The 72089-nt window shown below is 48.3% G+C and overlaps 1 protein-coding gene across 2 annotated transcripts; it reads left to right on the top strand.

The window, feature by feature from the left end:
- Positions 1 to 24387: 24387 nt before the first annotated feature.
- LOC100277826 (Tubulin binding cofactor C domain-containing protein) lies at positions 24388 to 42219 on the top strand. 2 transcript variants are annotated; one of them, XM_008645168.3, is made up of 9 exons: positions 24388 to 25008; positions 26605 to 26745; positions 28379 to 28765; positions 32281 to 32385; positions 33906 to 34001; positions 34325 to 34528; positions 35078 to 35170; positions 41263 to 41374; positions 41797 to 42190. In XM_008645168.3, exons 1-9 carry the CDS (start codon positions 24490 to 24492, stop codon positions 41838 to 41840), a joined length of 1701 nt encoding a protein of 566 aa, XP_008643390.1. In that variant the 5' UTR covers positions 24388 to 24489; the 3' UTR covers positions 41841 to 42190. The 2 variants fall into 2 exon arrangements, with proteins under 2 accessions (XP_008643390.1, NP_001399094.1); NM_001412165.1 differs by having other exon boundaries at positions 24415 to 25008; positions 33906 to 34046; positions 41797 to 42219.
- The last annotated feature ends 29870 nt before the right edge of the window (positions 42220 to 72089 follow it).

Genomic DNA, 72089 nt, shown 5'->3' on the forward strand with positions numbered 1-72089 from the left:
AATCGATATTTACCATGCGGAAATCAAAACGATCACGAGGAACGGATACATACCGGCAATCGAGACACCGACGACGCTGGCCACGCAACGATGCGGTTCCGCGGCTGCGCCCGCGCTCCGGCGAGAAATCAACCTCGCCCTGCTGCCGGATTCGCCTCACCAAGTGCACGAACAGCTTCACCACGCCCCTGGGAGGTTCCACAACCCGGCAACGCGACCAGGTCGGCTAGGGGGAAAGCTTTCCCCGATCCGCGGGACGCGATCCTCACGGCTCTCACGGCAAAGGTGGATATCGCTTTGGTTAGAGCTGCCTACACGCCGATGAAGAAAAGAGGAGGATGAGGATCGGGTTCCGGTCTTCATATGGCCGTCCAAGGTCCGCCTGCGCCCACACAACGGATCCCGCAATCTGCGCCATGACCGAGTCCGAGCACGCCCGGGTCGCGCGGCGAAGAAAGGGTACGGTTCTGGCAGAGCGGGCCCGCACGGCAGTGAAAGGGAGGGAGGAGCGAGCGCGGTAGTTCACTATGGCCGGGAGCGCGCGAGTTCACCGGCGGAATCAACGGAGTCCACGCCCAGCGGCGAAATCACCGCGAGGTGGGTGACGAGCCTGACCGAGGGGTCCCACGCGGCAGTGGCCGGTAAGCGAAGAGTCGGACGTGTGTATGACCGAGCGGTCCCACCCGTCGGCGCGCGTAGGCTGGGGAAGTGGGCTGCACGAGGGTAATGGCAGGTGGGCCGAAATGGAGCGCCAGGGCCCAGTTAGCTTCTTTTCTTTTTTTTCTTTTTATTTTCTGTTTCATTTCTTTTTCAAATTCAAACTTCAATCCAAATTCAAACTTTGTGGCACTTTATATATTGGCTAATTGTTTATTTTGATCATATCAACTGTGATGAAGTAATTTTAATGATAATTTTATTTGTATTGAATAATATTCCTTTCTCTTCTCTATTCTCAAGAATTTCTTTTAGGTTTTAAATTCCCTTTTTGGTCTTTAATATTTTTCTTGTCACAAAATGCATACAAAAATAAAATATCCAGCATGATGCAACAATTTGGTAGCATATCTTTTTATTAATTGTTCTTGGACATGGTGTTCTCATATGATGATGCATAAAGATCGAACTCACATATAGAGAAATTGTTTCTCTACTGGTACTATTTCTAGCAATTACAAAGTGGGTGTTACAAATCCTACCCCCCTTAAAAATAATCTCGTCCTCGAGATTTAGGAAGAACGAGGGAAAAGATGAGGAAAATCTATGCGAAGCTCTTCTTCTCTTTCCCAAGTTGCTTCATCTTCACCGTGGTGACTCCATTGGACTTTGCACATCTTTATCACCTTATTTCTTGTAACTCGAGTCAATGTATCCAAAATCTTGATAGGGTACTCCGTGTAAGTCAAATCACCTTGAACACTGAGCTCTTCCATGGGTAACTGTTCCTCAGGCACACGGAGACATTTCTTAAGTTGGGACACGTGGAACACATTATGCACATCTGATAGACTAGCAGGTAACTCGAGTTGGTATGCCATCTCCCCAACTCTTCTAAAGATCAAGAATGGTCCAATGTAGCGAGGGGACAATTTGCCCTTAACTTTAAATCTCCTCATTCCACGCAGTGGTGACACCTTGAGGTACACATAATCTCCTTCTTCGAATTCCAGTGGCCTTCTTCTATTATCAGCATAGCTCTTTTGCCTGGTTTGAGCCACCCTCAAATTCTCCCGAATTATACGAACTTGTTCTTCTGCTTCTTGAATCAGTTCAGGCCCAAAGAACTGTCTCTCACCAGTCTGATCCCAATACAAAGGAGTCCTGCACTTTCTCCCATATAAAGCTTCAAAAGGTGACATCTTCAGACTGGCCTGGTAACTATTATTATACGAGAACTCAGCATAAGGTAGACTCTTATCCCAACTTCCTCCATGCTGAAGGGCACAAGCTCTCAGCATATCCTCCAAGACTTGATTTGTCCTTTCAGTCTGTCCATCAGTCTGAGGGTGATAAGCTGTACTGAAATTCAACTTCGTACTCATGTTCTCATGAAAACTTCTCCAAAATCTTGAGGTAAACTGTGAACCTCGATCAGACACGATCTTCTTTGGTACTCCATGCAAACACACAATTCGAGCCATATATAACTCTGCTAGCTGAGAACCTTTATAAGTAGTCTTCACAGGAATAAAGTGAGCCACTTTAGTCAATCTATCCACAATCACCCATATTGCATCATATCCTTTCTGGGTGCGAGGCAATCCAGTAATGAAATCCATACCAATCTCTTCCCATTTCCACTCGGGTATCTTCAGTGGATGCAGTAGTCCAGCTGGCCTCTGGTGTTCAGCCTTAACTCTTTGACATACATCGCACATAGCCACATATGCAGCCACATCTCTCTTCAATCCATACCACCAATACTTTCGCTTCAAATCCTGGTACATCTTGGTACTACCAGGATGAATAGAGTAATCTGAATCATGGGCCTCTTTCAATATAGTCTCTCGAAGGCTTTTAATATTCGGAACACACATTCTGTCCTTGAACCATACAGTGCCTTGCTCATCTTCTGTGAACTCCGGAACTCGACCTTCAGTAATCAGATCCTTAATCTCTTTTATTTTAGCATCACCAATTTGTCCTTTGCGGATCTCCTGCTCCAAAGTAGGTTCCACATCAATAGTAACTCCTTCAGTATGAGTAACTATCCCCAGGTTAAGTCTCCTGAAATCCTCAACAATCTCATCGGGTAGCTGGGCAACAATAGTTGGATGAACATGCTCCTTGCGACTCAAGGCATCTGCAACCAAATTAGCCTTGACCGGGTGATAGTGAATCTCCAAATCATAATCCTTTATAAGCTCCAACCAACGACGTTGCCTAAGGTTGAGATCCTTCTGAGTGAATATGTACTTCAAACTCTTATGATCCGTGTATACTTGGCACTTAGTTCCCATAATATAGTGTCTCCAAATCTTAAGTGCATGCACAACTGCAGCCAATTCCAAGTCATGAGTGGGGTAGTTCAATTCATGCTTCCGCAACTGACGAGATGCATAGGCAATCACATGACCATCTTGCATAAGCACACATCCAAGTCCTTGGCCACATGCATCACAGTAAATGTCAAATCCCTTCTGCAGATCTGGCATAATCAATACTGGAGGTGACATCAATCTCTCCTTCAATTGATCAAAACTCTCTTGGCATTTTTCATCCCATTTGAATTCTCTTCCTTTCTCCAAAAGCGATGTCATGGGCTTAGCAATCTTAGAAAATCCTTCAATAAATCTCCGATAATATCCTGCGAGTCCCAAGAAACTCCGAATCTCCGTAACTGTATTGGGCACTCTCCACTCCATTATCTCCTTAACCTTAGCAGGATCCACTGATATTCCTCCATTAGAATTGATATGTCCAAGGAATGACATCTCGTCAATCCAAAACTCGCATTTGCTGTACTTGGCATAGAGTTGATTATCTTGTAACTTCTGTAGCTCCAATCTCAGATGTTCCTCATGATCGCTTCACTCTTAGAATAGATAAGAATATCGTCGATGAATACCACGACGAATCTGTCCAAATACTCCATAAACACCTTATTCATCAAATTCACGAAATAAGCCGGTGCATTGGTTAATCCAAATGACATAACAGTAAACTCATATAATCCATATCGGGTCGAGAAATCCGTCTTGAGAATATCCGATGGCCAAATCTTCATTTGATGGTAACCCGATCGGAGATCAGTCTTCGAGAATACCCTTGCACCTCTCATCTGATTAAATCTTCAATACGGGGCAACAGATACTTGTTCTTCACCGTAACATCATTAAGAGATCTATAATCCACACACATCCGCTGCGATCCATCCTTCTTCTGTACAAACAGAACCGGTGCTCCCCAAGGTGAGGAACTCGGACGAATGTACCTAGCCTCTTGTAACTCAGTTAACTGCTTCTTAAGTTCCTTGAGCACTTCTACGAACATCATGTATGGCCGTTTAGAAATAGGAGCAGTCCTAGATAATTCTTCTGGGAAGACATCCGGAAAATCTCTAACCACACGGATGTTGTCACCAACAAACTTCCCATCTACTAAGAATATCGCTAGTCTAGTAGCGGTAGTTACTGCAATTCCAACTTCAAATCTTTCTCCTTTGGAACTGGTGAGTTCTATGGTTCCTTTAGCACAGTGTATAAACTGCCTTTGCCTTTCTTAACCATGACATACCAAGTATCACGTCTATAGTGTTCTCTTCTAACACTATAGGGGTAGTCCATCTCGGTTAGAAATACAGGGTAAGAAAGGAAGAATTGTAGACAAGGCGAGTAATTACGAATCATGTTATTTTTGGGGGATTTATTAGCTAAGCAGATTAATGTTTTACCTATCATAGCTAATTCTTTACTTTATAGTGGTACATACTAAGATGTCCAAATATAATATTTCAAACATTCAAAGAAGCAAATCAGACATTTATCATCAGAACAATCAAACAACGTTTTTAATAGAGAAAATAATTTTATTTTTTTGTCTTAGGTCTCCTATCTCTTAAAAAGGTCATAAAGGTAGGATTCCAAAGTGTGAAATCCATCTTGTCTCAGAGTAGAAAAGGTAAGAATCATCAGAGTAGAACAGTAGAAGGTGAGACAGGATCAAGATAAGTGTAGAAAGAATCAGAGTAAGGTGAGTATAGAATGAATCAGAATGAGATAAGTAGGTAAGGGTTTTGTCCATTTCTATCTAGGTTTCGTCCTACAGTCAACATTTCCTCTGATACCACTTCTGTAACACCCGGCTTTAAGGAACAAAGCCAGGTGCATCTCATACATGCGCCAAGAAGACAACATATATAATAACAGAGTGTATAGAGATAAATGTCATAAATCATCAGAGTATTTATTACATAGCGGAAGACTTATTACAAAGTAAAAGATAAATATAAAACGAACTAAGGATCGTCGGCGCCAATGTCGACTAAGAAACGCCACCTAGATCAGATCGAACTCCTCAGTGTTAGGCGGCTCCTCTTCGACCACCTGCTCTTCTCCTGTGGGGGGGTGTGAGACAGCAAGAGTGAGCTCACATACGTTCATAGCTCAACAAGTCGTGGGGAATAATGTGGCATGAACTCACCAAAGGTGGGAGTTCATGAAGTGTAAGGTTGATCAATGAAATAAAGGCTGAGGCTAAGCATTGCTTTTATAAGTTGGTCAAAATTTTATTAGCAATTACTAAGTGTAAGTAAATACCAAACCTTATAATAATAAAGAACAGTAATAGTAAAATAATCCCAAATGCGATGCAAATGTCAAATTGAATTTAAGTTCCATAATTAACCATGTGAGGGTCCGAGCCGCTCATGACCGTGAGCACGGCTAGTATACTAGTTTTACACTCTGCAGAGGTTGCGCATCTTTACCCACAAGCCGTGTTACCCATCTGCCAAGGGGTCATGAATTCCATACACCTCTACCAAGGAAGCGAGGCAGGGTAACACTACGAGGCCTTTACAAAGTTCCACTAGCTTCAGACTACCCGCTACAGTTTATAGGAAGTTCCAATGCAGGGTTCCTGGCTGACCGCCATCGCAGCAAAATCAACCAGGGACCTCCCTACACTGACCACTCCCCTACTGCCCTTGCCCCTTTCGGGTAAGGCAGCCCTCCACTAGCTTTCCTAGTTAATCAGCCAAGGGCGTCCCATTAAACCCTTGTGGTAGCACTGTTTTCCCGGGTGGTCGCTCCATGTTCCCATTAATTTAATGATCTTAACATGAACAGTAATAATAACAAGATAATAACAGAATAATCATGAATAGTGTATCTCCATACCCAATCCACATAAAGCAATAGCAAGTACTACCCAAAAATATTTCAGGGGTGAACAAGGTATAGAGGTAATCAAAACTGGGGTAACATAAAGGCTCCCATCAAAATTAACCTATGCAGATCATTAAAATTAATAAGAACATGGCTGGGAAAAGTAAGTGATCAAGGGCACAACTTGCCTTCAATGAGCTCCTGCTCAGCTACTTCAACCTGCTGCTCACCAGGATCCTCAGCAACGGGCTCTTCTACTCGCCACAATACAAACAAGCACAGTGTATATAGAGAAATTAACATTACACCAAACATATAAATAAAATGCACAGTAATAATCTACATATTAAAATAGAACCCTAGGAACAGGAATCAAAATTTTCTGAGTTATAGATTTTAAGTTATGCCTTTTTTAAAGGTTTTATGTGCTTTAAATAGGATTAAATGTGAAATAAATTTCTTACTGTTTTCATGACATAACAGAGGCCCTAGGTGCTAAAGAATAAAATTACAAAATTTTAGTAACTGGAATGAAGTGATTTGGAGTTAGTATGAATTTTCTATGAATTTATTAAGTTCTAGTAATTATTTTCATATTAAAAATTCATTTTCTATTTACTTTCTCTGGTTTTCGTGTTGACTGGACTGGGCCTCAAAATCTGAGAACAGCAGGGGGCTCTGGGTAAAATCCTCTAAGACTCAGATCACCCGCACAGTGGACCGCGGGTTATTTATCTAAAACCCGAGGGACTCTTTTAGAAAACGGCTTCGACGAAGAGGTATGAGGACACTACGGCCATCCGATTAGAGCCCGACGGCGTGGATTAGATAGGCCCAAGGCCCAAACCGGTCACACGCGACTGCCGTCCGATTGTATACCAGCGCCCCAGATTCAAAGTAGCCTTGATCCCCCCCGACCGCACGATTCCAAATCAACGGCTCCTACCTAAAGTGGCGAACGGGTACGCGCAGATCTAATCGCAGCCGTTCACGCGATGATCAACGGGCGCGAATCTCTCTTCTCCCCCCGACCTACCAAGACGGCGGCGCCGCCGCGATTCCCACCCGGTTGAACTCCGGTGAGGTGGAATCGGTGTTCCCCAAGTGCTAAGCCTCAAATTGAATCGATATTTACCATGCGGAAATCAAAACGATCACGAGGAACGGATACATACCGGCAATCGAGACACCGACGACGCTGGCCACGCAACGATGCGGTTCCGCGGCTGCGCCCGCGCTCCGGCGAGAAATCAACCTCGCCCTGCTGCCGGATTCGCCTCACCAAGTGCACGAACAGCTTCACCACGCCCCTGGGAGGTTCCACAACCCGGCAACGCGACCAGGTCGGCTAGGGGGAAAGCTTTCCCCGATCCGCGGGACGCGATCCTCACGGCTCTCACGGCAAAGGTGGATATCGCTTTGGTTAGAGCTGCCTACACGCCGATGAAGAAAAGAGGAGGATGAGGATCGGGTTCCGGTCTTCATATGGCCGTCCAAGGTCCGCCTGCGCCCACACAACGGATCCCGCAATCTGCGCCATGACCGAGTCCGAGCACGCCCGGGTCGCGCGGCGAAGAAAGGGTACGGTTCTGGCAGAGCGGGCCCGCACGGCAGTGAAAGGGAGGGAGGAGCGAGCGCGGTAGTTCGCTATGGCCGGGAGCGCGCGAGTTCACCGGCGGAATCAACGGAGTCCACGCCCAGCGGCGAAATCACCGCGAGGTGGGTGACGAGCCTGACCGAGGGGTCCCACGCGGCAGTGGCCGGTAAGCGAAGAGTCGGACGTGTGTATGACCGAGCGGTCCCACCCGTCGGCGCGCGTAGGCTGGGGAAGTGGGCTGCACGAGGGTAACGGCAGGTGGGCCGAAATGGAGCGCCAGGGCCCAGTTAGCTTCTTTTCTTTTTTTTTCTTTTTATTTTCTGTTTCATTTCTTTTTCAAATTCAAACTTCAATCCAAATTCAAACTTTGTGGCACTTTATATATTGGCTAATTGTTTATTTTGATCATATCAACTGTGATGAAGTAATTTTAATGATAATTTTATTTGTATTGAATAATATTCCTTTCTCTTCTCTATTCTCAAGAATTTCTTTTAGGTTTTAAATTCCCTTTTTGGTCTTTAATATTTTTCTTGTCACAAAATGCATACAAAAATAAAATATCCAGCATGATGCAACAATTTGGTAGCATATCTTTTTATTAATTGTTCTTGGACATGGTGTTCTCATATGATGATGCATAAAGATCGAACTCACATATAGAGAAATTGTTTCTCTACTGGTACTATTTCTAGCAATTACAAAGTGGGTGTTACAACTTATAATTAGCAAATTAGGTGTTGTTAATAAAATATTGACCTACTAAAATGCTTACCGCACAACCATAGCCTATCTTGTTAACCTTGCATAGTTTCTTCCATTTGCTGAGCCCCCACCGTAAGTAAGTTCACCCCTTGCTAAATTTTTTATATGAGGTGGTGAGGAAGACTTTGACGAAGATCTTGATGAGTACCGAGTCTAGCGGCGTTGTGGTCATCTTCCTGTGGGAGATCAGCCATGTTATTTCTACTGTACTTTGATTATGATACTGTTTAAGACACTTAAGTCTGGATGATGTAATAAAGTTATTATACTCTCTTTTACGCCTTTATTGCATTGTCTTTTGATATATTACACTTGTGACGTCAACATATGTGTGGAAAAAGGATCCTAGCACACATATGCTATGCATTCGGTTTGGCCCCTAAAACCGGGTGTGACAAACACCTAGGGGTGGGCACTTTTTAACCGTAAACCGAAAACCTAACCGTACCAAAATTTTGGTAGCTCAGTTTTGGTTTTTGTATCCAAGAAGTTCTGTGTTCGTTATCATAATAAGTTTTCATGGTATGCCAAACCGAAATACCAAAAAAACCGAATACCAAACTTTATCAGTTCTAAAATTTGACTATTTGATTATGTGAACTAAACGTGTGATGCAATTAAATTGATATTCACTTATTTGCATGTGATATATGATCATCTCTAAATATGTGTACCTATATAATTTTTACTTTTTAAAATTATGTGTAATCTAACATGTAAACTTGTTGTATGTGTTGTAATGAGTATAAGTTTGGTGTTTGGTTTTTACCGAAAAACTGAAGTAAAAAACCAAAACTGACTTCTCAGTTTTTCATTTTCTAGAAAATCAATAGTATTCTAATGCGTGGAAAACGAAGTTTTTTTAACCGAAAAGGCAAACTGAAGTTTAAAAAAACTCGAATGCCCATCCCTACAACACCGAAGTTGTTCTACAACCTCTCTATCCCTATTGCCTATGTCTGATAGTAAAGCTCGTGAACTCAACAAAAACATTCAGCATTAGGCTCAACACTCTGGCTCTAAATAGACCATAAAACACTCCGAGACTCGTTATTGCATTAGAGCCAGCTGATGAAGATAAAATTCAAATTTATCTAGCACTTCAGCAACCATCTTATGGAGTGGGAAACGAAGACTGACTTTGAAGAAGCTCTTAAAAACCACAACTTCGTTGTCCCATGGTTTCAGAACTGTATCCTCCCCCACAAGTCTGGTAATATTTGGATTTGGAAAATACATAAGATCCTGCATCATGGCTAAATCTTCTTCCATTATAATAGATCGCCCAAAGTCTACATGGCTCGACTTTGTTGTACGAGCATCTCTATTGTCATCTTCATTCCCAAAATCGTCCTAGCCTTTGTCATCCAATTCTTCTTCATCAACACCGGGCAATATATCTTCAACTTTCTCCTATTCATAACCCAAAATGGATTTGTCTGACAAGGTAGACACCATCAGCCATCTGGCAGTAACGCAACCTTTGAACTCAAGGAGCAATACGACATAAGTCGATAGAGGTAGTAAATATGATGCAGATAGGAAGTGGTCATTACCTTATATAACGACTGCAACACTAAAATCAAGGATCGAGGAGCCTTCAGTTTGCTGAATTGTGGACCACATAAAACATTTAGGCACCTGTTCGAGCGAAGGTCGTCCCCCCTCGTTCAGTCTTCTTTAATATAAATTGAAGAGGTTCCATTATAGACATAGGAGGCGAAGGGTACTTCAACCCATACCGAAGGCAAGGCCTCGATCGGAGAACTGATGAAGGCTTGGAGGCGAAGGGACATATCACTTAAAGCAGGCTCCTCAAGACTTCGCTCGCCATAATCACCCGCTTTGGCGGCTATGAGTACAAGTCTTGGCAAGGTTCGAAGACCCAGCGCCCCAAAGTGAAGAGTGTTGCGTCCCAGGAAAGATCGCGTGGTCTGTGGGATGGGCCCATGCGGTGCCTCGCTGGCCACTCGGGCCCATTTGTAAGCCCCATCCCGGGGTAGGTTTTGTGGTATATTTAATCAGGCTGTACTTAACCTCGTTGTAATGACCTGTAATGACCCCCAAGGGGGAATATTTCGAGGCGAAAGCAGGTAACCGGGGGACATAATCGTACATAGAAGGGCATGCCCACCCACCTGGTTACCTATAAATACCCCCACACTGTACATTGATGGGACACGCTTAACAAGACATTGTCGCTCCCTACCCATTGTTTTGTTGAGCACCTAAACATTCCCACTTTCCGTTGTCTAGGCCTACATGACCATGTGTCAGCCAGTTCCAACATTTGGCGCCCACCATTCGTGCTTCAACAACCCAATCCCGTGATGGCTCCCAAGATAGCGACTTCGAAGGTCACCACCTCCTTGGACGACATGGCGAAGGCAGCCCTCACCGAAAAGAAAAGCAAAGACAGCCCTTGTTGGTGAGATCCCCCAAGAGGCAGTCGAAGTGGAGCGATCAACAGCAAGCGACCTCGCACAGAAAACCCACCCACCCCCAAAGGCACCGTTCGCACGTGCAGCTCTGAAGGCTTCCCCCAAAACCCTCCACCAGGCTTTACCCCCCCCCCCAGGAGGCTAACAATATCATCGAGGATGGCAAAGTACAAGGCATTTCAGCGCGCGCTCCGCATAAAAACAATCACCTGCAAAAACAAAAGGAAATGCTCGTAGCCAAGCGACATCGCATCAACATGCAAGCCAAGGTCAGATAGATGATCTTAGATGAGGAGCAAAAAGCCAGACAGCAGGAATAGCAGATCACAGAAATGCAGGGTGAGGACCCCCTTCACCAATCGTAGGACCCTACGCGTCACCCCCACATGCTAGTCCATGCAGTAGCTGCCTTCCAAGGGTTAAATTACCTTGATGAACGAAGCCCTCTTGCACCACAGCTCCAGGCCTCCCCCTGACCCCAAAACTTCAGAGCAGGCACCTACCCAATGTGCAATGGCAGAGCAAACCCAACTCAGTACATCATGAGCTATCAAGTTGCAATCGCATCATCTGGGGGTACGACGCCACCATGGCCAAGTCATTCATCATAGCCCTCGTAGGCCTAGCTCTCACATGGTACTCAAGACTGCCACCATTGTCAATTGACTCATGGAAGATGCTTCGCGACAAATTCTTGCTGAATTCTCAAGGGTAGAAACCCGAGATAGACGTTGTTAGTCACTTGTTTTTGTTTGCTTTGAACTAAGAATAAGGCAACACAGCTGTAAAACGTGAGGACCTTCATCCTTCGAAGCATTATCTCCTTTCGGGTATAATGAGCCTCGGACGACGGTCTTGAACAACATGTCTTCATCATTCACAAATATAAAAGCATTGTTACATATGTAATAATAAGTTATTTACTCATTTCCCATCACATATAGAACAATATTACAATCCATCTCATATATTAACAAAGTGATACAAAATTTACATTACATTTGTACCTTCGTCTTGCTCGAAGGTAGAAGCGTGAATGCAATTCCAATCCAGCCTGAATAGTATGGGGATATTGTTCATCTATTTATAAGCAGCAGTATAGCTTCGTACGATATTACATTCATGTCCTCATAGATTACACATAAAGTTTACAAATATCATAGGGATAATATTATCATTTGCTCTTAGCAGCTTGGATAACACCTTCTCCTTGTGTCGCCTTCCTGCGTCCTCGTGACGAAGCTTACTTCGTTGCACTTCTATTGTTCTGCGCCGAAGCTTTTCTGGTAACGAAGCTCCTGTAACACTTAGTAACATGCTGATAACAAATGGTTAGCTATGTTTTTTAGGACCTTCGAAAGATGAAGGCCCCCAATAGACGCTCTGGTAGAACTCTCGCTCTGTAGGCAACAAGAGAAAGAAACTCTTCGAGAATACAACAAAAAGTTTCTATTACTGAAATCACAGCTGCCTTCGGTTGATGACCATATAGCCATCCACTATGCAATCAACGGTCTTCGGGTAGGCCTTCTATATAGCCATTGCATAAGGGATCCACCAAAAAACCTGCAGGAGTTATATCAGCTCTTTGAAAAGTACGCCCGATCAGAAAAGCCCCACTAGAGGAAAACCGAGTCTCAGCGGAAACCCAAGGAGACTCCACAATCTAGCAGAACATGGATTAGGCCTTCGCAACCAGACTCAACTCAGCAAGATCGCGCCCAGTCACAAGTCCACAATATCACAAATCAGCAACAAACATGAGATAACCCCCTCGTCGTCAAGATTATCCCCGCAACAAGGCCACGATGGCACCGTGACTAGGGGCAGAGACAGGGACCGAGGACCTCAACAACAGAGAAGATTATATTGTCTTTTCCACAACGAAGACTCAGCAAACCCAACCAGAGACTGCCAGAGACTACAGCAACAAAGGACCAAATGGCTAGGAACCTGCTAGCTAACAACCAAAGAGTTGTCGCTCACACCTACCAACCCCATCAATACAACCAACATCAATTTCAAAACTAACACCACTATTACCCCCAGTAGAAAACCACAACCTATTTCCACATTAACAGCACCTTCAACACCAAGAAATCCTAGCTCTACTGCCTCCACCACCTTAGCATCCAAACCAACCCCTACCACCTCCCCCACCACTACTAAAGCAAGAAGACTTCGCCGATCAACCCTTCAGGGGAGTAATCCACATGATCTCCGGAGGGTCCAGCTTTGAGTTTGAAACAAAACAACAAAATAAAGACCACTACCGAAGGGTAAAAACCATGTAGCCCTCACCGGGCTCGTCGTTTAAATGAAGTGGTCCCATGTGCCACTTACTTTTGATGCAAGGGATGTTGACCTTCGCAGTGCGCCCCATGCAGATGCGCTGGTGATAAATTGTAGAGTGGCAGGGTGTGATCTGCACAAAGTACTCGTCGGTAACGGTAGCCAGGTAGACATCATTTTCCTGGACGCCTTAGACTGCATGGGCACAAGTCACAGCCTGCTCAAGCCAGCAGACAACCCCCTCTACAGCTTCGAAGGAAAATGAACATTTCCACTGGGCAAAATTGAACTACTATTATCACTCGACACTGCGCCAAACGCAAGAAGCGAGCAGATCACCTTCAACATAGTCGATATGGTTTGCCCATACAATGCCATCATGGGGCGAGGATCCATCAATAAACTTGAAGCAACTATACATGGATTATACATGTTCATGAAGATCGTAGGCCCCTAAAGCATAATCACCATATATGGAGACCAACAGGTCGCCAGAAACATAGAGAGGGACTTCGTCCCCGGCCAGCGCAATGTGCATTGCCTCACAGCTGACCACGAAGACTCTAGTAGGCTTCGCCCAATCAAATACAAAAGGATCAACGCCCAGCTACAAAGTCATGAAGGGGTTAAAAAGTCCCCCTAGACACATCGACCCTAATCAAACAACCTTGATCAATGAGGACCTCATCGAGGCAGGAGAAGAAAGACTCATGTCCTGTCTGAACCGCAATAAATATGTATTCGCGTGGTCTGTCCTAGATCTCATCGGCGTCAGCGCGCCATCATCGAGCACAGCCTGGGCACCGACCCCACCGTGCGCCCTAAGAAACAGAAGTTACGAAAAATGTTTGTTGAGAAAACTGAAGCAGCGAAGGCAAAAGTTCACCGCCTACTAGAGGCAAAGTTCATTGAGCCAATTGATTACCCCACTTGGCTCTCCAATGTTGTAATGGTATAGAAGAAAAATGGAAAATGGAAAATGGAGAATGTGCATAGATTTTACCAGTCTTAATAAAGCCTGCCCAAAGAACAATTTCCCTGTACCAAGGATAGACAAGATTGTCGACTCAGCGCAGGATGTGAAGTAATGTCTCTGCTTGATAGTTTCTCGGGCTACCATCAAATATACATGAAGGAAGAAGACAAGGCAAAAACAAGTTTTATAACAACCTTCGGCACATACTATTTTGTGCGAATGCCCGAAGGCTTGAAAACGTCGGCTCCACATTCTCAAGGCTAACTAGAAGCATTCTAGAGAACTAGATGTGTCGCAACAATTTCACATACGTCGACGACATAGGCGTCGCAAGCAAAAATAAGGAGGACCATCTCTCAAACCTCGCAAAAACATTTGCCAACATGCACGAAGCCAGACTTCACTTAAACCCCGAAAAATGCATATTCGGTGTCCAACAAGGCAAGATACTTGGTTATCTAGTGTCCCATAAAGGCATAGAAGCAAAACCAAGTAAGATACATGCCATAATGGACATGGCTTCACCACAGTCGACCCGAGATGTCCAACGACTAACAGGAAGACTCGCAACATTGAATAGATTTATCTCATGGTCCACCGAGCAGAGTCTTCCCTTCCTGAAAATGCTCCATGGAGCCAAGGACTTCACCTGGGGCCCTGAGTAGGTTGCATCCTTTGAATCACTGAAGCAGTACTTATTTGAGCTCGCAACTCAGACCAGCCCAGTCCCCGCATCACCCCTCCTACTATACATTGCAACTTCGCACAACGCGGTCAAAGCAGCTCTGGTACAAGAGAGATGCAAAAATGGCAAGCCCCAGCAATACCCGGTCTACTTTGTCTCTGACGTTCTCACCAGTTTCAAGTGCAACATGACAGAACAGGAAAAGATAGCCTACACAGTCCTCATGGCTTCGTGCAAACTCAGGCATTACTTTGAGGCATACAAAATAAGAATCCCCACCGATCGAGGTCTAGGTGACTTGTTCAGAAACCCCGAAGCATCTGTTAGAATAGCAAAGTGGACAACCAAGCTCTCCGGCTACAATGTCACATTCGAACCAAGAATAGCAATAAAGTCCCAGGTCCTCGCCGACTTCATAGTCGATTGGACAAGGCCCTTAGTGTCAAACCAGCAAAGCCCAGAAATGATTTGGACCATCCACTGCGATGGCGCATGGTGCCACACGAGGGCAGGCGGTGCAACAATCATCACGTCACCTTCAGGTGTCAAATACAGAAACGTCGTGCATCTCAGCTTTGCACTCGAGTCAGATAAATGCACAAACAACATAACAGAATATGAGGCTGCCATTCTAGGACTTCAGAAACTCAGAGGCCTAGGGGTAACAACCTGCATAGTCAAAACCGACTCCAAAATTATCGCCGGACAAATTGAAAAAGATTGCTCAGCCAAGGATCCAGTCCTTATGCAATACTTATCAGTTGTGTGAAGCCTGGAGAAGCAGTTCAAAGGGTTCACACTACATCATATAGAGCGGAGCAAGAATGAAGAGGCCGACATGCTAGCAAAAGCAGCAGCGAATGGCGACCCCCTACCCTCAGATGTGTTCTTCCACACAATCGCCACACTAGTCGCAAGAAATCCCAAAGGCCTGCAAATCACAAAAGATCCTGAAGGCTAAAGAATTGTAAACCTAATAACGACCGAAGACTGGAGAGCACCCATAACCCTCTATCTTCAGGGCCACTATCACCTCACCGACCAGGCCAAGGCCAAGAGGTTGAAGCACCGAAGTCGTGACTTCACGGTAATAGGAGGCCAACTATACAAAAAGGAATAAGTCAATCTATGCTCAAGTGCATCACAACGGTCGAAGGCATCGAACTCCTCTGAGAAGTCCACAGAGGCATATGTGGTTCACACTCGAGACCCAGAGCCCTTGCCGCTAAGGTCATGCGCCAGGGATTCTACTGGCCAGCCATCGTGTGCACAGTGAACCGTGTGGTCCGCTCGTGCAAAGCATGCCGGAAATTGTCACTTCGAGCGAGGGCACCTTCGCAGTTCACAAAACTGATCACCCACACCTGGCCGTTATAATGATGGGGCCTTGACATAGTCGAACCACTGCCCACAGCACAAGGCAACCTCAAATTCGCCTTTGTTGCAGTAGAATATTTCACCAAGTGGATTGAAGCAAGAGTCGTATCAACGATCACGACGAAGACAACACAAAAGTTCTTCTGGCAGAACATTGTCGGTCGCTTCGGAGTCCCTTCCGAGTTGATAGAGGACAACAAAAAACAATTTGACAACCAAGATTTTTCAGGGAATTCTGCGCTTCAATCAGCATGCGGGCAATCTTTGCATCAGTCTACCACCCATAATCCAATGGAGTTGTGGAGCGCGCAAGCGACAAAATCTTCACCACAATCAAAAAAGACTATTAGAAGATAAAAGGGCAAGTGGGTGGAACAATTACCCAAAGCAGTGTGGGCACTCAACACAACTGAGTTCCGTGCCACCGGGTTCACCCCATTCAGGTTAATGTACGGAACAGAGGCAATGACTCCGCATGAGCTCAAGCATGGCTCGCCCCAGACTAACCCCAAGGCCACCCCAGACATCAATGAGCTAGCAGCGAAAGACATGCTTGACGGAGATCGTGTCAAAGCCCTTGATGCATTGAACAAATACCAAGCAGCAACAAAGGCCTTGAGGGACAAAGTCGTCACTCCTAAAGAGTTTGAAGAGGGGGGCCTCGTTCTCATCAGGACAGGTAGAACGGAATCTAGAGGCAAACTCGAGCCAAAGTGGGAAGGACCCTTCATCATTAAAAGAAAACATCCTCAAATGCGAATAGACTTGCAAGCCAAACAGACGCAGACCTCGAACATTCCTGGAACATAGACAATTTGAGAAAATTCTATCTGTAAGACGGCACACAACCAAGGCCTTCGCGCCTTTGTAACTATTTTTGATACATCACTCCATTTAGGCTCGCACTCTTTTCCTCGCAGGGGGTGAGGTTTTTAATGAGGTAGTGCCATGTAATAAAATAAATAGGAACCCCCACAAAATAAAGAAGTGCGACCCAAACACGTCGAAAAAGGTTGCGAGGTCGGCCTTCGCTATTCGACGGCAAGACAGTCACCACGACGGCAAGTCTTAAGTCAATCATCGTGTGCGACAATCACATCTATCAGAGCAAAAAGTCGCCTAAGGGTGCAGCCGGATTAGCACAACAAGTGCGCCAAAACACCCAAGGGTGCGAAGTCATCCGATAGACGCAACATCTATCTGAGCAAAAAGTCGCCTAAGGGTGTGAAGTCGTCCAATAGACGCAACATCTATCCGAGCAAAAAGTCGCCTAAGGGTGCAGCTGGATTAGCACAGGTGCGCAAAAGAACCTAAGAGTGCAAAATCGTCCACGAACAAGCCACCTAAGGGTGCAGCCAGATACGCACAGCAACACACGAAACAAACCACCACTCACAGAAAAAGGAAAAAACCTCAACACATTTAAGAACCAAAGACTCGCATAGTCGTCCCTCGGCGAAGGGGGCGAGGGCAGCGTTTCACTCAAATCACCAAGCCACGACTATACAAATCTTCCAAATATTACAAAGGCTCTGCCTTGGGGATTAGACCAGCCTCCAAAAAATTAAACAACATAAGCCTAAGCTCTTCGCCATCAAAAAGCGCCCTAAGGTCTTGCTCTTCTAAGCCCCGATCAGTTGTTGGCTCAAGAGCAATCTGGCAAGGCCCCTCTTCCGATCGCGCCCTCTCCTGTTCTTAAGGATGCAGGGCTGACATGCGAAGCACCTCATGAAGCTAGACCCATGGGCAAGGCCCCCTAGTCCCATGCGGCGACGCCTCCAGGAGCCTTCGAGGCCTCGGGGTGGCACACCAGCCGTTCCCAGTCTCTGCTTCGATACTCCAACTCTTCTCTTGCTTCTCGCTGCAATCAGCGGGACCCTTGATGAAGACTCCTCCGTCCTAGGTTCAACAGCAGACACATCCAACACAACAGAAAAATCTAAATCCTCTTTCGAGGACTCTTCGTCCATCCTTGCGAAGGGGCTCAGCAATCCTTCGCTACTCGATGACCATGAATCAAAATCAGAATCCACATTGCTAAACCATGTTGGACTCCGACAACACAATGGCGTAACACATTCTACAACACCAAATATTTCTTTACCCTTACCCTAGAGGCCAAAATTTGCTTGCGCAGGTCGAGTCATTGGAACCTGCACAGCAGCCGACTTTAATTAGTAACACATAGCAAAAATATTGTTACAACAAGCCTACTCCTATCATTACACCTATTCGAGGCAGACGACTGTGAGGTCCTGGTCGCTCCAGGGTCGGTACCACCGACCCTCGCGAGCGATGATTGCTCTTCGATACCCTCCTCTGTGCTAGCATCTTGTGTAGCCACTAAGCTCTCCAAGCCAGCGAGGTCTTCGACCTCTTCGTCCCTCATCGCATGCGAAGACAACATACTAGCGCATTTGGAATCAGACAAAAAGCATCTCCCCCAACAACAAAGTAACCACTCACCTGCGCCAGCGCCCGACCGACCCTCTCCCCGATGACTCCGCGACCGTGGGGACCCCACATCCGATTGTATAGCGCCCGACCGAGCGCTTTAGCACGTCGAAGTCCTCATTGCTATGGGTCAAAGGCATCGAAATGCATGTAGCCCTCATGGGACAAGGCATTCGCCACCCCTTCACAAGTAACGAGGGACGCGTAGGACATGAGCCCCGTCAAGATAGACGGAAGGCAGTCTAACTCCTCCTGCAACCACCCGAGGAAGAGGGTCCCCACCTCCCCTTCTCGACTTGTCGAAGGGGGCGTCTACACGCCGGAATCATGATAGGCGTCAACAAAAAGTATATGTGCCCTGTCTATGCCAACCCACGTGGCAACATCTATCGTCTCGCGGTAGACGCGCATATTCCTCACTTCTAGCTCTAGCTCAGCAGCTTGGGCCTCTGTCTTCGCCTGATCGGCGACGTCCTTCTCTTCGCTCATCCTACGACCGAGATTCTCATTCTCCTTTTCAAGCAAGCCAACCTTCTCCAAAAGGTTTCGACTCTTGTTCTCGGCCACATACTTATCCCTGATGGCCTCCTTATGTAGCATCAAAAGGCACTTTATCTTGTCCTCTAGCGTTTCCTCTCGAAACGCAGCTGTGAGGTCGCAACATTCACCAATGCTCCGAACGCCACTTGTTTGACGAAGGCAGCAACCTGTCATTGCAAAGTATTTGGTCAAAAAGACTCACATAGCACAGCTGTCGCACGACGATTGTCGGCCACACCTTCAATCGCAGATGCGCTGGCAACTTCTCCGCCCCTACTAGCTGTAGTGCAAAATTGCACCCACGGGTCTAGCGAAGAGCCCTCTCTTCAACCGACTTCGCCGACATTATCACCAACTGCCTAGACCTAGCCCCTGCAACTGAAATACAGATCAACACAAGAACACATATCATCATACAAAACTCACACAACAATAACCACACTCACCGCTAGGCGGCAGCTCCGTCTGAACATCGAACATGCCAACATCTTCAACCAGGTAGTCGTCCATAGACAACTCTTGGTCGGCCTCTCCAGTCTCGGCCCCCTTCACCCCTGCCACCTCGTCAGCCTGCGATGGTGAGGGCACCCTCCTAGCTGCCGTCGTAGGCATGACGAAGGGGTATGGCAGCAGCCGCAGCAGGGCCCTTCACGGTGGGACGTGGCGCCTTCGTGTCTCCTTCTATGAAGACTCTTGACTATCCTTTTCCATTACTGTTGTTACAACGGCACTAATGTTTCTTCCGTAAGGAAAGATTTTAAAGTCGTGAGCCAAACGGGACGTAAGTAATCTTCGCCGGAGGCCCGGGGGATAGGGTCTTTTTTTATGCCACTCACCCTCGATCACCTTCAGCATTCGCGAAGATGATTTCCGGAGGTGGGCAAAGTCATGACCTCCCCAGGCCTAGCACACGTCTCCACCAACTCCTCAACAAAACCCATTGAGGCTCTCGAACCCCCCAATGCCTTCATCGTACCTTTCACCTCAATTTTTCTTTTTCTGGTAGTCGCAACTACAACATTCCCTTTCGAGCAGCCTTCGTCTGCTCGGACCGTCACCTTCTTCTTTCCTCGTTCATCCCCGGCGTCGGTAGAACCCTCCTCAGGATATGGGTCATATCGAAGGCCATTCAATTCAAAACACGGTTCAGCATAACATTCGAACCCCGTATATCCCAACTCCTCGTCAGCTCCATCTTTGCTGAGTACTTTCCAATAATTTTCACTGCCTCCGCTTCCACCTCCCTAACGAAGGCGGCCGCATCCCGCCCTCGCAACTTAATGGCGAAGGCGGGGCTCAGCACCATCCGATTATTCAAGAAGGGCATCGGGCGCAGCTTAACTGCACCTAGATCCTAGCCATGAGCGAGTGGTCATACCCCGCACGTAATAAACTCTTCGGTGTGCGCCCTAGCTTATCCTAGCTGCATGCCAAAGGGCGTCTTCACCCTTATCTCCCTTCTTCAGCCTAAACCATGGGAAACACGATATAACAATGCGAGCACAGAATAGATGGAGGCAGCCCAGGAACCCCTTCGATGTCCTCCAACGCCATGTAGAACCAAAAATCCCACCAATTACCCCACTTATTCTTGGTGCACGACACAATTTCCACTACTTCACCTAGAGTGTTTCCAGTCCTCGGTGTGAAGGTGCAAATTTCAAACTGCGCAACCTTGCCACCAATCACCTTTTTTGCTAATGGAGACAATAATTCTTGGCGAAGACCTCGACCAAAGGCTCCCCGTCGTACGAAGTCACTGCCCACACAAACTTCACCAGGGCCACCATGGCGTTCAGCATTAGCTGATGAATCTAAACCTCGAACCGTCGTAGCACTTCAACTATGAACTGGTGCGCGGGCAAACAAAGTCAGGCAGTGAATAACGCTTCGAAAACAACAAATTCCCCCAGCTCTAGGACCTCTTCGGCCCCTGGAGCGCGCACCACACCATTTCCAAAATAATCCAAACACTGCATTTCTTGCACGCGGCCCGAGTAAATCCTTGACCTTCCAACATTATGACTCGGTAGCAACTCTGCTGCCACCGTCGAATCGCTAACTGTCTTCTCCGACGATGGCACGTTTATGACACAATCGCGGAAGCCGGTGACGAAGAAGAAGACGACGATATAATGTACCATCTGCGACGACGGGCGGTCTACTTCACACGGGCTAGTTCACGGGCGACGAGAAAAGAAGGAGATGCGCAACAGGTGCTAAGGCAAAGAAACCTAGCTTTTCTGTAAACCAGTGGGTAAAAGTTTCTCCACCGCGGACGCAACGACTTTTATGGACTCGAAAAGGCGCCTCGGGAAACCAACATTCTCATAGTAAAACGTCACCTGTCAACGGTCACATTTCAAAAAACCCCGTGGGGACCACTTCAACCTTACGAGGGTGACGTTTCGACTACCTCCCGAAAAAGACTTAGGGACCAACTCACCAAGTTGAATTAGCCCCTCGGGGGGCTAGTGTTGGAGCGAAGGCCGTCTGCCCCCCTCGTTCAGGCTGCTTTAATATAAATTGAACAGTTTCCATTACAGACACATGAGGTGAAGGGTACTTTAACCTGTACATAAGGCAAGGCCTCGATCAGAGAACTAACGAAGGCTTGGAGGCGAAGGGACATGTCCCTTAAAGAGGAGGCTCCTCAAGACTTAACTTGCCATCACCACTCGCTTGGGTGGCTCTGAGTACAAGTCTTGGCAAAGATCGAAGACATGTTGCCCCAGAGCGAAGAGTGTCGCGTCCCAGGGAAGACCGCATGGTCTGTGGGATGGGCCCATGCGACGCCTCGCTGGCCACTCGGGCCCATTTTGTAAGCCCCATCTTGAGTAGGGTTTGTGGTGTATTTAATTAGGTTGTACTTAACCTCGCTATAATGACTTGTAATGACCCCCTAGGAGGGAATATTCCGGGGTGACAACAAGTAACCGGGTGCATAATCGTACTTCGAAGGGCATGCCGACCCACCTGGTTACCTATAAATACCCCTGCATTGTACATTGATGGGACACGCTTAACAAGACACTGCCGCTCCCTGCCCATTATTTTGTTGAGCACCTGAGCATTCCCACTTCCCGTTGTCTAGGCCTACTCGACGACGTGTCAGACGGTTCCAACACCATCTACCAACCAAAAAGTATTTTCATTGTCTATTTTCAATAACACGCTCAATGGAAGGTTTTTTCGGACCTATGGCACAAGCCTCCCCTTGCTTTGGATAATTCACATTTTGAGCCCATTATAGAAAACAAACTAATCCCGCGAGGGGCTACTGTTGGGGCGAGTCTTGGTTGAAGGTTCTCATGTTAACGTTATCGAGTGTTTAAGTCTATTTCAGGGGATCAGAGGATATGTGCTTCGACAACTTTGCTTCGACAACTTTGCTTCGACAACTTTGCTTCGACAAACTGGACAAGGAGGGGAGGATTTGGCAATATAAGTGATGAGAAGCTTCGTCACACTATATGATTCATTAGACGAACAAAGCATAAGCTAGTCACGCGCGCACTACATAGACGAGGGAGTCTAGAGATGTTTATGGCACGACTCCAAATGAAAAAGACGAAAATACCTCTTATGCACCCTATAGACTTTGTAAACAGAAATCGTGTTATAAATGTAATTTTATATGAAGGTGTACATGAACAGGTCCCTATAAGTAGGTCTAAAGTGCCCGCATTTAAGGGGATGCTCGTCTCGGTCTGTGAGCTCTGATTCTGAAGCTCCCATTTTGTAACATCATTCGTGTGGTCAAGCAACGACATGAAGGTAACCCCATAAAGAGACGACACATACTAATAAAAGAGAACATTCCATCATTGTTCATTGTGTTCATTTTCCTTAATAACCTTCTCCCCTTACCTTGTCATATTTGATATGGTAAAGGGAAAGATATACAGTCTGATTATGTTGCCTTGTTATATACCCAAGCATGTATTTTAGTAGGTGATAAAAAACACCAAATTAATCTAAAGTCCATCTCTTATTCAATATGCCATTTTCACTGTCTAAGCTGTATTTCTATATTGGATAAAATTTAATTTCTTGATCCTATGATCAAACAATTAGCAAACTAGTTATTTTATTGGGTTATGATGATAATCAAACACCAAAACTAATATAGGAATGGCTTAACGCCCATTTTCCTTTCAAGCACACTAAGGACGCCCATTTTCCTTTCAAGCACACTAAGGACGCCACACGCTCTCTCTAGCCGAATCTCGCCTTAGCGGCACTCTTCGATTGGGTCCTCCTTGTTGCCTTCTGAGCAGCAGTGCATGCGAGCGCACAATGGTTCTCTACACAACGACACGGTGATTCGCACCGTGCACAAGACGTTCAAGGACTGCGTTCGTGTGCGTGGCCTCTGCGACAACTTTCATGTTGCATTCCTTACTATTGCCTTCGCTCCAGTGACGCACACGACAACCATCACCTAAAGGCGAAGAGCGATATGGAGCTTGATCAAAAGGCTGCTGGAATGGGTTGACCATCGATGGACTGTTGACGATGGTACGCACGAACAGAAGGACGTTTCCGATGCAGAAGTAAAACTATTAGAGTTGGTCTAAGAGGGTGTTTGGTTTTCTTGACTAAAGTTTAGTTTATGGACCTATTTATTTGGGATTATAATCTGTCCAGGTGATATATTCTAACTTATTTTGAACTACCGTTTAACTCGGAATAAATTAGATTATATAATCTAAGCAGATTACAATCTTAAACAAACAGGTTATATATCACATCAGATGTTTGTATGTCAATTACAAGTTTTAAATATAATCTAATTACAAAACTAATTATACATATGAAGATTAAACACTAAGACAAATTTATTAAACCTAATTAATTATGATTAGCAAATATATACGGTAGCATCACACGCCGAATCATTTATTAGTTAGACTTAGGTCTTATTTAAATGTATTCGAACTAATAGTTAGCAGATAAAATTAGTTGAAGACATCTATGGGGGTGTTTGAATGCAATAGAGATAATAGTTAGTGACTAAAATTAGTTGAAACATCCAAACACCCTAGCTAATAGTTAAGCTATTATCTATTTTTAGTAAATTAGTTAATAGTTAGGTAGTTATTTGTTAGCTAGCTAATTCCACTAATAATTTTTAGTCAACTAACTATTAGTTATAGTGCATTCAAACACTCCATACAGCCCAACTAATAATTTAAATATTAGTTGTTTTTAGCTAGAGACATCCAAACTCCACCAGCTAATTATCAGATGCACTCTCAACTACTCATTAATTTATTAGCCCGTTCAACCTATCTAAAATCATCTAATAGTTAGACTGCTATTTGTTAGCTACGTAATTGTGATTTTTTTAACATGAAAATCCTGCTAATCCCGTCTAGGAGCCAAATCAGATTAGAAATCCCCAAACTACCCTTTAAAAAAATGGAAAAAAAGCCCCCCCGTCGAGTCACTTCCTCCGATCCTCGCCATTCCGACGCCGCACTCGCAGATCTTCCCTTCGTCCTCCACGCCCCACCCCTCGCGTCGCCGCTATGGCCGACGAGGCCCTGGACCAGCCGCCAGACGCGGCCCCGTCTCCGTCTCTGGCCCCAGCGACGCCGCCGGCCCCCGCCACCTCGTCCCCCGCGGCGCTGCTCCGCCCGCGTCGGGAGGCGTTCGAGCATGGGCTCCTGCCCATCCCCAAGCTCATCTTCCCGGAGGGCATGCTAGCGCAGACCCTCGCCCAGCTCAAGGAGAAGCTCGCCGCCTCAGTCCCCGACGGGCGCGTGCGCGCTGCGGCCCTGGCTGAGGCGCTGCAGATCCCGCAGGAGCAGGCGGCGCTCGCCCTCGGCACGCTCGCGGCGGTGCTCCCGGCCGAGGACCCCGTGCTTGGGGACGGCGCCATGGATGGTGCTGCCGCCGACATCCGCGACGTGCTGCTCTTCCTCTATATCCAGTCTTACAAGCGCCTCGTTCCGCGGAGCGCGCACAAGGACTCGCCCGCCGTGGCGGACGTCTGGCCGTCCACCTCCGCGTTCGATGGGTACCTCTCCGCGCTCTCCCCGATCCAGGTCAGGATTAACACATCTCGTTCGTGTGATCGTTTTTTTAAAAGATTGTGATGCGAGCGCTAGTAGTCGATGCAGAACATAATGTGTTCCACGTTCATTTGAATTAGATGCGACATCTCCGTGGGACGGTGGCACGGTGCACTGTGCCCCCTGTACCCGGCAACAACCAAACCTTGAATATGGTTCATTGACCAGTGAAATTGTGCTATACTGGAGGCCTGCCTGTTGGTATTCTCGATGGCACACACCCATGGCACACCTCACCATAGGAACCTAGCACTGTCAAAATGCTGTTTTTGACATCTTCGACAAGTGATGTCAGACCCATCAAAGAGACTATTGCCACCCTGTTATCATGTGATGCTGCTCTAGAAAAATATCCAGCCAAGGCATTTGACTGCTAAAAATGGAATTCCATAAACTCAACTCCAGCCCTTGTAGACTTCATGTTCAGCAAGAGATATCATGACTGAAGACTATAGTGGTCTATGATTGCTATACCTAGTATAGCAATTATACGGTCGCTTGGTTTCATTAAGTTGCCATATATCTGCAAATTACTTAGCATACATACATGCTGTAAGTAGATTAGAGCTTCTGATTTTGGCTGAATTTCACTTCAATAACCACTGCTTGATAATTGTATCATATTCCATGCCCTTATAGCAGTGCAATTTCCTCACTAGCAAATCTAGACTCTCTGTTTCATATAGATTTACACCTGATCATAGGATTTAAATAGCTGCAAGTGAATTCCCCATGAAACAAACAGTGTCACTCAGACTACACTGCACAGATCATCTTATGGTCTGAAGTATGCCTGGTTCTCTGTTTTGAATGGTGAATATAAGAACTGATAATTTCTTAAATCCATATGTCCACAACATTTAAATTTGTATGCTAATTGTAAATAGTACCCACTGTGCACTAACTCCCATAGGTTCCTTGCCTGCAGAGTGTTTGATCTTTTTTTTTTGTATAGAGAGCTATTCACAATTTATACTTTAGGTTCCAGTTTCATGTTTTTCTGAAGCAGCATTTTTTACTCAAAAGTCAAAATGACAGCTATAGCTATTCGGCACCCAGACCGAATCCACAACATAAAGAGTTAATCAACCTTTCCTTTTTCATTTCGAGACATGGTGATACAATTTATCTTTTGTGAATTGTGATTCACTTCGGTAGAGCTCTTCTTGATTCTAATGCTCTGTGGGAAGTGAGAGATTCTCCTAGAGAAGTGATTTTGTGACAAAGTGGTTCTCTATGATTCAATAAGATAAACTCTACCAAAGAAGTGATTCTATGTGGAAGTGAATCAGGAGAAACTATTTTTTTAGCTCCCAGCCCTTGTTTCATTTCCAGACAATCACTTCATACAATCTTCTATATAATATCTTTTAATCTAGGAGCTGCACTGGGAGCTTTGTCAAATAAGGTTTCATTTACTTCTATAGTTGTATCTTTGTTATTGGCTGTAGCATATATTTCCCTAGTCAGTTTTAGCTGTGCTGCCATCTTCCATTTCAAATGGTTAGATTGGCTATTCAAAATCATCTCTGACATGCCTTTAATTATTTCAATTTATATTTTTTGCAGCTTGTTCGCAGCAACAGCCGCCGTTTTATGCCTTCTCAAGCTGATGAAGAAATTCATCAGTTGTCCTTTCTGCAAAAGCATATGGCGAATATTCTTACTCTCTTGGCAGATTCTGTTGAGGGTGAGGGTGACGATTCACTGGTATGCCACCATTTCTTCTGAGCAATATGCTCTGGCATGTTTTGTTTTCTGATTTTCCTGCTAAAGCTGAGATTATGAACAGCTGGTTAAACAATAACCTTTAACATCAGAATAGACAGTAATAGAAACGGGTGATTCCTGTAAAATTGCACGTAAGGCTCTGTTTTCACTTTTTTCTAGATGCAGGTCTTCACTCCAAGTATAATATGAGATATGATGTGAGTTATCATGAAAGAAATAAACATACAGACACAAGTTGACATGTCTACAACTAATCTTAAGAATCAAATATAGAAGAGTGAGAATGGGTGTTTTATGCATATGGTGATATATATGGTCCAAATGACATTTCATCCTTTTGTTTTTTTAGGATAGGGAAATGCTACAAGGCACTAAAACTGAAGTCGCTTTGCCAGTGGACACAAAAAAAGTCCTATTTTGCTGGTGGATACTCTTCCTTGTGACAATTTTGCCGAAAGACACCAAGTCCAGTAAAATGTCCATTTCAGCTTGGGAGGAGAGAGAATTGTGGTGAAATGATGTTTTTACCCCTGGCGCTTCTTCCTTCCTTTCTATTATTTCTCTTTCATCTCCTTTCTCTCTCCTGTAGAACCTAGGCGGTCATGACATGGTGCCATGGCAGGCGTGTGGCATGGCTGCAGTCGGACTCGAGCATGCAGCGCGGCTGTGGTTATCACGATCGCATGAGATGCGAGGCATAGGGGTACACATGGACAATTTCTGAGGTGCGCAGTGTGCCGGCGAGGAAGTAGTGCTCTGGAGTCGACGAGGAGAGGCCACAACTGGATTGAGCATGTGTGCCTAGATTGGGGGTGCATTGTGTGCACTGAATTGATGAGCGGTGCTGTATGAATTTAGCATGATTATGGTGACGAGCTTGGGAGGTGCCATGCTGATTCGGTTGCCACCCTGCCTGATGGTTGTCGCTTGCTTAGCTCCGATGCCAGGCTGAGCCTCACATCCTTGCACACCTGGTCTGTGCCTCTGTACGCCACACCGCCGCCCACACCCCCTTTGCCACCGTACCACTGTTGTGCTGCCTTTGCCCATGGTTGGCTTGCTGCTGGCTACCAACGAGTGCGCTAGGTGACGGAGTAGCCCTTCAGGTTGCACATTGCCGCTGGCGAGGCCCCATCTGACGGCCAATGCTCACACCGCAAAGGGAGATAAATGGGAGGAAAGAGAGAATTGAAATGGAGTAGGGAAGAAGAAAGGGACAGGGGTGAAAGCGTCATTTCCATCGTAATTTTCTCTCATCCCGAGCCAGAAGTGAATATTTAATGGATGCAGTGTCTTCCAGTAAATTCGTCATGAACCAGAGTGTCCACCAGCAAAGCGCCTTCACTTTGTGTCCTGTAGCAAAATTTCCCGTTAGGATATTGTTTTGAAAGTAATTGTGTTTTTAGGTTTTGACATAGAAACTTTAATTAGGCCTTGAAGAAAATGTCGTCTGTTTTTTTACAAATGGACACATGAAAGATGATATTGATGTCTGTACTGTATGCCTTACTCTTCAATGTGGGGGCAAAACTGCTTGTGATAAGACCATTGTGTTGCAGAATGCTGACTCAAAAGAGTTGTTGACCATTTTTTTGCATTGATTTTTACGCAGGTATTGACAATGGAGACTTTTGAGCACCTTGGATTTCTAGTTCAGTTCTCAGAAGGAACTTCCTTAAGCCAGGCTGCTACATTTTTTGCAAACTCAGACCCAGACATGCCTGCTGTGCCTGTCCCTGCTGCTCAGGTTCTTGATTGGATGTCACAGAACATAGCTTTTTCGCTGGAATATTCTTCTGAGAGGTCCGTAGCTAAGGAAAGCAACCAGCAAACCATGTCTGATCTTGATGTGACCATGGCTGAGGCCAATACAAGTCACTCACGGAACAGCACACCAAGTGCTAATCCTGCATACTACAGAAATGTAACGTTTGTGGAGGGCTTTTCCAAAACCTCTGTTGTCAAGCATGCATCTGATGTCAAAGGGAATTCAATAAAGGTACGTTGATTGTTTTAATAGCTAACTTCTGGATAATGGCCATTGACAGATTTTAATCTTTCTCCTTTAACAAAGTTTTGGATTGTTATCCTCATCAAATATGCAAAGATGGATTTCAAAATTTATAAGTATAAACTATGGATTTATCTCTACTTTTTTCTTTAACTGTCACATTTGACTATTACTTTGTTTAATTATCATCATCATCAACAACAAAGCCTTTTAGTCCCAAGCAGGTTGGGGTAGGCTAGAGTTAAAACTCAAAGTCAAGGTTCAACTGTTTTACATGCACTCCTATTGAAGGTTAAATCTTTGGTTATATTATATTCTTTCATGTCTTCTTTTATTGTTTCTTACCATGTCAACTTGAGCCTTTCCCTGTCTCTCTTTCTATTGCTATCGTGCCTTAGAATCCCACTACGCATTGGTGTCTCTATAGAGGTCTCCATTGAACATGTTTAAACCATCTCAACCGATGTTGGACAAGCTTTTTTTTAATTGGTGTTACCCCTGGCCCCCTAGCCTATTACATATATCATCGTTCCAGGCTCGATCCCTTGTATGGCCACATTCAATGCAACAAACACATTTCTGCAACACTTATCTACTGCATATGTCGCACCATACAACATAGCAGGTCTAGTCGCTGTCCTATAAAACTTGCCACTTCGCTTGTCAGTTGTCACATAGAACGCGATGCATGACGACATAGTTATTAAGGTGGTAAGGCCATGTGTGACTAGTGTTCGAACAAGTGATGGAGACAAATGACTTCCTGACTAGAATAGAACTACATCAAGGATCAACCTTGAGCCCTTACCTTTTTGCCTTGGTGATGGATGAGGTCACAAGGGACATAAAGGGGATATCTTTTGGTGTATGTTTTTTGCGGACGATGTAGTGCTTGTTGATGAAAGTCGAACAAGAGTAAATAGGAAACTAGAGTTTTGGCGAGAGACTCTAGAGTCCAAAGGTTTTAACTCAGTAGAACTAAACCCGAATATATGAGATGTGACTTTGGCACTACTATACATAAGAAAGATGTTAGTTTGGAGGGTCAAGTAGTGGCCAACATGGATACCTTTCGATATTTAGGATCAATGCTACAGAGCGACAAAAATATTGATGAAGATGTTAGCCATATAATCAAAGCAGGTTGGATGATCTTGCAATATAATCAAAGCAGGTTGGATCACTTTGCAATCCAAACATGCTCATTTATCCTCTCTTGTGAGGACAAAATCAATCTGACTAGAGTGTTGGTCATTACTATAGGTCACTAAGTGGGATTATCTCTTTCTAAAGAAAATGTTGGCTATCAACAGGTCAAGTGCTACCGCAAAGTCCAAGACTTCATCTTCTTGATTCCTACTACTATACCCAAAACCTCCATGAGCCTCCTCAAAATCTGCACTTGTTGTACCTACATGCTCATTGAGATCTCCTTTTATGAAAAGCCTCTCACTAATATGTATAGCTCTAACTATGTTGTCTAACTCTTTCCAGAAAAGTCTCTTAGCACTCTTATTGTAGCCTACTTGGGGGGCATATGAGCTATGTTCAAGAACAAATTACCCAGGACAAGCTTGACTAAGATCCTATATTCTTGCCTTCTTACATCCACCACACCGTTCTTGAGTAGAGGTGTCAATGGGGAATTCCCCACCGGGTTTGGACACCCCATACCCGTCCCATAAAGCTATACCCATCCTGTCATGTGGGGCCGCACCTACAGCAGGTGTAGGCGCGCCCGAGACATGCGCAGGGCGACCGAACAGGCAGGCCCGGCGCCAACAGCCAGGGGCTGATTAGCCGGCTGGGATAAGGCTAGAGAATAGGATTTAGATGAGAGAACTGAGGAGAGTTGGTTAGCAGCAGATAAGTCCAAGAAAATAGGATTAGTTGAGAGTTTTTAGGAGAAGTTGGTTAGCCCTAGGGCTATATGTAAGCCGCATGGCAGCAGGGAAGAAAGCAAGCAATCTGTTACCTATCCAATCTCCTCTCTCCAATTCCAGCAAGCCTGCGGCAGGGTGCTCACCTTGCCGGAGAAGACGGACCGAGACTACAATCTCCGTAGTCGAGGGCCATCTACCCTAGGGGCCGACGCCCTTGACACATCCCAGTACCCATACCCATACCTATCATGGGTATGAGATTAATCCCATACCCGTCCCGATTCGGGTATCGGGTCCCCATCCCCAACAAGAAAATCATTATCACATTATATTTTATATGACATTAACAACCACAGGACATCCAACAATGATACATCACCAATACATCTGCTATATAACAAGAAAAAACATTGTTTAACAATACAAAATAGCAAAAACAAAGTAACACATGGACTGGGCTAGCCGCTCAGGTTGGGTGGATGGGTGCTTAAAAGGGTTAGAAGAGGTTGGGTTAGTTGTTGCGCTTATTACCTATTAGGCTGTCCACCTAATTTTAATGGGTGAATATTACCCATGGGTAATCGGGTTCGGATGATTGCTTCCAAACCCATACCCACTTACCCAATGGGTGAGAATTTTGTCCCATATTTATACCCATTGGTACATTTTTTGTCCCATACCCTAACCCTAAAGGGGAATTCCCCACGGGTTAGCGGGTATCGGGTCCACATTCACATCTCTAAGAAAACAATGTATGTAGATTATGAAATCTAGTAACACTATTGATATAGAGGACGTAATTTAGGGGACGTTGCTGGAGATGAAGAAGATATATAGGACAAAATATTTTAGAGAGTGCTGTAATTTTTTTTCTCGAACGCGCAAGAGACATGCACATCATTTCATTAAGAAGAGAGGAAAAATGATCCAAAACGGATCAGTACAGGGAGACCCCCATTACGGTGGCCGAAAACAGAGAAACAAAAAGACATCCATAAGGAAAGAAAAAAACCAGGAACTACTCTGATCTAAAGACCTGGGATTGGGGCTGTTAGGAGATCTAAGTTTGTAGCCCCTCCTAACACCCACAGATCCCTCTCCTCCTCGGTCCTCTTGATGGCTACATTAAGACAGGGAGAAAGACTGTCAAAACACAGACACTTCGATGGTTCCACAAGATCCAGAGGCCGAGACTGATAAGAGAGTGCTGTAAATGATAGAGAATTTTTTCTTTAGAGGATGAAATTTAGAGGACGCTGCCGGAGAGAGTCACAACAGCAAGGAAATATTATACTAACACTCAGAACCCTGCATCTAGCAAGTCATGTTCTGCCAATAGTTTAAACTTTAAAATACCTTTCAAGATGATGTTAATTTTGTATAAAATAACAATATACTGTAAGATAAATTAAAGGTCAAGATATACTTTTGAAGACTCTTTATGCCTTATGGTTGTTGACAGAGGAAGTATTTTATATAGCTTAACAATTCACATTGCTTTAATCTGCTGCGATATATTATATCGCTTCATGACTAATGACTTGAACAATGAAACCTCAAAGGTAGGAGTAGGACTATGCTTGCTTTATCTATGACCTAAATTGCAAACTTCTTTTGTAGGTTTTGAACTGTCATGATTCTGTTATCTACATATTAGCACCACTGAAGTATGCTACTGTGTATGGTTGTTCTGATGCTACGGTTGTTCTTGGTGCTGTTGGTAAGGTATGCATGTAATTCTATTTCTGTTGTGGATTGAATTTTTTTCTGGTTACTCAGTTTTATTTTTGTCTGTCTTTTGTTTAAGAATGATTCCACTTGCTTCCTTGATAAGTCTGAAATGGATCTGCCATGGTTATCACGGTGTCGCCTAGGCACCAACTAGGCGTCCAGATGGCCATCCAGGGCGCCAGGCTCGCCGTGATGCGGCGCCTCGCCTGAAGATGGCTAGGCGGACGTCTGAAGGTTAAGTTGTCGGGCGTGGACGCCTATGCGTCATCTAATGCCACCCAGTCGAGCGTCTAGGTTTAGTGATGTCAATAGGGCGCTGGTATTTAAGGCTGAAGAGGGGAAAATCTGCCGCTGCCAGCCGCCGAAAACGCTTGCTCGCTCGACTCGCTCGCCGGGCACCGAGGACGAATCCGCAGGACGCCGGTAATCCTCTCCCCCTCCTCCCCTTCCTGCTTTGCGACTCTGCGCGGCGCTGCTAGCTTTGTCCGTGTAATCCTCGGCTCTGGCCGGTAATCCTTCGCTCTGGCCAGTAATCCTTCGCTCTGGTCGGTAATCCTTCGCTCTGGTCGGTAATCCTCTGCTCTGGCCGCGCGGCTCCGCTCCGCTCCGCCACTCCACTTTGCTGCACACCGTGCCACATCACGCTGCTGCGTGCCTTGCTTATGCGCTGCTGTGCGCTCTGCTTTGCTTTGTGCGAGATGCTCTGCTTTGCTGTGCTGCTGCGGGCTCTGCTTTGCTGTGGTTGCCTAACTATCGCCTAGGTGTCCAGGCGCCGCGGAGGCGACTCACCTTGCCGGGGCACCATGATAACTATGTGATCTGCCACCTGCCCGTTTTGGGCTACAGTGGTTTTGTTCATACATATGTGATTCGTTGCTTTGCACTTATATAAGCTTTGCAGATAACACGCCATTGCTGTGGATATTTGTTATGTTCTGTAACATTTTAGTTGATGTCCAGCTGCAACAAAGGTTGTGTCTGGTTAAAAGTTACAAGATTTAGTTCTCAAGGAATCGGACTACAGCAAGCTAGCAATCTGATTCTACTTTATGGTTGCAGTCTTGCAGAAATGCGTTGTAGATGATGTAGGTAACTGTTACCCTTCTGCCTCTTATGATGGCGGTCCTGGGTTCTATCAGTTGTTGGGAGATATTCTGGGTTGTGTTGTGTACGTGTTCTGAGCACCAATGCACACAAGGTGTTTTTTGTTGTAAATTATTAAGCCTTTTATGGACCATGGCTGTAGCCCCTTTTGTCATAGTACATTCCTTGCTATAAGAGTTGAAGACCTGTATCAGAGAGACACTGGTGAAATTGAATCCTGAACCCATCTCTACTATTTGTCCTCCTATAGCTCTCCTCTAATCCCCCACTCCCTTCTATTTCAGTACCTTCCCAGTCTATTCCAGTACTTAGTTATATTGGTAAAACTTTAGCAACTCATAGTAAATTATTAACATTTTTTATTTATTGCAAAATGTTTTACATGTCTACTTCGATTTTTATGCTGTCAGGTAGTAAAAGTGGAGCATTGTGAAAGAGTGCATATCATTGCAGCTGCAAAACGGATTTGTATTGCCAACTGCCGGGAGTGCATCTTCTACCTAGGAGTAAATCACCAACCTCTTGTATTGGGGGACAACCATAAATTACAAGTAACTTTCTGTAGTTTATTTGCCTTGTGCTCTTTTAAATGGCAGTGGTTGGGGCCTTGGGGGTGATGGTTTAAATAGTTTATTTTCCATCTCTTAAATGGATGGCTTGAATACAAGGTCTAAAGTCAATAATTGTACATAGTGTTTAGTACTCATGGTACATAGAAATATCAAACAAATGTGAAAGACAATATTGAACTCAGTGATGTGATTTACACAATACATTAGTATTTAATAATTAATATTCTCATGGTAAATTTTCTTGTTTGTATCATCAGGTTGCTCCATTCAATACATGCTACCCACAACTGCAGGATCATATGATGCAAGTGGGTGTTGATCCCAGTGTCAACAAATGGGACCAACCTTTTGTATTGGGAGTTGTGGATCCACATGATTCATTATCCCATCCTGCTGGGGTTGCAGATGTTAAAGCTGAATCAGCAACATGTCTGGATCCTGATCTATTCACCAGTTTTTTGGTATGTTAAAAACATGCTTTAGGCTTTAGTCCTGTAAAGCGACACGAACACAGATACAATCAGTCTTCTATCGTTAAAGTTTCTTTTTCTCTGTTCTTGATGTGGTAAGAAAATATTGTTTCTTGCCTAATTCATCCTGTCTGTTGCAATCGAGTATTGGGTTCATTCTGCAAATATGCCAGCTGCATGCAGTAATTACAATGTGGCAACTTGAACCACCTGCTTGCTAGAATACTGGAGTCAGTTCTTGATGCTTCCAACTGGAAAATGCATTTTAAGTGATGGGTTGTTTTTTTTAACAATGCATGAGAGCTGTGCCATTCACCAAGAAAAAAAATACAAACTGTACGGGAAAAGGGAGAGGCCAAAGAAACTCCCTCCCAATTACATCCCACACACTAATAGGAGACTAAGCTCTATAGCTAATAGAACTGCTGGTTTTAATAAAAAAAGATTATTAAGTGACGCTGAAGCTGAACCTGTCATTTGCTTCATTTTTAATAGCTAATAGAACTGTTTTTTAATAAAACATTAACTTTTCTTCTGCAGATTCCTAGTTGGTTTGGGGATGAAGGGCAAGAGCCTATAAACTGCAATCCTTTCCCACTGCCTGAAATTTATGAGGCATTCCAAAGCAAAAAGGTAAGGTCAATAGAGCTAAGCATAATACATCTGTTAAGCATAGGTTCTAATGATTTCTCAGAATGATTTTCTGTTTCAAAACTAACATTAATTGGTATGAAGCTGCCTTATTTATTTCATTACTAGCATATAGCCTGTGATAACGCTACGACCCCGCAAAGTTGTATAGATACATGAGTGCAAGATACCTTGGGGTATACTTGTGGATTCTATCAGCTCCCAATTTACAATGGCATGGACAACCTCATTTTCTTCATTTAGTGTAATGTATTCTGTTTGATGGCTACATTGTCTTCATCATGTGTGGTACACCCTCCATTCCAGAACATAAGTCATTTTAGTTGTTCTAAGTAAAACTTAGTTAACTTTTGACCAAGTTTATAGGACAAAAATATACTTAAATCTTCAATACCAAATCAATGCACTATCAAGATATAATCGATGGTGGATTTGATAAACTCATTTGGTGTTGTAAATCGTTGGTGCATTTTTATATTGACTTGGTAAAGTGAGACATAGAATGAGGTAATAATAAACATCAATGTAAATTCTGATAATTTTTACGAACTTACATAGCAAAGAAATGGAAAACATGAGGAAATTGGGGGAAAATGTTTGGCCACCATGAGCCCATACCTAGGTACCATCTACTGTTTTATCATTAATGTTGTGCCAATCCTGAGTGTCATATACTCCAATCCTAAGTTCCTAAGGCTGGTTCCAAATGTTCTGGACTTTATCGACCACCACATCAGTTATTGATCGTACTATCGACACTGCTATCGATTATTGTCAGCCCTTATCTACCGCAGGGCTCTAGTGCACAACTATGGATGATAACATGTATAAAATCCCATGGGTACAGGGTTTACAAACCTGTACCGGCAAGGTAAATATTAAACCCCAACTGTGACGAGCAATATATACCACCCGCTACCCCCAGGTGCCACTAACCCGCAGGTGCACCAGTGGATACATAACTACACATTTAATGCGGATGGTAGCTGGGTGGGGGAAAGAATGGGATGAGAGAGTAAACCCTAACTTCACCTCTCTCTCTCTCTCTCTCTCTCTCTCTCTATATATATATATATATATATATATATATATATATATATATATATATATATATATATATATATATATATATATATATATATATATATATATATATATATATATATATATATATATATATATATCCAATTCGGGTACGCCGGTTCATGGGCACGAGAACATCTTTGTCGCACCTGTGAGAAAAAACCTCGTTTGGTTGAGAATTAAACCACATCCATGCCCGCGAGTATAAACTCATATCCAAACCCATACCCTGTAGGGTTTCTACCAGTGGGCACACGATTAAAATGCGCTTGTTGCCAGTTCCATGTACAATCTTTACCATCAACCTATAGCCATCTCAACACCACATCAACTTTTCTTTTATAGACTTTTAGTTGAAATGGAACACAATTTTTTATTGAAATAAAAATTCATCTAAGTACATAATTAAACAAATACAATTTACATAATTCATAAAATACATAAAATGTAAAAGCTTTTAAAAAACATATAATTCATAAAATAACTGATACATTACTATTCATCATCTTCCTCTTCTACCTCATCTGCTCATTCTTCCTTATCGAATTTCAATTGCTTTGTCAACTTTTTAAGGCCCCCTTGTGGGCTCTTTTCGTGTCTTCGTCCATAACAATAGTGAAGTGATTCAACAATTTGTTGAATTCTTAACACTGTTTTAAAGGCGTCGCCTCGCTTACCTCGCCTAGGCGTCCAGGCTGCAGTCCAACACCTTGTCTCGCCATACCGCTTTAAAAACCATGTTGCTCAAACATTTTAGTTTGAGTAATCCTCTCGCTAGCCTTCTACAACTTCTTTAACATCCCTTTCTCCATAACTGGGGACTCGCCGCTACTTGTTGGCCCCTTCCCCTTTCGTTGAGTTCTTGCCCTATCACGGCTTGGTGCGTCCACACCTTCTTGTGATGCGGAGCTATAATCACCGTTTAAGTTGAGACGAGATCTTTTGCTCCTATCACTAGATCGTTGTCACCATGCCTTACACACCACTTGGACTGATGGCGAAGAGCACGCCACATATGCTCTAGCATTAAGTCGGTTTTGCTATGCTTGATATTGAAGTTCTTCTTGGCCGCTTCAATCAGTATAACATCATCTTCTCCACTCGATCATGCTGCGTACAAGCGATTGTAGATGCTGTTGAAGAGGGGTGATCTTTTGATTGCTCGTCGACAAGTGTTTGGGGGGGGGTATGGTGGCGAGGAGGTTTCGTGGAGTTGTAGGTGCTGGCTATTTGACTCCAGAAGGTAATCCCTTTGTGTTGTTGCCATCAACGAGGTCCATAGAGTGTAATATCCACACATGGACCTAAATATTTATGAATTCAAAAAATTATTGTCGACCTAAAGAACGTGTAATTCATAAAAATGTGTACTTACCAACCTTTTGTCCCCCATCTTCGTATAGTCCTTTCATCGTTGGAATTGAGGAGCACCGAAGTAAGTGGATTGGTTTGATGCGGCATCATTGTCGCTGGTTGGGGGCTCTGTCGTGCTTTCAGGAGGACGAAATTGGAGGACAAGCACCATATGAGGGGGGATCACCCTATGGATAACCATACGGGTATGGGGAGGGTATGTATAAGTGAAAAGTTGAGTAGGGTATTCCGTGGTAGGAGCTTCAATGGTAGGAGCGTTGATGGTAGGATTTTTCTTGTGAGGAGTATCCATGGATGATCGATAGGGATATAGAGAAGGATATGTATAGAAACAAAGGCTGCAGACTTAAACTTGACCTGCGGGGGGTAAGACAGCCCCCGGGCATTGTATTAAGAAGAAGACCTTCTCACACAGGTCAAGAAAACCCCCGAACCCCTGCCCCACCCATACACAGCGGCATCGAAGCACATGTGAGAACGACCACGACCGGGGCTGAGCCTTAGACCTGTGCTTTGGCGTGGGACAGACGAGGGGATTTTTTTAACCACAGCCTGAAATTCGCTCCCACGGGGAGTTGAACCCAGGACCTGAGGAGTGCTACTCAGACCACCTAACCAACTCAGCTAGAGGCCCTTTCGCAAAGGCTGCAGACTTAGGGAACAAGGACAAGCAGAAACATCATCCCAACGACAATGTATGGGAGAAAGGACGTTGAAGAAGATGGGCCACACTGACAGGGTGGTTGGGAATTTGTGGAGATTTGTTGTTAAGTCGGTGAAGGTTTCAAAGTATGGACTCCACTAGGGAATAGAGAGTGGGAAGCTACAATATTAAGCACGCCAAGCGGATTGTAGAGTGAGGCTGTGAATGAACCCAAACACCCCTCTATTTATAGGGTGGATCTAGTTTCTTTTTAATTTTTGAACTTCAAACAGTCAAAACAACACGAACTAGTTAGGAGATGGCCAATGACAACAAGCTGCCAGTATCGACTGGTTTGGGTCATATCGATCGGCTCTTCAACACCGAGGTTGATACTGATTGGTTCGGCTCCAATGTGGTCAGTAGTCGGTACCGACTATTCGCTAGGCCAACCTGCCGGCCAACCCTACCGAGTTGGTATTGACTACCGGCTTGGCCACATCAATGGTCGATGTGGACAAGATGTGGAACTAACCTAAGGATTGTTTCAACCCTTTCGGTCTATCTACTGCCATGTCGTGCCACATCAGTTGTCGACCATACTATTGATCCTTCTATAGACCATCATTTGTCCTTATTTGTCGTAATGCTTTGGTGCATAGTCTTTACTGTCAGCTAAAGATGGCAATGTGTAAATATCCATCGGGTATTAATATCCCATACCCATACCCGCGACAAAAAAATAACCCCGTCGGGTCACCCATATCTGCTGGTGGGTATGAATTTACCTCCATACCCATACCCATGTAGGTATGGGTCACCCGTACCCACAAAGATTAAACATCTATCAAAATAATACATTATACAAACATCAAGTGTATCAATCTAAATACCATCGCAAAATTTTGAGCATCATTCAATCATCCATTCAACAACACCATGGACAATTTGATAAAGTAGCAATACTAGGATAGTACCACATAACACATTATATGTTCTATTACATGGTCATCAAATAGTTGTTAAGCCTTCTATGACATTATCCCCAAAAAGTTTGTTGAATAGTCAAAAAAGATGGATGATCGAAGCCCAAGTTCATGCTTTTATACTGGGTATTTTATACCCATGGGTTAACGGGTATGGGTGAGGGCGGAACGTTCTAATACCCGTTTACCCATTGGGTGAAGGTTTTTGTCCGATAGAGACCCATGGGTACAATATCTAGCCCGTATACATACCCTAATAAAGTAAATACCCATCGAGTATTGGGTTGCTGGTACCCATTGCCATCTCTACGTGTCAGCCTATGACCACCTTAGCATCACATCAACTTTTCTTTTATAGACTTTTAGTTGACATGAAACACGTCATTTTATAGAAATATAAATACATTCGATTACATAATTTATAAAACAATTTAGACTAAACAAAAAATAAAAATTACATAATTCTTACAGATAACTAATATAGTACTACTCTTCCTCTTCCACCGCTTCTTCCTCATCTAATTTCAGTTGCTTTGCCAACTTTTTAATGTTAATTTGTGGGCCCTTTTCGTGTCTTTGACCACATAGACGGTGAAGCGATCTAGCAATTTGTTGAATTCCTTAAACAATTTAGTTTGAGTAATCCTCTGGCTGGCCTTGTAGAGCTTCCTTAATATCCCTTTCTACCTAGATGGGGACTCACTGTTACTTGTTGCTGGGCCCTTTCTCTTTCGTTGAGTTCTTGTCCTATTGGTGGTAGGAGCGTCATTGGTAGGGTAGGAGCATCCATGTAAGGTCGGTAGGGATACAAAGGAGGATATGCGTATGGAAACAGAGGTTGGGAGTGGGGGAACGGAGACGTGTAGAAGCATCTTCCCGATGACGATGTACAAGAGAAATATTGTTGAAGATCTCCCCACACCGGCAGGTGTGTCAAGAAATTGTGGAGATTGGTCGTTGATCAAGTCGGTGAAGCTTTGAATGTTCGAACTCCACCTTGGATCTATATTGAAATATAGAGTGGAAGGCTATAATATGAAGGAAGATGAACGATTTGGAGAGAGGGGTGTGAATGAAAGTTCTTACCCTATTGGTGGTAGGAGCGTCAATGGTAGGAGTGTTCATGTAAGGCCAATAGGGATACAAAGGAGATATGGATATGGAAACAAAGGTTATGGAGTGAGGAAATGATTATGGTTATAAACATCTTCTCAACTTTGATGTATGAGCGAAAGGCCGTCGAAGAACTCCCCCACCGGCAGGGGTGTCGAGAAGTTTCGGAGATTGGTGAAGGTTTGAAAGTTCGGACTCCACCTAGTGGCATGTATACAATTAATCCTACAATGTGAAGGAAGACGAGCAAACTGGAGAGTGAGGGGTGAATGAATCCAAACACCCCCTCTATTTATAGGCCAGATTTTAGGATTTTTAGACTTCAAACTCCAAATAGCTAGCTGACGTGGCGCACACATGGACCAATTAGAACGCGCCACACCACTAAAGGTGGCTGGTACTGACCGGTTCAGGTCGGTACCGACCGAGCCGTTCAACCATAGAGGCCGCGACTCGAGCTGCCCTACCAAAAGGCGCCACGTGTAATTGGTCTGTCGATACCAACGCGACCGTCCAACAACTGGTCGGTAGCGCTGGTAGGTACCGATTGGACCACGACCCAACACGGTCGGTATTGACCCCAGTCGATCGGTCGTCAGCCCTGTCAACCGACCGGCTGAACTGACCGGCGTGGGGGCTGGCGCAGTCGATACCTACTGCTGACCGGGCTGCGTCAGCAGGTAGTACCGACCTGCATTGGATCCAGCCTAATCCAATAAGATGAATGATGTTTGGAGTTATTGTTTCTATATCTTGAAAACATGTACCTTCTATATTTTCATAAAATTGCTTGGCACAGTTTGTTCACTTCTATATTTCACCATGCTGTATTCCGAATGGTTACATGTTCCTAAGTATGTTATATTCATTATCAGCGTTCTGCTCTGGAAGATATCCAAAAGATGATTCGGGAGCTACAGCTTGACGAGAATCGGAAAAGGGAATTGGCAGCTGCCCTTCATGCTCAGTTCAAGGATTGGTTATACGGTAACGTACTGGCATCTCATCGTCACGTTTTTTTCAGCAGAAACTAACTGTGGGTTTACATTAAGAAACCTTTGGTGTCGTGCAATTTTATGCCGATTATGGTTAACAGATATGCAGTGATATGGCAATTACATGTCAGCACAAGCAGATTTCTATAGTTCTTTACCCTTGGGAAGAATACCTTAATTTGTAAACCTAGATTAGTCACCGAAATTAGACAGTATGTGATACCATAAAATACATTTTTCTTTTGAGTTTTTATAAACTAATATCTTCTTTTTCCTTCTAAGGAATTAGCAGTGCTCCTGCCACTTTTTTTTTTGGCACAATGGTTCTAAATGACATTTGCTGAAAATGATACTAGTCAGTTTCGTGTGTCTTCTCTTGAAAACTTGGTTTGTTTTGTGTTGTTATGTCCTCAGCTTCGGGCAATATCCGCCAGCTCTACTGTCTACAAGGTGATTAATGGTGCAATTTACAAGACTGATTATCCTCTGCCGACTCCTCAAAAACATTCGACGATTGTCGAAGCTGACCTCTTCCTTCCATGGAAAGGACTCCCACCCTGCTCACCTGCGGTATTTACACAAGTATGTAAAAAATGAAGATGTACTATTGCCTATTTTTTACAGATTCATTTGCGTATTTCTCCAAGTCTTCTCTTTGCTGCGAGTTGGGTATTAATTAGGATGTGATATTGCTTAATTTCCCCCCTGTTTCTACTCATTTTTTGGCCCTTGATAATGTCCACGAGTATGTAATAGGGACTAATGAATCAAACGTTGTTAAATAAACATTTCATTCCGTTTTGCTAAATGGCTCATCATGTCAACCCTCTATGGACCAAATTGTCTTTCGTTCCTCCTTACATACATGTTCCGTTGCAACTTCCATCGTTGGTCAAAATTTTGCGACTCTTGTTAGTGCTAGTTTGGGAACTCTATTTTCTCAAAGAAAAATGAACTAATTCTTCTTGTGAAAATGACAATCCTTTGGAAAAATGGGGTTTCCAAATTAACTCCAATCTCCTTCTGGATTGAAGAGGATTAGAGAGTAAATTAGTTCATTTCCACTTCAATTCCCTATAAAGTAGCCCTTAGAGCTAGTTTGGTAACTTTATTTTTTCATAGGATTTCTAATTTCTCAAGCGAAAATAAACTAATTTCTCTTGAGAAAATAAAAAACCTCGAAAAAAATTAGGTTTCCAAACTAGTTCTTAAAGTTTATTTGTTTGAGTTTACGTGAAAGAGATAAATCCCCATAATTTTGAGGCTTTATTAGTTGGTGGTCACATGTCATGCTGGAGATGTGTGTTGTGCATTGCAATTATTGTGTGCCGATGCTGCTGGATCTCCTTCCTTCCTGTTGGTTCGTTTTGCCTGCTTGTCCAGCCCCTGCCGACCGCCACGCGCGCGTTTTCATGCGTCTTGCGTACGTTCTGGTTGGTCGTTGCCCCTCTGGGCGCCGAGTATTGGGAGTTGGGACACACTGCTACAGGACCTCGTGATGAGCGGAGGTATTTTGCCATCGCGGAAACGGATGCGAGCTGACGCGACGTCGTCGCCCTCGGTGGCGCCTTGCGATCGACGGCCCCGCGTGGCGCTAGCTGTCCCGTCTTTAGGGATTGAAACTGCCGGGAACGGTTAGAAAACCTCGGATACTTTAAAATCTATATTTTAATTTAAAATTAGTATAATATCCGTCCTGTTGTAACCATATACAATCATATTTGATATCTATAAAATAATAAAAGTGAATATATAGTTTGTATATCAGATATTAAACTGATAAGAATAACTATTATTCCGTATCTTAGTCAAAAAGCTGGAAAAGATATAAGTTGAAAAGGAATCCGACCCTCTTTTTATAGGTTGTTTGGTCTTTCGTCATTCTTTAGCTAGCGAGGTAGTATTTATAGGTTGCTTGGTCTTTCGTCATTCTTTAGCCAACGAGTTAGTACTATATACGAGTGTTGCGCTGTGCGACTTTCTGTTTTATTGGGCTTGGGTGGTTTCTCAAAACATTAACGTCTCATTGTTAGATGACAAGCGGGGAAGAGTAATAGACCTACACGTATCGCACAGTACACACTCTACACAAAATTGAAGCTTTAAAGTAGTAGAGATTAAAAATGGTAACTAGGTCGTTGGTCCGAAAAATGAAATCGAGAGTAACAAGATGACGGTAAATGATACAGTCGATAACAATTAGAAATCGATAATTAAAATCGGGAAAACCCATGCATGTAACCGCTCCAAATGTTCAACTCAAGGTAATAAATACAACCATGATCTCACACTAATATGATATCTCTACTATATAAAGTATAAATTTTTACAAGTTTCATAGTCGTCGTGCTTCCTAGATTTAAATGGGTTTCCATAGTCATCGGCCTACCACTTCATCTCCTGATCATGTTTTTAGGATACAATATACAGTCGTCTATTATGCTATACGACGTCGGTCGGTATAGGATTTTCCCACCATGTTTTCAGCCCTACCCGTCTCATCTTCGTGTGTGCCTTGCCATCGGCCGACGCGCTCAATTCTAGCCACTAAAAATTGTAGAACATATACTTTCAAAATTAGGAGGAGCGATCCTAAAAGCCGACCATTATAAACAAGTCGACCATTGTGGATAGCGAGCAAGCAAGCAAGCAACATGTCAGCAACCGTGACGATGGTTGTCGGCGTTTCGAGACCGGGGGGTCCCTAAGCCGACGAGTGAGTGTGCTGCGTGCCCCAGCCCAGATGGGTCGAGCGCGTGGGCGAGCGCGAAGGGGGGAGAGGCGAGGTGGCCGGAGACGGGCGTGAGAGAGGTGGAAGTCCCGCGGCCTTCGTGTTCGTCCCGCGCCCAGGTCGGGTGCGCTTGCAGTAGGGGGGTTACAAGCGTCCACGCGGGTGAGGGAAGCGAGCGGCCCCAAGAGAGCGCCTGTCCCGTCCTCGGTCCCGCGCGGCCAACCTTCTCTGAGAAGGCCCTGGTCCTTCCTTTTATAGGCGTAAGGAGAGGAGCCAGGTGTACAATGGGGGTGTAGCAGAGTGCTACGTGTCTAGCGGAGGGAGAGCTAGCGCCCTAAGTACATGCCAATGTGGCAGCCGGAGAGATCTTGGCACCCTGCTGGTGTGATGTCGTGGCTGTCGGAGGAGCAATGGAGCTTGGCGGAGGGACAGCTGTCAGAGCGGTCGAGTCTTTGCTGACGTCCCCCTGCTTCCGTAAGGGAGCTGAGAGCCGCCGTCGTCACAGGGCACGCGGGGCGCCATCATTGCCTATCTGGCGGAGCTGGCCAGATGGGACACCGGTCTTGCTCTCTGCGGCCCGAGTCGGCTCGGGGTAGAGTGATGATGGCGCTCCCTGTTGACGTGGGCGGGCCCGCGCCTGAAGCCGGGCGACGTGGGCGTTCCTCCGAAGCTGGGGTCGAATCTGTCTTCCGTTGCCGAGGCCGAGCCCGAGCCCTTGGGTCGGGCGAGGCGGAAGTCGTTCGGCAGAGGCCAGGGCGGAGTCCGAGCCCTGGGGTCGGGCGAGGCGGAGTTCGTCGTCTTCCGGGGCCGAGCCCGAGTCCGAGCCCTGGGGTCGGGCGGAGCGGAGTTCGCCGTCTTCCGAGTCTTAGCCTGAGTCCGAGCCCTGGGGTCGGGCGGAGCGGAGTTCGCCGTCTTCCGGGTCTTAGCCCGAGTCCGAGCCCTGGGGTCGGGCGGAGCGGAGTTCGCCGTCTTCCGGGTCTTAGCCCGAGTCCGAGCCCTGGGGTCGGGCGGAGCGGAGTTCGCCGTCTTCCGGGTCTTAGCCCGAGTCCGAGCCCTGGGGTCGGGCGGAGCGGAGTTTCCTATGGCGCCTCTGGCGAGGTCTGACTGCCTGTCAGACTCACTCTGTCGAGTGGCACTGCAGTCGGAGTGGCGCAGGCGGCGCTGTCCTTCTGTCAGACCGGTCAGTGGAGCGGCGGAGTGACGGCGGTCACTTCGGCTCTGCCGGGGGGCGCGCGTCAGGATAGAGGTGTCAGGCCACCTTTGCGTTAAATGCTCCTGCAACTTGGTCAGTCGGTGCGGCGATTTTGTCAGGGTTGCTTCTTAGCGAAGCCAAGGCCTCGGGCGAGCCGGAGATGTGTCCGCCGTTAAAAGGGGGGCCTCGGGCGAGACGGAAGTCCCTTGAGGTCGGCTGCCCGAGTCCGAGGCTAGGCTCGGGTGAAGCGTGATCGAATCACTCGTATGGACTGATCCCTGACTTAATCGCACCCATCAGGCCTCTGCAGCTTTATGCTGATGGGGGTTACCAGCTGAGAATTAGGCGTCTTGAGGGTACCCCTAATTATGGTCCCCGACAGTAGCCCCCGAGCCTCGAAGGGAGTGTTAGCACTCGCTTGGAGGCTTTCGTCGCACTTTTTTGCAAGGGGGACCAGCCTTTCTCGGTTGCATTTTGTTCCGGTGGGTGCGCGCGAGCGCACCCGCCGGGTGTAGCCCCCGAGGCCTCGGAGGAGTGGTTTCACTCCTTCGAGGTCTTAATGCCTTGCGTAACGCTTCGGCTGGTCTGGTCGTTCCCTCATGCGAACTGGCCGTAGCCCGGGTGCACGGTCGGGGCCCAAGCTCTCGGGCTGGTATGTTGACGCTGTCAACGGTTTGGCCGGAGCCGGGTTTGCGAGAGCAGCCCCCGAGCCTCCGCACAGGGCGAGAGGACGATCAGGGACAGACTCGACTTTTTACATACGCCCCTACGTCGCCTTTCCGCAAGGAGGAGGGGGGGGAGTGCGCCATGTTACCCTTGATGGGCACCGAACATGGTGTCTCCGGTGAGCTGCAAGCGGGTAATCCGAGTGGACGTCCGTGCCCCGTTCGTTGGGGGTCGGCTAGGGGCCCAGAGGCACGCCCAAAAGTACCTGCGGGTGATCTGCCGGACCCGGTCCCCTGGCGACGGGGTCCGAGGGCTCGATGTCTCCCTCCGATGGGATTCCGTTACAAGATCGCTCCCGCTGGTCTCGGAAATGTCCTAGGGTACCTCGGGAGCGCAGCCCGAGCCTCGGTTATGTATCGAACGTACCCCTGGTCATCCCTCGCTCGGCGTCTGAGGCGACTGTGAACCCTTCGGGGGCCAGCCTTCGAACCTCTGATCAGTAATGGGCGCGGAGCCCGAGTAGCCTGAGGCGGCCATGGAGCCCTTCGGGGGGCTGGCCTTCGAACCCCTGACCAGTAGTGGGTGTCGGGCCCACGCGATCTGAGGCGACTGTTGAACCCTTCGGAGGGCCAGCCTTCGAACCTCTGATAAGTAGGGGGGCTCGGAGCCCGGTTCCTTCACAGGGAAGGATCCTTTTCGGGGTATCCCCCTTTCCCGGTCCCTGTTGCAAGAGATAGAGAAAGAGGAAAAAAGGAAAAGGATACGAAATCGAACGACGTGGCGTACCTTTTTTGGCGCGGTCATTACGGCGAAGGCGAAGCGTCGTCCGCTTCTCCCGTCGGAAACGCCGCCTGTCCCGCCATGGAGTTAATGCGACGGGGCGAGTGGTTGGCGGGGCGGCCGTTGCGCGTGCGCGAGCCGTTCGAGGGACGGATCACGGGCGCACCGTCTTCACGCCGTGGAAGGAGGCTCTCTCGCTGTCCCTGGATGGGACGTGAGCCTGGCTGACGACGTGACTGCTGCTCCCGCTTGCCTGCCACCGTCATTACTGCCGGCCCACTTTCGGTCGCATTGTCCGTCGCGCCAGGCTGGCGCCGCTGGGTCGTGTGCCGGGTCGCCTCGAGTCGCGGCATAGGCTCCACAACCGAAGAGGCGCGACAGTGGCACAAGCGGTGGCGCGGTTGCTTGCATGCAGCAACTGGCGCGCTGGTTGCGTGACGCGTGGGCCTGGGCTTCCAAGCTGGCGTGTCAGAAGTCGGAGAAGCGCGTCCACCTGGCGCGGTTGCATGCCGCCTGCATGGCTGCCCGCCCCTTCCGCCCGTTGATCTGGGCAAAAGTGGGGGGTCGCTTGTAACCGCTGGGCGGTTGTGCGCACCACGCGCGGCGGTTTGGCTTCTTCTGCTCTGAGCCGGTTTGCATGACATGCGGGACCCAGCCCCCGAGTCGCAGGGGAGGGCCTTGGAGCGTGTCGGAGAAGACTCAGCCCGTGGCGTTTAGGGGCGCACGTAGGGAGAGTTGCCTTTAAAAGGAGGGAGACCTCTCTCGGAAGGCAACCATGTCTTCTTCCTCCCTTATGCGCCGTGTCTTTCCATCTTCCAAGCCCCCGGATGGGGGGTATCCGCCGTCTTTCCGCCTCCTCGTTGGAGGAACGCAACTCCGTGGGAGTTGGTACCTTTCAGCCATCGTTCGGCTTCAAGGATTTTCATCATGCAGCCTGGCCGCACCCCTCCACCAGCGGTCACCCAAGATGGTGACCTCCAGTTCGACGGTGGGGAAAGCGAGCCAGGCTGCGGCCTCTACCCCTCCCTTGGCCTCAAGGATTTTCGTCATCCAGGCCAAGATGGAGGATGAGGCGAGTCGGGGGGCCGCCCCCCGCATGGGTCGGCTGCCTTTTTCTTCCCCCCGCGCCTGGGGGAGAATGGCATCCCTCAGTCCCACGGGGACTTCCTCCAGCCATGCCGGGATAGGCAGGGCGCCAGTAGCCCTGGGTCTCCGTCTCCCGGCCTGAATGGCTGGTTCTCGTCCTCTGCGGGTGAGAGCCCTCCTATCGTAACACCTGCCCCGAAGCTGCTACCTAAGCCGCTTCGCTGCCCGAGGCGGGGGTGGTTATCGTCGTAGTCAGAACGGGCGGCGGCGAGCCGCTCGTCAGTCTTCTGTTGCTCCGCAGGCCTTCCCCCTCGGAGTGGGGTTGTTTGTACCTGCGGAGGGGGAACCGGAGTTCCGTTTGTAATGGCACTTCGAATGCCAGTGTTTTTGTTCATTGTGGCTGTCGAGGCCTGAACATGTATGGAGCCGTGTTTTTCCCTCATTTTCGAGCACTAAGTCTCGCCTGTCGATTATCTGAACCGCTTCACCAAGCATGAGTCGCCCCGTGTCAAGGTGACGAGTGAGGTATCCGTATCCCGGAGGCGTAGGAATCCCCCGGCTCGATCGGCCTTGTTGTCTGAGGCTCCTCTAGCTTAGTTAAAGAGACCCCTCGGCCGCTCTTCGATGAGCCGAGGCCAGGGGTAGCGATATCAGTACGAACAGAGGCGGAGTTGGCTCGAAAATGGGAACCTGGTTGGCCGGAGCCTAGCCGGGTTGCCCGTCAGCGGGGCCGACGCCGGAGTCGGTCAGCCGAGGTCCCGGGTCGGGCTGGCGCCCTTGGAAGATGGTTGGTCGAGGCCCCGGGGGTAACCGGCCGAGCCGCCTGCTCGGGCCGGATTCCCGGAGAAGTCCCTGACCGCGCCGCCGTCCGAGGCTGGGTCGGACCTCGCTGAAGGCGTCGTCGATGCCGAGGGTGCTACGGCCCCCTTCAGCGTGAAGACCCGAGCCTGCAGGATCAGATTGTCTTGTAGCGTGCGCCTTCTGCGACCGGCGAGGCCAGAAAACACACCCTCGCTGTGTTGTAAAGTCGCGTCTTCTTTCCTCTTATTTCGAGCATCTGGACTTTCCGTCGGTAACAGGGATGTTTGCGTGGGCGAGAGTTGCTTCTCGTGGAAGGTGATGAGTGAGGTATCCGTATCCCAGAGGCGTGGGAGTCCCTCGGCTCGGTCGGCCTTGCCGCTTACGCGTACTTTCGCCCGTCCATGAGGCCCTGTCACCGATTCAGTCGAGAAGGCTTGAAGGACCGCCTCGGCAGAAGAGCTTCCGAACGTGAAGACTTGTTCGGTCCACGGAGTCGCTTTATCCGAACGCGAGTTACTTATCGCAGAAGGTGATGAGTGAGGTATCCGTATCCCGGAGGCGTAGGAGTCCCTCGGCTCGGTCAGCCTTGGCTGCTTACGTGTACTCCGTCGTTTCCAGGATCCGCTTTTCGAAGTAGTCAAAAAGCACGAAAGAAATTCTGCTAAAAAGAGGTCCTTTTTCGAGGAAAAATTCGACGCAGAGGGGGTCTCCCCCCTTTTAGCCCCCGAGGGAGGGTCGGGCTTTGCCGAGGCGAGCCCGACCCTTCCTTGATGACTAAACTTTGCGTGGGTGCGAGGTATATGAACAACTTGAAAACATCTTAAGGGTAGAAGCGACGTAGTTGTTTGATGTTCCAGGCGTTGCCGTAGATCTCGCCTTGATTGTTGGCCAGCTTGTATGTTCCGGGCTTCAGCACTTTGGCGATGACGAATGGCCCCTCCCAGGGGGGCGTGAGCTTGTGCCTCCCTCGGGCGTCTTGCCGCAGCCGAAGCACCAGGTCGCCCACCTGGAGGTCTCGGGACCGGACCCCTCGGGCGTGGTAGCGTCGCAGGGACTGCTGGTACCGCGCCGAGTGTAGTAAGGCCTTGTCCCGAGCCTCTTCCAGCTGGTCCAGTGAGTCTTCTCGGCTAGCTTGGTTGCTTTGATCGTTGTAGGCCCTCGTCCTCGGGGAGCCGTATTCCAGGTCAGTGGGCAAGATGGCCTCGGCCCCGTAGACCAGGAAGAACGGCGTGAAACCCGTGGCCCGGCTTGGCGTTGTCCTCAGGCTTCAGACCACCGAGGGGAGTTCCTTCATCCATCGCTTGCCGAAGTTGTTGAGGCCATTGTAGATCCGGGGCTTGAGCCCTTGTAGAATCATGCCGTTGGCACGCTCTACTTGCCCATTCGACATGGGATAAGCCACGGCAGCCCAGTCCACCCGGATGTGGTGATCCTCGCAAAAATCCAGGAATTTTTTGCCAGTGAACTGGGTACCGTTGTCGGTGATGATGGAGTTCGGGACCCCGAAGCGATGGATGATGTTGGTGAAGAACGCCACCGCCTGCTCGGACCTGATGCTGTTCAGGGGTCGGACCTCGATCCACTTGGAGAATTTGTCGATGGTGACCAGCAGGTGCGTGTAGCCCCCGGGCGCCTTCTGCAAGGGACCGATGAGGTCCAGACCCCATACAGCAAAGGGCCAGGTGATGGGTATCGTCTGCAGAGTCTGAGCGGGCAGGCGGGTCTGCTTCGCATAGAATTGGCACCCTTCGCAGGTGCGGACAATTCTAGTAGCGTCAGCCACCGCCGTTGGCCAGTAGAAGCCTTGCCGGAAGGCATTCCCGACAAGGGCTCGAGGTGCTGCGTGATGGCCGCAAGCCCTCGAGTGTATTTCTTGCAGGAGTTCCTGACCTTCGGCGATGGAGATGCATCGCTGGAGGATGCCCGAGGGGCTGCGGTGGTAGAGCTCCTCCTTATCGCCCAGCAAGACGAACGACTTGGCGCGTCGCGCTACCCGCCGAGCCTCGGCTTGGTCGAGGGGTAGCTCTCCTCGGCGGAGATATTGCAGGTACGGGGCCTACCAATCTCAATCAGGCGTGGCCCCGCTCTGCCCTTCCTCGACGTCCAGTGCCTCGCCCTCAGGGGCCGAGGGTACCTCGGGCTGTGCCGAGGGTGCCTCGGGCTGTGCCGAGGGTGCCTCGGGCTCGGGAGCGTCGTCGATCTTGACGGAGGGTTGATGTAGATCCCGGGAGAAGACGTCCGGGGGAACCGTTGTTCGCCCCGAGGCTATTTTAGCCAGCTCGTCCGCAGTCTCGTTGTAGCGCCGAGCGATGTGGTTGAGCTCGAGCCCGTAGAACTTGTCTTCCAGGGGTCGAACCTCATCGCAGTAGGCCTCCATCTTCGGGTCGCGGCAGTGGGAGTTCTTCATGACTTGGTTGATGACGAGCTGCGAGTCACCGCGGGCGTCGAGGCGTCTGACCCCTAGCTCGATGGCGATCCGCAGCCCGTTGACCAGAGCCTCGTACTCAGCCACATTGTTGGACGCCGGGAAATGGAGGCGTAGCACGTAGCGTAGGTGCTTCCCGAGGGGCGAGATGAAGAGCAGGCCCGCGCCGGCTCCCGTCTTCATCAGCGACCCGTCGAAAAACATGGTCCAGAGCTCCGGTTGGATCGGAGCCGTCAGCAGCTGGGTGTCGACCCATTCGGCCACGAAGTCCGCCAACACCTGGGACTTGATGGCCTTCCGAGGGGCGAACGAGATTGTTTCGCCCATGATTTCCACCGCCCACTTTGCGATCCTGCCCGAGGCCTCTCGGCACTGGATGATATCCCCCAGGGGGAAGGATGACACCACAGTTACCGGATGAGACTCGAAGTAGTGTTGTAACTTCCGCCTTGTCAGGATCACAGCATACAGCAACTTCTGAACTTGTGGGCAGCGGATCTTGGTCTCGGACAGTACTTCGCTGACGAAGTAGACTGGCCTCTGAACGGGCAATGCATGCCCTTCCTCTTGCCTCTCGACCACAATCGCGGCGCTAACCACCTGAGTGGTCGCGGCGACGTAGACCAAGAGGGCTTCTCCATCAGCTGGGGGCACCAAGACAGGCGCCTTTGTAAGGAGCGCCTTCAGGTTCCCGAGGGCTTCCTCGGCCTCAGGGGTCCAAGCGAAACACTCAGTCTTCCTTAAGAGGCGGTACAGAGGCAGACCTCTTTCGCCGAGGCGTGAGATGAAGCGGCTCAGGGCCGCGAGGCATCCCATGACCCTCTGTACGCCTTTTAAGTCCTTGATGGGTCCCATGCTGGTGATGGCTGTGATCTTCTTCGGGTTGGCTTCGATGCCTCGCTCGGAGACGATGAACCCCAGGAGCATGCCTCGGGGCACCCCGAAGACACACTTCTCAGGATTGAGCTTGACTCCTTTCGCCTTGAGACATCGGAATGTCACTTCAAGGTCGGAGAGGAGGTCAGAAGCCTTCCTTGTCTTGACTACGATGTCATCGACGTAGGCCTCGACTGTGCGTCCGATGTGTTCGCCGAACACATGGTTCATGCACCGCTGGTACGTCGCGCCCGCATTCCTCAAACCGAACGGCATGGTGACATAGCAGTACATGCCGTAGGGTGTGATGAAAGAAGTCGCGAGCTGGTCGGACTCTTTCATCCGGATTTGGTGATACCCTGAGTAGGCATCGAGGAAGGACAGGGTTTCGCACCCAGCAGTGGAATCCACGATTTGATCGATGCGAGGCAGAGGGTAGGGAACCTTCGGACATGCTTTGTTGAGACCAGTGTAGTCTACGCACATCCGCCATTTCCCCCCTTTCTTCCTCACAAGCACAGGGTTGGCAAGCCATTCGGGATGGAATACCTCTTTGATGAACCCTGCTGCCATTAGCTTGCGGATCTCTTCGCCTATCACTCTGCGCTTCTCTTCGTCGAATCGGCGCAGAGGCTGCCTGACGGGTCGGGCTCCGGCCCGAATATCCAGCGAGTGCTCGGCGACATCGCTCGGTATGCCGGGCATGTCCGAGGTACTCCACGCAAAGACGTCGGCGTTTGCGCGGAGAAAGTCGACGAGCACTACTTCCTATTTGGGGTCGAGCCCGGAACCGATCCGGATCTGCTTGGAGGTGTCGCCACTGGGGTCGAGTGGGACGGCCTTAACCGTCTCCGCTGGCTCGAAGTTGCCGGCATGGCGCTTCACGTCTGGCACCTCTTTGGAGAGGTTCTCCAGGTCGGCGATGAGGGCCTTGGACTCGGCGAGGGCCTCGGCGTACTCCACGCACTCCACGTCGCATTCGAACGCGTGTTTGTACGTGGGGCCGACGGTGATGACCCCGTTGGGGCCCGGCATCTTGAGCTTCAGGTAGGTGTAGTTGGGGACGGCCATGAACTTCGCGTAGCATGGCCTTCCCAGTACCGCGTGGTAGGTTCCTCAGAACCCGACCACCTCGAACATCAAGGTCTCCCTTCGGAAGTTGGAGGGCGTTCCGAAGCAGACGGGGAGGTCGAGTCGTCCGAGGGGCTGGACGCGCTTCCCAGGGATGATCCCGTGGAAGGGTGCAGCGCCTGCTCGGACGGAGGACAGATCGACGCGCAGGAGCTTGAGGGTCTCGGCGTAGATGATGTTGAGGCAGCTGCCCCCATCCATCAGGACCTTGGTGAGCCTGACGTCGCCGATGACGGGGTCGACGACGAGCGGGTATTTCCTCGGGCTCGGCACGTGGTCGGGGTGGTCGGCCTGGTCGAAGGTGATGGGCTTGTCGGACCAGTCTAGGTAGACTGGCGCCGCCACCTTCACCGAGCAGACCTCCCGGCGCTCTTGCTTGCGATGCCGAGCCGAGGCATTCGCCGCATGCCCACCGTAGATCATGAAGCAGTCGCGGACCTCGGGGTACTCTCCTGCTTGGTGATCTTCTTTCTTGTCGTCGTCGTGGGCCCTGCCACCCTCCGCGGGTGGCCCGGCCCTATGGAAGTGGCGCCGAAGCATGACGCATTCCTCGAGAGTGTGCTTAACGGGCCCCTGATGATAGGGGCACGGCTCCTTGAGCATCTTGTCGAAGAGGTTTGCACCTCCGGGGGGCTTCCGAGGGTTCTTGTACTCGGCGGCGGCGACAAGGTCCGCGTCAGCGGCGTCGCGTTTCGATTGCGTTTTCTTCTTGCCCTTCTTCTTGGCGCCGCGCGGAGTAGATGCCTCGGGAGCCTCTTCCGATGGGCGGCCCTGGGGCTGCTTGTCCTTTCGGAAGATAGCCTCAACCGCCTCCTGGCCAGAGGCGAACTTGGTGGCGATGTCCATCAGCTCGCTCGCCCTGGTGGGGGTTTTGCGACCCAACTTGCTTACCAGGTCACGGCAGGTAGTGCCGGCAAGGAACGCGCCGATGACATCCGAGTCGGTGATGTTGGGCAGCTCGGTGCGCTGCTTCGAGAATCGCCGGATGTAGTTCCGGAGAGACTCTCCCGGCTGTTGCCGGCAGCTCCGGAGGTCCCAGGAATTCCCGGGGCGCACGTATGTGCCCTGGAAATTGCCGGCGAAGGCTTGGACCAAGTCGTCCCAGTTGGAGATCTGCCCCGGAGGCAGGTGCTCCAACCAGGCGCGAGCAGTGTCGGAGAGGAACAGGGGGAGGTTACGGATGATGAGGTTGTCGTCGTCCGTTCCACCCAGTTGGCAGGCCTGGCGGTAGTCCGTGAGCCACAGTTCCGGTCTCGTTTCCCCCGAGTACTTCGTGATAGTAGTCGGGGGCCGGAACCGGGTTGGGAACGGCGCCCGTCGGATGGCCCGACTGAAGGCCTGCGGACCGGGTGGTTCGGGCGAGGGACTCCGATCCTCCCCGCTGTCGTAGCGCCCCCCACGCCTGGGGTGGTAGCCTCGGCGCACCCTTTCGTCGAGGTGGGCCCGACGGTCGCGTCGATGGTGCTCGTTGCCGAGGTGGCCCGGGGCCGCAGGCGCGGTGTTGCGCGTGCGCCCGGTGTAGACCGAGGCTTCCCGCATGAATCGGGAAGTCGCGGCACGAGGTTCCGAGGGGTATCCCTGCCTTCGGGAGGCAGTGCTCTCGGCCCGTCGGGCCTCAGCGCCTTCCAGGAGATTCTTGAGCTCTCCCTGGATTCGCCGACCCTCGGTAGTTGATGGCTCCGGCATCGCGCGGAGGAGCATCGCTGCGGCTGCCAGGTTCTGACCAACCCCGCTGGATGCGGGCGGCGGCCTGACCCTTACATCGTTGGCGACGCGGTGCTGGAGACCTTGGGGCAGGTGACGTATTTCTCCGGCCGAGGGTTGGCCCGCCCATACCTGCCCGACGTCCCGTCGGATCGGCTCAAGCGCTCCTGTTCCCTCGTTGAGCCTGGCCTGCGCCCCGCGGACTTGCTCGAGCTGTGGGTCGTGACCCCCCGCCGGAACGGGGACCACAGCTAGCTCCCGCGGGATGTCGGCGCGAGGCACCGGCCTAGGAAGATCACCGTCCACCGGCATGCCGAGATGGTTGCCTTCGGAGGGATCCTCTAGCTCGATGTGGAAACATTCGCGGCTTGGGCCGCAGCCCTCGTCGTCAAGGCTGCGGCTACCGTCGGAACAGTCGGAGAGGCAGTAGTCACATGCGGTCATGAAGTCCCGCATGGCACTGGGGTTGCCAAGTCCAGAGAAATCCCAACGGATGCTGGGATCGTCATCTTCCTCGGACCCAGAGGGCCCGTAGGTCGAGACGTCCGTCAACCGGTCCCAAGGCGACCGCATATGAAACCCCAGTGGGGTTGCACTCGCCTCAATGAGAGCGCCCGCCAAAGCAAGGTTGCTAGGCGGGTTGAGGCCGAGTCGAAATGACGTAAGATGGGAATTAGTCAGTACCTTTTGGTTGACGCGGAGCGACGTAGTCACATCGGGGACTGGTTGCGCCGTCATCTCAGGTACGAGGGCGACGTCCTGCAAGCTTTCCGCGAGCGCGCTGGCGTCGTCTTCTTGCTCGGGATCAGCGTGTCGCGGGGGGACGGCGCTTGCCTTCGTCTCGAACGCGAGGTCGACGCCCGGCGTGCCTTCCGTCGGGGCGTCGGGGGCGTCGATTCGCTCGACGGCCGACGAAGCGCGGCCTCCCGCTTGGCCTTGGTTGCCCCGCCTCCTCCTCCGTTGGCGGGGGAGAGGACGGAGCGAGCTCGAATGTTGTTCTTCCGCAACGCGGGGAAGATGTCGTCGATTCCGCCGCCGGTGGGCGGGTTGTCGGCCGCCATTGTTGTTGTCGCGCGGCGGTGGAAGGAGTATCATGTCGTAGCTGCTGTCGAAGGACATGAACTCAAGACTCCCGAAACGGAGCACCGTCCCGGGCCGGAGAGGTTGCTGGAGACTGCCCATCTGGAGCTTGACGGGAAGCTGTTCGTCAGCACGCAGCAGGCCCCTACCTGGCGCGCCAACTGTCGACGTTTCGAGACCGGGGGGTCCCTAAGCCGACGAGTGAGTGTGCTGCGTGCCCCAGCCCAGATGGGTCGAGCACGTGGGCGAGCGCGAAGGGGGGAGAGGCGAGGTGGCCGGAGACGGGCGTGAGAGAGGTGGAAGTCCCGCAGCCTTCGTGTTCGTCCCGCGCCCAGGTCGGGTGCGCTTGCAGTAGGGGGGTTACAAGCGTCCACGCGGGTGAGGGAAGCGAGCGGCCCCAAGAGAGCGCCTGTCCCGTCCTCGGTCCCGCGCGGCCAACCTTCTCTGAGAAGGCCCTGGTCCTTCCTTTTATAGGCGTAAGGAGAGGAGCCAGGTGTACAATGGGGGTGTAGCAGAGTGCTACGTGTCTAGCGGAGGGAGAGCTAGCGCCCTAAGTACATGCCAATGTGGCAGTCGAAGAGATCTTGGCACCCTGCTGGTGTGATGTCGTGGCTGTCGGAGGAGCAATGGAGCTTGGCGGAGGGACAGCTGTCAGAGCGGTCGAGTCTTTGCTGACGTCCCCCTGCTTCCGTAAGGGAGCTGAGAGCCGCCATCGTCACAGGGCACGCGGGGCGCCATCATTGCCTATCTGGCGGAGCTGGCCAGATGGGACACCGGTCTTGCTCTCTGCGGCCCGAGTCGGCTCGGGGTAGAGTGATGATGGCGCTCCCTGTTGACGTGGGCGGGCCCGCGCCTGAAGCCGGGCGACGTGGGCGTTCCTCCGAAGCTGGGGTCGAATCTGTCTTCCGTTGCCGAGGCCGAGCCCGAGCCCTTGGGTCGGGCGAGGCGGAAGTCGTTCGGCAGAGGCCAGGGCGGAGTCCGAGCCCTGGGGTCGGGCGAGGCGGAGTTCGTCGTCTTCCGGGGTCGAGCCCGAGTCCGAGCCCTGGGGTCGGGCGGAGCGGAGTTCGCCGTCTTCCGAGTCTTAGCCCGAGTCCGAGCCCTGGGGTCGGGCGGAGCGGAGTTCGCCGTCTTCCGGGTCTTAGCCCGAGTCCGAGCCCTGGGGTCGGGCGGAGCGGGGTTCGCCGTCTTCCGGGTCTTAGCCCGAGTCCGAGCCCTGGGGTCGGGCGGAGCGGAGTTCCCGTCTTCCGGGTCTTAGCCCGAGTCCGAGCCCTGGGGTCGGGCGGAGCGGAGTTTCCTATGGCGCCTCTGGCGAGGTCTGACTGCCTGTCAGACTCACTCTGTCGAGTGGCACTGCAGTCGGAGTGGCGCAGGCGGCGCTGTCCTTCTGTCAGACCGGTTAGTGGAGCGGCGGAGTGACGGCGGTCACTTCGGCTCTGCCGGGGGGCGCGCGTCAGGATAGAGGTGTCAGGCCACCTTTGCGTTAAATGCTCCTGCAACTTGGTCAGTCGGTGCGGCGATTTTGTCAGGGTTGCTTCTTAGCGAAGCCAAGGCCTCGGGCGAGCCGGAGATGTGTCCGCCGTTAAAAGGGGGGCCTCGGGCGAGACGGAAGTCCCTCGAGGTCGGCTGCCCGAGTCCGAGGCTAGGCTCGGGTGAAGCGTGATCGAATCACTCGTATGGACTGATCCCTGACTTAATCGCACCCATCAGGCCTCTGCAGCTTTATGCTGATGGGGGTTACCAGCTGAGAATTAGGCGTCTTGAGGGTACCCCTAATTATGGTCCCCGACAATGGTGTAGAGAAGGAGGCAAGTGATTCAAGCGCCGGACAACAGGTGTGAGTTGTTGGGCCACAGAAGCCGCAAGCCCAGCTCGAGGATTTCAGGAGCAGAATGGATTCGTTGAGTCGTACGACCCATATTGGTGTCTGTAATAAATACTAGAGAGTATTAGTTCCTGGACAGTTTTTGATCATTAGTAAGACAAAACTCCACCCGAGTAGTTTGGCTAGCCGTCGGCAACCAAGAGTGCTGACAAGTGGTATCAAAGACCATTTTGGTCTGGCGGACTTCGTCCACTTCACCAGGAGTGCGAAGATGGCGGGGCGTTAGATCCCAACCTGGCCACGACGATCGCAGCGCAGTCCAAGTCCATCGAGACGCAGTCCAAGACCTTGGTCGCCCTGTCCAAGATTCTGCAGCAACTCTGTGATCGTTTGGAGCCCCAGAACCACCGATGGGGTGGATTGGAGAAGGCGGTCCATGCCAACACGGAGAACATCGCCAAGCTGCACGATAAACTGGGTCAGACAATGATACCCAGATTACGGAGATGCAGGCAGCCCAGCAGGAGCGCGTCAACAACATGGTGGTGCATGCCTCCACCCGTCTGGCGGCGTTGGAGAATGTCACCAAGGTGTTCGAGTCTTGGCGCCCAAGGATGGAGGGCTCGGTTGAGATGATTTAGATGTTTGTAGATGCAGTGCGCTCGGAACTCGCCAGAGTTTCTCACATCCTGGAGCGGGACAAATCGGACAATCGAGCGACCATGTGTTAGTTCAAGTCGAAGGCGCAGCGCCCACCTGCAGCCATGCCACGCGTCGACGACCCGAGACAGCAAGGCTATGTTCCACATCCTCGGGAGTTTGGTTTTGGGGAGTCATTCCAAACCCAACTCCCGAACAATGGTACACATGATCAGGCTCCCTTCCATCACCATGTACCATTTTAGTACCATGAGGAATATGCGCCTGCGATGAATCAGACGTACTGGGATTTTTTGGGGGGTTATGGTCAGGGTCCGCCAAGTTTGAGTTCCTTGGGCAATCTTCCGAAGTTGAACTTTCCGATGTTTGATGGAGAGAACCCTAAGCTGTGGCAACCCTAATGTGAGGCCTATTTCACATGTACACAGTGGATCCTAGTGTGTGGGTTCAGGTTGCATATATGCAGTTTAACGGTCCAGCTGCGAGGTGGTTACAGTCTATAGAGTTCAGGCTTTCACACATTTCTTGGGGGGAATTTTTCCACCTAATTCAGGATAGGTTTGCCAAAAATCAACACCAATCCTTGCTCAGACGACTGTTTCATATCCTATAGATGGGCACTGTGTCGTCTTATGTGGAGGAGTTTGCCTAGTTAATCGATCAGCTTAATGTATACCATACCATGCCAGACCCATTGTATTATACTTTGAAATTTGTTGATGGTCTTAAAGACGATATTAAAGCTGTGGTAATGTTACAACGCTCATCCGATTTCGATACTGCTGTTGTGCTTGCTCAATTGCAGGAAGAAGCGGGTGATCTTGGAAAGAAGCGGGATTATAAGAAGCCATATTATGGTTTTCCGCATCAGGCCCACCTCCATCAGTAGGAGTCTAGGCCCCATCTTCTAAAGAAGTTAAGCAAGTTTCAACAACATCTTCTGCAGACAACAAGATGGCAGCTCTGTATGCTTATCCAAAAGTCCAAGGGCTTTGTTACAAGTGTGGGATGACTTACTCTCGAGGACATCGATGTGCTGAAACAGTCCAGTTGCAGATGGTGGAAGAATTGTGGCAGATGGTTTCATTGCCTGAGACTAAAATGTTATCGTCGTCTGAAGCTAACTCGTCGTCTCAAGCAGTTGTGAAAGGGATATCTACTCCACGTACTATGCGCTTTGTGGGCCATATTGGAGATATCGATGTGCTAGCACTCCTGGACTCAGGAAGTTCTCATACATTTCTCAACACAATGGTAGCAGACCAGTTGACAGGAGTGTCAACCATGAAGACGCCTGTGAATGTTTATGTGGCCAATGGGTCACAAATTACTTGCTGCTCGGAATTGGTGGATGCTTCATGGTCTATTGGGGGAGTGTCTTTTTCGTCCACACTTCATGTGCTGCCCCTGTCTACATATGATCTCATAGTAGGGATGGATTGGCTCGAAGCTCACAGCCCTATGCTGGTTAATTGGTCCCAAAAGTGGCTTCATATTCCTTTTCAAGAATCTTCAGCTACACTGCGTGGTATATCTTCTTCAGTGATGACAAATTCAGTAGTACAAATGTGCAATATGTTGGAGTTGTCTGATAAGGAACATGATATCTATGCTAGCTTACCTGTTCAGGTTCAAGACATTATTCAACAATTTGCTGCCATTTTCGAGCTCCCTAAAGGAATGCCTCCTATACGAGATTGCGATAATCAAATTCCTTTGTTGCCAGGAGCTCGACCTGTCCAAATGAGACCATATCAGTATGCACCTGCTCTTAAAGACGAAATTGAGAAGCAAGTAGCTGAAATGCTCCAGTCAGGAATTGTGTAGCCAAGCAAGAGTGCCTTCTCTTCTTCTATAATCCTGGTCAAGAAAAAGGATCAGACCTATAGGTTATGTGTGGACTATGGTCATCTCAATGCACTACATGGATTACATGGAGATTCAATCAAGCAACACACGAGTTCCTAGATGAAATACATGGAGATTCAATGTTTATCTAAATCAAACAACACAGTTTTCGAAATCTGTTCTGACGGTGGACAGAACACAGCAACCAGTTTGTAAAATTCATAACTCTTAAACTATCAGGCCTATGGTTATGAAATTTTAACACCAGTAAGATAAGAAAAGCATCTACAACTTTCTTATAACGACCATGAACGGATTGTAACATTAAATTAAGTAAACAATGCAGTTTCTGAAATCTGTACAGAATTTGGAGCTGAAATGCTCCAGTTATTGATGAGTTCCTAGATGAACTACATGGAGATTCAATGTTTATCTAAATCAAACAACATAGTTTTCGAAATCTGTTCTGACGGTGGACAGAACACAACAACCAGTTTGTAAAATTCATAACTCTTAAACTATCAGGCCTATGGTTATGAAATTTTAACACCAGCAAGATAAGAAAAGCATCTACAACTTTCTTATAACGACCATGAACTGATTGTAACATTAAATTAAGCAAACAATGCAGTTTCTGAAATCTGTACAGAATTTGGACAGATTCACTTACTGAATTTGTAAAAAGCATAACTCTTAAACAATCAGACTTACGCCTATCAAATTTTAACACAAGTAAGATAATAGAGTTATCTACAACTTTCTTATGACCACCAATAACTGATTTCAACATTAACTTAAGCAACCATTGAAGTTTCTGAAATCTGTTCAGAAATTCGACAGATTTAGGTGCTGGTATTGTGAAAAGCACAACTCCTAAACGATCGGGTTTATGGCTGTCAAATTTTAGTACAAGCAAGATAATAAGGTTATCTACAACTCTTTTATATGACTTTTCTACAGAAAACATGATTTAATTCATCAAACATACAACACGAGGAAATCACTGCGTGCAGTCGAAAACAACAAATTTCTAAATTTCAGCTCCTATATAATTCAAGAATTGCCATGTTTTAGAGACTTGAATTATTCTAACACTTTACCATTTGTTAGAGTTAAACTAATCAAATGAGGACTAACAAGTAGACTTACAATTTTTACTCAAGTCATTTAGTGCACTAAAATTACCACATACATTTAACAAATGCATTCACCCCGTACATAGCATCATCACACATGACCTCGACTTAACCGCAAAGGAAGAGATGACTACTTCGGCATGTCACAACCTCTCTACCGACCAAATCAATCTTAACTACATCGATCGGACCTCATATCACGCAACATTTATAATTTACTATCTCAAATACAACCATATCACGACATGTACTTGGGACACTTCGGTTCAACTTACGCCATCACTACTACAACGCACTTCGGCACATATGTTTGATAACACACCTTTCTAAATTAACCTATCTCATCTTCCAAACACCAATTATATGTCACGTTTACATTTTTCACCTAATTTAACCTACACCAACGATGAATACATAAATATAATTATCCTAGACCAACTCATTAGCCGAGTGTGGAAGTCACCGAGCATGCTTTAGAATTTACCAAATTTTTGCCGTACTAACATATTTTAGCGAACAATTAACACATCTGCGACCTATCCCTACGACGTACAAAAGAACTATCGCATCCACATATATATCCGATCCGACAACAAAATAACACATCGGCTCACCATATCAAACCTCAGTTGTGGTTGCTGCACATGTGGCGTGAAGACGAACGCATCGTCGCGCATGGGAGACCGAAGCGAAGTCGGAGGAGCACGACGGGCACCGTAGGCGTGGCAAGGGGAGCACACGCCACGGAGGGGCTGCTGCAGCTGTCGATTGGCGCAAGAAAACAGCAAGAACGACGGTGTCTTGAGCACAGCGTGAAGGGGATGCGCTGGCGAGGTCGACGGCCGGCTAGGCAGCTCGTCGAGCACCTAGCGGAGCGCGTCGCTGCGTGGGACGGCCGGGAATAATTCAGCTGCGTAGGTCGGCGGTGGAGCTCGCTGTGCGACGAGGGAGCGAGGTAGTAGCAGCGACGTCCGACAACAATGCAAGGGAGGAGCTCGCTGCAGGGGGGCTGCTCGCCATGGGTGCAGAGCTAGCAGCAGGGGGCATCAGCATGGAGCAGGGGCGCCCTGCGTAGAGAAGAAGAAGGACGCGACTTCCTACGCTTGAGCTATAGCAAAAACAGAGAGGAGGGAGGGCACATCCATGGAAGAAGAAAATGGCCTGCTTGCCATGGAGAGAGGGCGCGGGGGAAGGTGGAGCTGCTGCTGGAATTTCTGGGTGCCATGGACAGGGACGCTCGGATGGGGATCGACCTGCTCACTTGAGGAAGCGAAGAGGGAGGAGGGATGGGCGCCATGGGCAGGGAGCTCGGTGGCCCTGGGAAAAGGTGCCCGCGCAACTGAGCTCGGCCATGGCAGCTGCTGGGGAATGGGAGCCGTTGCTCTTGGGGAAGAAGGGCGTCGTGTAGAGAGGAGCAGAGGTCCAGCCATGGGAGTCCCTGCTGCAGCCGCTCGCTAGGAGTAGGGAGGGCGCTCAGTTAGGAGGAGTTGCGTAGGGAGGGGCGTGCAGAGCTGCTGGAGGAAGGGCTGAGGTGCGCCATGGAGAGAGGAGCCAAGCTCCATGCTTGCTGCCGTGGAGCAGGGAGGAACAAAGGGCGCCCTGCTGCTGCGCGTGGGAGGAGGAGGAAGAGAGTGGCGGCTGAAAAATTTAGAGGGGTGGGAGTGCAAAATAACCAAGTGCAAGGGAAGGGGTCCGTATTTATAGACATGTGCTAGGGTTAGGGTTTCCTTAGTGGGCTGGGCCAGGCTGGCCCAAAACACGTAATCAGGCTGCGCTAAATATTTTCCGGAATAAAATGCTCATGCGGAAATTGTCTCAACGGAGAATAGAGCGAACTAGAGTTCAGACGAATGGATGATTGAGCGATTAATTCGGCCGAGAGTCTGATTTGAATTCGCTCGAAAATAACTCCTCGCGCATGATTCGAAAATAAATCATCTTGAGATATGACCGACTTTCGGATTTATGATTGAAAGAGACAAATCGCGACATTTAAAAATCATTGCCGATGTTGATTTTTGAATTCGGATCGAACACATGGGTATTAAGCCGAGTCGGATAAGAATTCATTTGAGGACAACACATTGGAGATTCTGCTTTGAAATTTTCTCACGCACTATTTTAGAAACAAATATTTCTCTCAACTTTTGATCAGCTTTGGATTTTTAGTCGGAGAAGGCGAATCGTGATATTTTAAATTCACTACCGGAGTGGGTTTTTGAATTCAATTCAGAGATAAGATACTAGGCTGAGTCGAGTAAAATTTAATTAGAGGACGACATACTGAGTATTCTGTTTGAGAGTACGGATTTGGATTAAATAGTCAGACATGGATCAAAGTTCGAGGAATTAGACTCGGGCACAGATCAACTAACAATAGTCGAGAGTCTTGATTAAATGAGCTTCATATGAGATTTATAAATCGAGAATGATTTTCGAGTTCGCATTCGTGTCGAGAAATAAAAGTTTTAACAGGCTCCAAATTCGACCTTCTGTGAGACTGAATAATTCCGAATTCGGTGAAATGTGTACGAATAGTCTGGATAATCAGAGACATACGCGAGCGAGAAATAGAAATTTTTACTGAGCATTCGAGATTGGGATGAATCTCCCGACATAACACGAAACTGACACCTGGGGTGTCACACAGGCGAGGGAAGGGTTGCCCCTAGAACCCTCTCCCAGCACGCAGGAGGACGACAACGACGACGGTGATGAGGGGATGGACATCCGGCTGGGCTTCATTCCCCGAGGCCGTGCTTTGGCCCGAGCCGGCCTTAGTGGGCCCATCCGGCGGTGCGGACGCACCCGTGCAAGGGGCGACAACGTCCCTGTCCGAGGCGCGGGTGTTAGCTGAGCCGGGTCCTATCCCTGCAGTTGCAGAAGAGGTGGTGGCCATGGAGGAGATGGTCACCGCCCCGTCCTAGGTGCCTGCTATGGGGCCCATGGAGGAGAGGACCGTCGTCTCGCTCCAGGTACCCGTGACAAGGCCGAGGGGCCCGAGGAGCCGGGGGCCGAGGCTAGCCGTCGTACCATGGTCTGGGTAAGTCGCTAAACTGCGGGAGTATTTTCTTTGTCCTTGAGTTCTCCTTACGACCTTTTGCCTTTGTGCTTTAGCGTAAAGTGCAAGGCCCATGAGCCGACCTTTACTGCCACTAAGGCGGTGAAGTCCGGCGTGGGGACGTCAGCTGGGGTTGTGGCCCGCTCGCACGTGTGGCTCGACGCCTAGGTGGCCCAACCTGCCATCATCGGGCAGGCTGGGCATGATGCTACAGTCGACAAGGTGGCTGCGGCGCCTCCAACGACTTTGGTAGTGGCCATCCCCGTCTCTTCTGAGGAGGAGGAGGGGGTGCCGGACGCGACGTCGACCGTGGAGTCGCCCACCGTCTCGGACTGACTGCGCCATCCTCGACTCCCTGGTCGCTGTTCGGAGCCCTGAGGTGGCAAGTATCGATGAGGCCGATCCCGCGAGGAACCCGTTATGGAGCAGGTCGTGCCTCCTCCCACTATCGAGGCGAGCAGCGACATCGTTCGCGCCGGGCCAGACCTCTCGGCCTAGGGGGGTCTGACCCTAATGTTGATGGCCACAGATGGCCTGCCCTACTTCATCCTCGGCTACATGGAGGAGAAGCAGATGTGGTCTGTCACACCCGGTTTTGGAAGGTAAACCGAATGCGAACCATATACGTGCCAGGATCAGAACTCACGTACACAGCGATTACATAATTGGACATCACCACACAATGCTCGAAATAAATAGCGGAAAGGTACTTTAATTACATCAAGATGTCCAAGACATCCACATAGTCTATTACATAACCATTGTCTTTAACATAACTATTGAAGTGCAGAGAAATGAAACGTAGAGGATAAGCCTACACAGGCAGCTGACTGGGGGTTTGCCACTAAGATAAACTAAAAATCATCGTAATCCTGGAACTCCTCGAAGTCCTCCATGTTGCCAGTATCACCTCCTGAGCACTGAGTATAATGGGGACAACCTGGGGTGGGGTGGTTTGTAAAGCAAGGGTGAGTACACATCAACGTACTCAGCAAATGTCCTGTTTGGCTAAAGTGGACTAGCTGTATGTGGGGTTGAGGTTAAGCAGTTGCTTTTAGTTGGTCAAGTATTTATTATTATTAGTAGAGCCAAGTTTTAATAATAAACCCAGTTATTACCTAAAAGTACTCCCTCAAAAGAGGAAATACCAGAGATCAGATTTATAATATAATTGTTAACCATCATAATAAAAGTAACCAAAGTTCTTTTAATCAAAGAGGATCCCAAGGCTGCTCTTAACCGTGAGCTCGGCTGATATACTAGTTTCTAACACTCTGCAGAGGTTTCACACTTTACCCACGAGTCGTGATCCCTTCCCAGCCTGGGTTGTACAGACCCGATCTTCACTACCGAGGTGAATGGCCAGGGATACACTACGTAGCCTTTACAAAGACTCCCCTGGTGCATAGCTGCTCGTTACGTTTCGCCAGTCGTACAAACGCAGTACACCTCCCCAAGGTGGGTGACTAACAAAACCAAATCGAATGAACCTCTGCACCCCAACCTTGGTAGAGCGAGCACTATGCCCTGGCCCCCATTGATGGCCCTCAGCCAAAGCCAACTACACCCACAGGTTCATCTAATTAATCAGCTAAGGACGTCTCATTCCACCCTCATGGTTGCACTGTTATCCCGGGTGGTCACTCCACGAACAGGTCCTTACGGAGAGGTACTCAGGAAAAAGGCCTGAGCCCCCTAAAGAATCACAATATCATTATTGGGATAACATCATCGTATCATAAATAATCACATCATGTTCATTGATTAAGTTAAGGCAATAGCAAAATGCTAATCATGATAACCCAAAAAGGTAAACAAGGATAAGGTAAATACATACTAGTCAATCCTTAGGTTAAGTAATGTAATGCGGGACAGTGAATCATAAAGTATGTAGGACATAATGGATCAAAGGACACTTGCCTTCACCAGGTTGTTGCTCAGGAAGGTTTCCAACAACACACTCAGAAACATCGGACTGTTTGTTGTCTAAATAAAGCGAGCATGCATTCAATACATTTGGAAAGTACAAATGAACAACACACCAAACATCTACAAACATAGGAATGCATCTTAAAAACACAATAGGGGATAATGAGATCAAAGTACAACATGAACTATAACATGGACCAACTTTCTTTGGAAATAGATTATTATTTCTCTAAGTGTTACTCACAAATACATAACATAGTTCAATTTATTTTATTGTACCTAAAAATTAGAACAGAGATGAATTCATGTAATACACATTATTAATCTCACAAGATTAGGCATGTTTTAATCTCTAGGGTTTTCCCTTTTTTATTTTATTAAATACACCAAATCTATACATATACTAGTTAATAGTTATCCATAAAATTAGGAAGCACAGGGTGTAAATGGAACTAATTTATTTGAACAGAGAATAATACTATGACCATTTTGCAATTTGAATCACTAAATTTGGAGTTCATATGCAAAAGATATGAAATAAACAAGTTTGGGAATTCAAAATGTGAAATTAGGTCTAATTCTGTGAATATTTAAAAGTCTAGGGTTCAATCTGCAAGAATACAGGGGCCTGCACGCGAAAACCAGGGACGACAGGTTGATTCTAAACAAATCGAGGGTCTCTTTAATAAAACTGTCGCGCGAAGGGGTACCTGGTGATTCTAACCGTTACATCAAAAACCGACGACCGAGATTAGATCTGCGGCCGAGGGCACGCGCGCGGGCGGGCATGTGCTGACAGGCGGGCCAGGGGGGCAGGGCGCACGTGCGCGAAGTGGTATCCACGATCTGGGCCATGCAATCAAGATCAGACGAGAGAGATCAGACTGGGGGGGGGGGGGGGGCGAACGGCTGAGGGCGGCGCTGCTCCTCTCCGCGGCGGTGAAGTCGCCGGAGTTGAGGCAGGCGCGTGCTAGGAGGGTTCCAGGGTGGCCGGGATTGGGCAGAGAGGGAGAGAATGCCACGACGAACTCAATGGCGGGGAAAAGGCCACGAATCCGAGGGCAGAGAGGGGAGAACGGCGAGGAGAAGGCCTCGGGCGGACCGGAGGAACTCCGGTGAGGCATTTCGGCCACAGGGAGGGGGCTTGAGGCGTGCTAAGGCTTGGGAAAGCTTTAGCAGAGGCAGGGGTGACATAGGAACCTACACCGGGGAACTAGACCGGGCTAAATTGGTCAGCCACCGCGCGAGCACGGTGGACCGCCACGGCCGAGCACCGGCGATGCCAAAATTGGCCGAGGACAGAGCGAAACTAGGGAAATTAAGCACGGGCAAAGGTATCTCACCTCGCGACGGAGCTCGGGGAGGCTTGGCGCGGTCTCCGGCGAGCTAGATGGTCGAGAACGCGGGCGCGGGTCTCCGGCGGCGTCTGGCGGCGAGGGTAGAGCGCGAGAGAGGGCGAAGCTGTGCGAAATGAGGCGGGGGAGCGAGTGCAGGCACTTGCGGGGCTCTAAGAAGGGAGCTGGGCGCGTGGGCGGGCGTCGTGGCCGAGAAATCCGGCGACGTGCGCGAGTGTGCACACGCTGGTCCACAGCGAGCGCGGGGAGGGCGGAACTGATAGGGAGGGTCCACGGCGCAGAGAGAGAGAGAGAGAGAGAGAGAGAGAGAAGAGGGATGCGCGGGGCAACGACTCAGCGCCTGGCGAACCGGGCCCGCGAGGCAGAAAAAGAGGAGGGACGCACGCGGCGAAGCAACTGGCGCCGATAGGTCGGCCCCAACGGGCAGAGAGAGAGAAAGAGAGAGAGAAAGAGAGAGCGGGAGAGAAAGCAGTTGCTGATAGGCGGGGCCCGCCTGTCAGGCGGCGCGTGCGCGTGGCCTGGCTGGGCCGAGCTAGGCCGGTTGGGCTGCTTTGCGTTTTTCCTTTTATCTGGATTTTCTAATTCCTTTTCTATTTCTTTTCTATAGGGTTTTCAATTCAAAATTCAAATTAGGTTTCAAATTCAAATAAATTCAAACATGTGCAACACTTCGAAGAATATTTTAAGCTCATCATGATGCAACAGGTCATGACCCATAATGTTTTGGCAAAAATAAATAATTAAATCCCCTTAACTTTAAGCTAATTCTACTTAAAAGGGAAAAAGGAAGAGGATCTAGAGAGAGATAAAACCTAGAGTGAGAGAGAGAAGAGTAACACATGAATTTGGGTGATCATTAGAAAGAAATTTTACACCCCCAAATTCAGGGTGTTACATGGTCCGAGTTTTGGACTATGGCTTGGGTAAGAGAATCGTACCTTCTCTCCATGAGAGATCCCTTTCCACGAGTGGTGTAGTGATGTTTTTTTCTTCTCATGGGCTGATGGCGAAATCTGCGGCCAAGTCCATCTTCATCCGTTGCGAGCACGTCGTCTAGGCCATGCTGCAGCACCAGCAAGGTCTGCTGCGTCGTTCAAACGAGCAGCTGGCCCTAAAGAGCGCCGTGGCGGCGGACCTGAATTCGTTGTGCACGGAGCTGAAGGACGAGGTCGCTGCCGTGCGTGCGAAGGTGGCACCGCTGGAGGAGGTGCGGCCGTTGAAGGGAAAGGTGTCATTGCTGGAGGAGGAGGAGCGGAAGTTGAGGGAAAACCTCCTGGCAGTGACCGGCGAATGAGACGAGTCTCGGTGCCAAGCCACCGAGGCCTCCACCCGAGCCGACTCCCTCGCAAAGGATCTGGAGGCCGAGCGATCTGAGGCCCAAGGACTGAAGGCCCAAATGGGAAGTACGCGTTGTTACCTCCTCCTTGTCTATTTGGTTTTTTTACCGGCCCTGGCGCTGGCCGAGTTTTTGTGTTCATTTGTTGCTCTTGTTGCTTGGATTGCTTTTCCCTTCCCATCCTTATTTCTCTAAGTGCTTTGTAAAGCTAGCAAGAGACACCTAAGTGTGTGGTGATCCTTGCAGGGTCTTAGTGACCCAAGTGGTTAAGGAGAAAGCTCATCCTGTCTAAGTGACCGTTTGAGAGAGGGAAACGGTTGAAATAGATCCGGCCTTTGTGGCCTCCTCAACGGCGACTAGGTTCTTTGGAACCAAATCTCGGTAAAACAAATCACAGTGTTCAGTTGCATTGATCTTCGCTTGATTTGTTTGCCCTCTTTCCTCTCTCTAAAGTTTCCTTACTAATATTGATTTGAGTTTGCTCCCAAACGTCATCCGCATCAATTGAGCAACTCTTAGCAAGAGAAACAATCTTCCGCACTCAAATTTAATTTTAACGCTAACTCCGGCCTTAGTGTGTGTTTAAGTTTATAAATTTCAGATTTCGTCTATTCACCCCCTCTAGCTGACTTTCACTTCGCCAATGTCAAGAATGGATTAATAAAACCTAATTGTCCATTCAATCGTTCTCGATTGATCACACCTCTAACGTCAAGGATCGATCAGAAAACATGCATGGCACTAGTAATTCAGCATGGATGAGTGTGGGAAGGTTGGGCCTTAAATAGGCTGCTACTGGACCGAACCAAAGTGGGGAACAACCGGAGCTAAGGAAGAAGGTGGTGGGGGAAGGTGTGGCAACCGCCCCTAACCGATCGAAAGCATGAGCATCAAGATAATTGCACGATAACGATCTCATATCGTGATTCATTCATTAGGCTAGTACTAGTAGCTATGCTATCTCGTCCTAGCTCGTTCACGTGTGTGAGCAGGTCTATCGATGTATATGTCACTGTTGGTGGGCCCACCATGCCAGTCCATTTCATGATGTCATATGGCCCACGGACACTTGCCTACTCGGTCGCCGGAGACCAGCTGGGCGTGTATGCACATGCAGTTGCTGTCGGCTCGCCTATATGAATATCGGGCGGCGGGTTGGCATATGTGGGCTCAACTTCAGAGTCTATCAGAGAACCAAGTCTAGGGCCCAGCAATCATTGAACCCACGTAATGATTAAGTCGACGTGGGTGTATGATTTCACTGTCTAGGTAGACGTGGTGGATAAAGGGCCCAGCACAATAGGGTTTTTTACCCCGTTTTGGAAGCATGTGTGCACACGAGGTGCCAAATACATACATCAGAAAAAATATATAATGGATTCGGTATCATACATACATACGTGAGGAAGGTATGTACGCACATGTGTCGTGTTTCTCCAAATATATATAAAACTAATAGTTAGTGACTCAAATTAGTTAAGATATCCCAACATCCTAACTAATAGTTCAGTTATTAGCTATTTTTAGTAAATTAGTTAATAGTTAGGTAGTTATTTGTTAGCTAGCTAATTTTACTAACAATTTTTAGCTAACTAACTATTCACAACAAGAGCTACAATCGTTTTTGGCGGCCCCCACTATTTTCGGCGGTCAGGGGAGGGCCGCCGAAAATAAGTTGCTATTTTCGGCGGTCTGACATATCCACCGAAAATAGTCCTATTTTCGGCGGCCTCTGACACAACCGCTCCAGGAGAGGTTAGTTTGAAAAATAATTTGTTTGAATAGTGATCATGCATGTAAACGCTGCCGTTATTAATGTTTTCTTTTTTCCTTTAGAATTCAAACCCGTTACACGACTTCGTCAACAAGTTTTTCGCTTCTGGAGGTAGTGGTCACAACTCCAACGACCCCGATATGTGATGGTTTAGTTTTGTGCCGAATTGTGCGTTGTAATGGACTATTTGTGAACTTTATGTAGTATGGACTATTTGTGAACTCGGATGTTGTAATGGACTCTAACTTTATATTGTGGACTATTTGTGAATTGTGCAATTGTGGATTTATATTTTTGTTATTTTATTGTGATTAAAATGTTGATGAATTTTCTGTTATTTTTTGCATTTTTTTTAATTTTTTGTCTGAAATTATTAATTTTCGGCGGTCTAAGTAGACCGCCGAAAATAAGCAGCTGGTCGTCGGAAATAGCTTATTTTCGGCGGCCACGTGTTAGCCGTCGATAGTCAACAATTATTTTCGGTGGCTGATCAGCGGACCGCCGAAAATAAAGGGTTATTTTCGGCTGATTTTTTCTGGCGGCCAGAAACCGCCGAAAATAAGTCTAAGGCCGTCGAAAATAGCTTATTTTTGGCGGCAAAGGCCTTATTTTCGGCGGTTTCTGGCCACCGAAAATTACTGTAGCTCCCGTTGTGATTAGTTTTAGTTTTAGTGTATTCAAACACCCCTTGATATAATCGATTGATAGATTTTAGAATTTTATTGCATGGATCGTCAGCAAACTTATCTGGATAGACCACATGATGCATGTTGTCATGCTTATACCTGCCAGGTTTTAAATATCTTCTTATTAGGTAGATTCGTTTTGTATAGGCTTCTAGACCATCTATACTATATAGTAGCGTAGCAGTGATAGTTTACGTTTATATCGAAGAATACTTACGTTATCTTCGCAAAAGAAATACTAATAGTTTACAATTAATTATATTAGCTCCCTAATTAAGACACGTATGTTCATCTGGGCTGGCATGTCAGCAGACTACTCGCTCGGTTTCTGTATGGTTATGCTGGTCAAGTTGTTTTTAAGAAAAAAAACAAAATATTAGCAGTATTTATATCTCTAAATAATGTTATCATAAAAACAAAATTAACTACGTGTCTAATAATACTAATTAAAAATCATAATAATATTAATATTTTTCATATGTTTTGTAAAAATTAATTATGTTTACACGAAAAATAAGAGCTATAGTTAAAAGATAGAGAAAGCACGTGGCTACGCTAGTACACACAGCACTGCTGACACATCGATCAGACAGAAGTGCCAAATGGGCGATCAGCCGACCACATGCCC

Source organism: Zea mays, chromosome 5, assembly GCF_902167145.1.
Source record: "Zea mays cultivar B73 chromosome 5, Zm-B73-REFERENCE-NAM-5.0, whole genome shotgun sequence".
In the NCBI taxonomy this organism is placed as follows: Eukaryota; Viridiplantae; Streptophyta; class Magnoliopsida; order Poales; family Poaceae; genus Zea; species Zea mays.

Bases quoted from the DNA above. Each gene is read 5' to 3' on its own strand.
- LOC100277826 (NM_001412165.1), top strand. From the start codon at position 24,490: ATGGCCGACGAGGCCCTGGACCAGCCGCCAGACGCGGCCCCGTCTCCG. The intron at 25,009-26,604 runs GTCAGGATTAAC...TATTTTTTGCAG, and splicing joins CCGCGCTCTCCCCGATCCAG to CTTGTTCGCAGCAACAGCCG. The intron at 28,766-32,280 runs GTACGTTGATTG...CTTCTTTTGTAG, and splicing joins TCAAAGGGAATTCAATAAAG to GTTTTGAACTGTCATGATTC.